This window comes from Eulemur rufifrons, chromosome 7 (genome assembly GCF_041146395.1).
Source record: "Eulemur rufifrons isolate Redbay chromosome 7, OSU_ERuf_1, whole genome shotgun sequence".
NCBI lineage: Eukaryota > Metazoa > Chordata > Mammalia > Primates > Lemuridae > Eulemur > Eulemur rufifrons.
Genome location: NC_090989.1, coordinates 10,303,302 through 10,371,298, shown reverse-complemented (window position 1 = coordinate 10,371,298; position 67,997 = coordinate 10,303,302). Strand labels below are relative to the sequence as shown.

The 67,997-nt window shown below is 46.5% G+C and overlaps 1 protein-coding gene across 1 annotated transcript; it reads left to right on the top strand.

The window, feature by feature from the left end:
* Nucleotides 1-13,331: 13,331 nt before the first annotated feature.
* Nucleotides 13,332-52,290, top strand: CLIC6 (chloride intracellular channel 6). The gene is made up of 7 exons (XM_069471937.1): nt 13,332-13,521; nt 13,567-14,477; nt 44,869-44,978; nt 45,491-45,616; nt 46,234-46,340; nt 46,908-47,089; nt 52,100-52,290. Exons 1-7 carry the CDS (start codon nt 13,332-13,334, stop codon nt 52,259-52,261), a joined length of 1,788 nt encoding a protein of 595 aa, XP_069328038.1. The 3' UTR covers nt 52,262-52,290.
* Nucleotides 52,291-67,997: the final 15,707 nt, after the last annotated feature.

The following is a 67,997-nucleotide window of genomic DNA, read 5'->3' as shown; positions in this document are numbered from 1 at the left end:
ATATTATGAAATGTGTGATGCAGTCCCATAGGTGTTTCTTTATGATCATATTAACTAAATCAAGAGGCAAGTCTAATAGCTACTGAAATTTTCAAGTAGGGATGAGTGTGGATAACATTTTGAGATGACTCACATCTGTAATGAGGTATAAAAATATCTGTGTTTTTATTGGGGACAAAGTCACAGGTATAATTATTATTATTATTTGTTCCTTACATTCATAATGGAAGGAAATGCTAAATTTCAGTTTGAGGTTAGTGAATATAAGAATATGGTATTTTTCCCCATGAATCTCCTGAATGCTCTCCATCTATATATCCTTTGGGGACTTCAACTGTGATGCTTTAGAATTAGATGATGCAGCTCATTTTTTTATACAACCCTTAAAAGGGGATGAGGTGGACCCCCTTTTTGCTGATTCCCACACCACAGAGATAGAACAGGTCTTTTTCTCTGCTGACTCATGTCTGTTGATTCGTGCATAAGCCACCTATTTCAAGCAGCTACATAATCCCTAGATGTTTCTGTGACTGCAGAAACTGCTCAGCTTACAACAGTCTAACAATTATGCCTTCAAAGCCGATGAAAGAGAACTTGAACAAAGACCCCAAAGTCCTCTGATAGGTGAAACGTCCAACTTTATCTCTACTCAGGAGACCTGTCACCTGAATTTATAGCAGTGTATGCACACTTAAAGCAAAAATAAAAAAATAAAATAAAATAAAATAAAAAGCAAGAAGATTTTAGCCAGGGGTAGAAAAATGCAACCAGTATTTTGTGAGTTCTGAGTTTCTACTGAAACATGAGTCAGTTTGGTTCTGGGAAAATTCAACTTCCTGGTTTGAAACAGGTTTATAAAACAGCTTTCGAGTTTTACATATATCAAATGCTTTTGCACTCACCCAACAGGATTTTTTTCAGATCTAAGGAATATAAATGCTCCAGAGACATACAGAAAAACAATGCCTTAAAAACCACTTATATTTAAGCATAAGGAGAAATAAAGTATGTCCAAAAAAATAAAAAAATAAAATCTTCACCAAATAGGGTTATTTTGAAATCCATTTTCTCACTCCTCCAAAACATCTTGGACCTTCCCCACTTCCTACCACAAACCTAAATTGCTTTTAGGCCTACCAAATTCCTTATTCACTCCTTCACTGTATGGTCGGAATATATCTTAATTACATTCTCTCACCGAAGGTCCTACGTGGGGTAACTTCAAAGAATGGTCAAAGGCTCTCTGCTGGAAAAAATAGATTTCTCACTAGATCTTAGATGCCTTAAAATTTTTAATGGATGCAAAGCTTTTATTTCTCAAATAGAGATAAGATTTAAAGTAAGAATATTTTCTGGAGTGGTTGCTCGTTGACCTAAGTTCACATGAAGGTGTATAGATGTTTGATCCTTGGAACAGTCTTCCCAAGCCTGAAAGAGCATGAGGCATTACTACAGAACCTATGGAGCAGACACTGGGGCCCTGAGTCTGATAAATCATTTCTGGAGATAAGGCCTAGGAATCTTTCATTCTGATGCACTTGCCTGTTGGCTCTGGTGCACAGCTGGGTTTGGGCACCGCAGCCTTTGAGCACTGAAAGTCTGGATGAATGTCTTACCTTTCTATTTCCAGTTTATGAATTTTGTTCACACAGATTGTTGCTTGATTCCAAGCAGACTTTTAAGATCTACAGGGCAGGGATCACTTCCCAATAGCACAGGTTGGGAAACTGAGGATTGGGGGTGTTAAGGAACTCATTCAAAGACACCCAGGCATCAAGTGCAAAGAAAAGAGGGAGAGGAAATGCCCTTGTCTTGTTTTGAGATTTTGTATAAAGACAATCCCATATGTTAATAAACGCCATGAATGTCATCTGTGAAATTCAGGGACAAATAGCAAATGGTGTGTGTAAAAAAGCTGTCTTTTATTTATTTATTTTTTATTTATTTATTTTTTTTTTTGAGACAGAGTGTCGCTTTGTTGCCCAGGCTAGAGTGAGTGCCGTGGCGTCAGCCTAGCTCACAGCAACCTCAAACGCCTGGGCTTAAGCAATCCTACTGCCTCAGCCTCCCGAGTAGCTGGGACTACAGGCATGTGCCACCATGCCCGGCTAATTTTTTTTTCTATATATATTTTAGTTGGCCAGATAATTTCTTTCTATTTTTAGTAGAGACAAGGTCTTGCTCATTGCTCAGGCTGGTCTTGAACTCCTGACCTCGAGCGATCCACCCGCTTCGGCCTCCCAGAGTGCTAGGATTACAGGCGTGAGCCACCGTGCCCGGCCAAGCTGTCTTTTATTTACAAATGTAGTCAAGGGCCTCTCAGAAGGGCATTATACTGGATGTTAACCATGCATTTCTTTTTCTCCTTTGCTGAAAGAAGCTGCTATTCTGAGTCAGCAGACGAAGGGCTGGTCAGTTACCCTGGGCTCACTGAGAGAGAGAGAGAGAGACAGGAGAAAACAGGGTTGCCCTTGGTTACTGGGTCAGGGTAGAATAGGAATATTTTTATTCTGAGGGTTAAAGAAGAAGCTAGCTCACACCTAGGGGAGGCAGCGTGGCCTGGTGGTGCTGGACTGTGCCCTAATGTCAGACTCTCGGGACCAGCTTGGGCCCCAGGAGGGGACTGGGTGTGTAAACTCACAGAAGGACCCCCTAAGAGCTGTGCTATGGGAAACACCCTTGAGGGAACCTGGAGTCAAGGAATGGGGTTGCTTCTCCTCTAAGTCTCAGCCCTGTGGCTCTGCACAACTGAGATGGGTCTCCCTGCAGAGACAGACCTGATTTTGAGCATTGGGTGGAGATGGGAAACCAGAGTGGTTTCTCCCGGAGGAAACTCCTGGGGTTCTGGGGCAGGTGGAGTGAGGGGGAGACCAAGAGCTTGTGCAAATGAGTCCTTGGGAAGATTAATAAAGTGGCTGCATTTAAATCTTGACTTTTTGGACAGTTCATAAGCTGAGTTACTAGTTCACCTCCACCTGTGTGTGAACTACAGAGTAATTTGCCCGTCAGTGCATATTTGGTGGCTGGCTGGATGGATGAATGAATGGGATGTTTGCTCCCTAAGAAAGGACACTGGCTGTGCAAACAATCCTAAAACATCTAGTCAATTTAGACAGAAAATCAAGTCAACTCAGTCAACATAGCATGCATTCATATAACAGATGAGTATGGAGAGCGTTCTGCGTGCCTGGCACTGTTCCAGGTGCTGAAGGGACAGCAGTGGACACAGCCAGGCTCCTGCCCTCCTGGAGCTTCCTGTCTGGCGGGAGGCAGATGATCCAGAAATAGAACGATGGAGCAGGCTGGGAGGATGGAGAGTGAGGGAGCTGCCCCACTCAGGACCGTCAGGGCAGGTGGCTGCGAGGAGGTGACTTCAGCAGGGACCCAGATGACGTCAGAATGTGAGCTCTGTGGAGACAGGGTGAGCGCCCTAGGCAAGGGCCGGTTCAGACTGAGTGTGGCACAGATGGGGAACAGAGAGGCAGGAGCCGGAGGTCGGAGAGGGAATGTACGATGACGCCAGGTGACATAGAGTTTCAGAGGCCCGGGAGATTTTCAGATTTGGTTCTAAGAGTAAAGTGAAGCCACTGGAGGAGTTTGAGCAGGGCAGTGACAATGCCCAGCTTACATTTTTGAAGGCTGGCTCAAGTTGCTGGGTTGAGAACAGACCCTGGAGACAAGTGCAACAGCAAGGAGAAGAGTTCAGATGCTGTTGTCGTGGTCCAGGCTGGAGATGAGGGTGACTTGGACCACTGCGTGATAAAGGGAAATCCAACTCATTCTTTAGCTGGCGTGTAGACAGTAAAGTTTCGTGGGGTTCTTACAAGTAACTTGATCTCTGTTAAGAGATCACGAACGCTGACGGAGAGGTCTTTTCCGATAATAATGGTAAGCGGTGGTATTCAGCAGGCATCTACTCTGTGTCAGGCACCCTTCTAAGTACAGCCGATTCTTGTTATTCGTGACAGTTAAGTTCTATAAAATCATCAAGGACACTGATGTGGTGAATACTGAACTGTTGTTGTTCCTAGAGAAATAACAGGGTTAGTTTCCCGTGAGCCTCTGCTCACCACATTTTCCTCAACTGCTCAATATGTAACTTGGTTTTATACGTGCTTCTGCTTAAAGATGCCTTATTTAACATATATATGACATTGAACTCATGGTCAACTACACTATAATTCATTCTTGAATAAAACTTATGTAACATGTATTTTTTCCATGAGATACATCACAGCCTTCTCGTTCTCAGGAACATTGGACAGAACTTCAGCTCTGTGCTTGGGGCCATTTTAAACAACAACAAAAAAATCACTAACGAATGTGAAAAATGTGGCACTTGATAGACTGGGAAAAGGACACCTGTTTACGGTATGAGAACTGAAGCAAGAAGCAAGGGACATGGCATTCGGTGACTCCCATTTTTGCTGCTCTGGACACGCACATGTCGGTGAATGACCACGGAAGCACCCTGAGTGTAGATCTGGATGTTACAAATATTTACAAATGTAAATGGGGCTGTAAATATATACAAATACATATGTATATAAAGATATGAATAAAAAAGTGTTAGCAAGTAGGTGAATCTGTGAATGATGAGGCGTGACTATACCTCATACACACTGACACATACGTCCCAGTGAGACAGACACTGGTGGGCCCATGCCATGGACGAGACCGAGGCATCGGTGGGAGGTGAGGGCAGGGAACTCGCCCCTGGGTGTACAGCAGCAGGAGGAAGGTGGCATTTACACCCTGGGTCCCCGGGTTCCATCAGAACCCCTCCTGCTGCATTTCTGACATGTGCCAGGCGCCATGGAGACCTCATGTCCCTTGGTGTTTTTCAATTCACCTGCCCAGAACACCTTTGGCACTGGATCTTTCCAGAGCATCTGTTCATTGTTTTTAGGGCTGCAGTGCAGGGTCCGAGAAAGGCACAGGTGCCTGTTATTGCCCTTGTCCCTGGGGCCATTGTTAGCAAGCTACAGAGCAGGCTGCAGACTCCGGGGCTAACAGTGGGCCCTGTTTTCAAGAAGAAACATGTAAACAAGCAAAGAAGCAGCCTACTCAAAAGAACAAGATTTAGCAGCAGCGTTTGGGAGGCTGGCAGGGTCAGAGGGTAGTCCGCTGGACAGAGCCATGGCACAGAGAGGGAGGGAGGCCCCCAAAATAGGAATCTACGTGGAAGTGGAGGAGGTGGAGTGCAAAATTCTATTTTGTGACCACAAGGGATTATTACTGTGATTATTGTTTTACTCAAGTCCTGAAAGAGATCAAGTTGTCTTCATGGGAAACATTTTAGAAAAAGTTGTATTAAAGAGTCAGTTTTTCACAATTCATTTGTAATTTCCTCCAGTTCAACTCCATATCATTTCATTCTCCAGGACAATGACCGTCTCCCAGGTGGCTAAGAGTGTTAAGTTATTTAAAATAAAATGTGATGCATGAAGAACCTATTTATAGAGGTAAAATGCAAAACATTTTATTTATAAGAGGAAGGTAGACAGAACAGTCTTCAAGGCCCTTTCAAGTTTTAATATTCTAAGAGAGTGTGAGATTTTTATTGAGAACCTGCTATATGGATGCCAGGTGCTTGTCCGCAGACGGCACCTGGTTGGCAGGTAACAGGAGAAAGTTCAAATCCTACCCCTGGGGACAAGGGATCTTGGAAGAATCCCAGCAGCTGCTCACTTCAGTTCCCTTTCTCCTTGGCGTTTGGTCTCCAACTCCCAGCCTCAGCGATCCTCCTGCCTCAGCCTCCCAAGTAGCTGGGACTGCAGGCACGGGCCACCGCATCCAGGCTCTCCTCGGCATGTAGATCCATTCATTGTTCACTTGTTCCACTCTGTTAACAAGGATTCTGCTCCCTGCGATTCCCCTAGAAACCAGCTTTATTTATTTTATTTTATTTATCTATAGTGACATCTGTTTGTGTTGCCTAGGCTAGTCTTAAATTCCTGGCCTTGACCCTTCCTGGCCTGACCTCCTCAACATCCTAAAGTGCTGGGATTACAGACCAAAACCAACTTTAAATGAACAAGAACTTTGATCTTGTTTTTCGGCGACCATACCTGCAATAGAGTAATGAAAAAATAACTAAAAACCTAGTTGAGACCGTGGTAAAGAAAATATAAAGAGAAGAAATTACTGTCCTGTGTAAATTTCTAACTGATACTATAATGCTTTATTTTCAAGATGGATAACTATATTACATAATAAATAGTTATATATAATTTATTAAATTAAGTTAATGCACCTGAAATATTCACATTGTGGTTTTCCCCCCAATGATACTATGCCAATTCATTAATATAATAACATAAAACCAAATATCAATGTTGAGTTTTCCCAACATGCACAGTCATCAGTCTGCTTTTGAGATTTTCCTTCATTGTTATGTACTATGTACCAGACATAGAAGGCTTTTTTTCCTTCCCTCCCTCTCTTCTTTCCTCCTTCCTTTTCTTCCTTACTCCTTTTTTCTTCCTTTTAATTAACTTATTTTCTCATTTCATTTGAAATTGATAACTAAAAGTTAAGACTTTAAGCACTTTTTTGCATTTGTTTGTTTATTTATTTATTTATCGAGACAGAGTCCACCACGCATGGCTAAGTTGTCTATTTTTTGTTGGAGATGGGGTCTCGCTCTTGCTCAGGCTGGTCTCAAACTCCTGAGCTCAAGTGATCCTCCCACCTTGGACTCCCAGAGTGCTAGGATTACAGGCATGAGCCATCGCGCCTGGCCACTTTTTTGCTTTTAATTTAAGCATTTTGTTTTAATGAAGACAACTATTTCTTTTTTGCTGTTTCTAATGTATTTGGGATTAAAAAATCAAATAGGTAAAACTGAATTTAGAATAAAGTCTTGGGCTCTGAATGAGAGGCCAGGTTGTTCATTTTTGAAGAAAACACTCACAGTTTAAGAGGCAAATCCTAGTATAATGTTTTTTCTCTGGGAGACCGTTTTTGCTCACTTTTTGATTTTGAGCTTTGTTCCATTCTGGTTGGTGATTTCCAAATATGTGAGATGTTAGATCATACAATATAGAATTCAACTGATAAAGGAACCAGGTCTAGGGAGTGGCACCCCATCAAGCGAAAGGTCGCAGAACTCACACCGTCGAACACATGAGTCTGCAGGGGAAAGTGCAGCCAAAGCCCGGCCTCTCACCACTGGTAGACTACACTTCTCAGCCTTTCTTACCTCTTCCTGATTCATCTGGATTGAACTCAAGCAAATTAAAAATAAAAACCTAAATATTAGTAAGATATTCTACAATAAAATCATGAGCTAAATTATTTCATTTTAAGTGTAATGAATGAATAAATAAATAAATATTTGATTTTTTTCTCCAACACCAGTTGAATATGTGTCACAAGAAAAGTCCTCAGAAAAAGTTTATGGAGGGACAGATGGATGGATGGATGGATAGGTGAATGGATAGATAGATAATGAATGGTTGGATGGATGGATGGATGAATAATCTTTGGATGGATAATGGATAAATGGATAGATGGGTGGGTGGTTGGATAATGCATAGGTGGATGGATGAGTGGATATATAGATAGACATGTGGATGGATGGATAGATGATGAATGGATGGATGGATGAAAGAATAATGGATGAATGAATGAATAATGAATGGATGAATAAATGGGCAGATGGATGGATGGATGGGTGGATAATGGATAGATGGATGGTTGGGTGAATGGGTGGATGGATAGATGATGGATGGATGGATGAATGGATAATAGGTGGATGGATGGGTATGTTTTCTCAATTCTGTGAATAGCATGGAAATGGTCTCTCTAGGTGACAATTTCATGACTATATCATATAGAGATGTTGACTTAATTTTGAGATGTGGTACATACATTTTCATGGACCTATACTCACAGTTAAAATAGTGAAAACAAAGGATTGGAAAGTATCAGAATGGCCATCTTGTGCCTCTCTTGGCCACTCAGAGCTTACCTTGCTCCTGGCAGGTAAGAGATATTTTCTGGATATACTGGAGTAAAACACGCTCTAGTGCCATCCTTTCCCTTTAGCTTCATCTATCATTTTTTCCCCGTGTTTCCTGTAAGAAATTGAAGTTTAGAAAGTTGAATTTTTTAAACCCTTATATGTCAATGGGAGCTCAGGGCCATGGATGCTGGCTTTTTGACAAATGACAGAGATTAATATTTTAGATAAATTTTCTGCCTAGCACTCTGGGAGACCAAGACAGGAGGATAGCTTAAGGTCAGGAATTTGAAACAAGCTTGGGCAATAGTGAGACCCCCGTCTCTACAAAAAATAATAATAATAAAAATTAGCTGGGCCTGGTGGCATGCGCCTGTAGTCTCAGCTACTTGGGAGATTGAGGCAGGAGGATGGCTTTAGTCCAAGAGTTTGAGGTTGCAGTGAGCTATGATGATGCCACTGCACTCTAGCCTGGATGACAGACTGAGACTCTGTCTCAAAAAAAAAAAAAAAAAAAAGAATTCCTGTATTATAGAAGAGTGAGATCAATTTTAATATCTGGGCAGTGAAAAACAATAGAACCAGCCGTTACCTGTGGACAAGTTATTACTATTACCTGGAAATTGTGTAGAAATTTTATGGCTTACAAAACACTTTCATACATTATCTGTTTCAATACTCGGAGGAACCCAGTGCAGTAGGTTTATTACTAGGAAATATCTTGCCCAAAATAGCAATCTTAGGATTTGAGCCTAGATTTCTAGATGCAAATCTTACAATCTCTCCATCATCTTGAAGAATTTCTCATCAGGACTCATTGGCAATCTTCATAAAGTGTTTTAAGGGATGATGGGCTCTCCCCACACAAAATAGATCCCCTCATCTACAGCTTCAAAGCTCCTGGTAGTCAACCCGTTGGATTAAGGCATTTTCTATGGAAGACCCTATAATTAGGGTGGGAGGCTAGCCTTTCTCTAACACAACTACTGACATTTTTGGCCAGTTGATTCTTTGCTGTGGGGGGCTGTCTGTGGATTGTAGGATGTTTAGTAGCTGCCCTTGCCTCTACCTGTTGGATGCCAGTAGCATCCTCCAATCATTACAACCCAAAATGGGTCTAGACATTGCAATCCCTGCTGCCTAGTTTAGGTTTATTCTGCAGTGATACTTTTCTTTTAACTGACGTATACCTTACCAAGTAACTGAGCAAAGCCAGGCAGATTGAGAAGTGGGTTTGGAGCCACTTGTAGTTAGAGGGTGAAGCTGTTTGAAGAGAATTGCATAAAACAAGGGCCTTTGTTCAGCCATAAGCTTATCCTATGACCTGTCATAGGTACCTTATAGTCCCAAGGGCTCTTTTGAAAGGAGCAGATATTTGCTAGAGAAAAAGAGTATCTCTATGCAAATGAATCCATTCATTATGGAAAAACAACAAAAACAAAAAACCCTTAAATTGTTTATAAGCCCTTAAGGTTTTCTTTCTTTCTTCCTGCTTCCTGATTCCTCATAATCTATGGTAGGAGAACTCTGTAATTATTTAAAGCTATTTAATTATCAAAATTTTGTCTCATGTCACCCATCCTTTGTCACCTCTGTTTAACCCTCCCTGGTGTTTAAATAGCTAATCTAGTGCTGGTGGCCAAGTTAACAACGTGCAAGTCCTCTGAGTAACTTCATAGTGACCTTCACTACATTATTTATTTTGTATTTCCTTTTGTGTTCCTTTATATGAACTGACTTTGCCCTTGGTAATAATTAAAAGGATTTACCAAAGTATTCACCAAAGTCAGTAGATAGGAATTTCTGTGAGCACGTCTTGTGACATTAGCTTATTCCATGAAGTATAAAACCAATTCAGAAAGGTTATTTTTAAAAACTAGTTCAGGTTGATATATGTGTCCATGAAGGCTTGTGTGTATTCATTCATTCAGGAAATATTTGTTGAGCTTCTACTATGTGCCTGGTCCTGTCCTAGGCAGAGATCAACAAAAACCTCTGCTTTACAGACCCTCTATCCTAGTGTGGGGGGATTGGGGTGACAGACAGTAAGTAGAATATATTCTATGTCAGATGGAGGTAACTGCTACAGGGAAAATAAGGCAGAGAAGGATGCCAGATGTAGGGTTTGTTTTAAAATAGGGAAAATAGGTTAATCAGAGACCTCAGGGAGCGAAGCATGAGGATAGGGAGCATTAGGGCAGAGGATGGGCAGTGAGTCTTAGGAACAGCAGGCAGGCTGGTGTGTTAGGAGCCAGGGAAGTCTCGCAGCAAACGAAGCCAGAAAGAGATTGGGGTTGCCTGGTTTTATGGGACCTCATACTTCATACACAAGGACCTAACTCTCTCTTGGTGTGAGACAGGAAAATTTGAAAGATTTTGAACCCAAAAGCCGCATGGTCAGACTTGTGATTTCCAAGGAGATCAGCAGCCTGTGGGGTGAGAGCAGACTGTATTCATTTAAAAATAAACATTATTTAATTACAGAAAATCAAAGAAATTACAAAATCATGTGATAGGAAAATTTTAAAATGCTTACTAAGACTAGCATTAAAACATGGAAGATTCTACATTCTAGAGACAGATGATGTTATTTTGAGAGCCAATGTCTATATGAGTAAATAAATCTAAACCCTATAAAATAATAAATCTGAAGCCTATGCAATAAAACAAACTTGTGTGATATGCAGGATCAGTTGCCAGGACAGAATAAACTTTATTGGTATTGTTTTTCTACAAAGACACTCTCCAGGGCCAAGTCTCATTCAGCCAGTCAACAGCCTTGCTTGTGGCTGTGCCTTGTCTGCAAACTGTAATTGGTCATCTCTGGGTTCAATTCAAAACCTAGAGATACAAGCCCTCCTGTAACCAGGACATTTCTATCAAATTTGCTTGCATTAAAGTTTTTGGAATATTATGGACATAAATATATGCCTTTGATTTGGTTATTTGTAACAGCAGAGCACTGGAGACGGTTTGTTTTTAAGGACAAAGTTATATGTATATATAATCTCTCATTTTCCCAGCAGTGCATATAAATCTAGAGCCCTTCAATGGTGCACAGGTCCACAATGTTTTATGTACATTCTGAAACCCTTAAAAGCTCTGAATGCTGCAAGATTTTTCAGGAAGCAAAACCAGACTGCCCTGCGTTCATTTGGTGGTGACCCTGAACTGGAAAGCCCTGAAGCTGTGTATGGTTTGTATCTCACCCAATGTGATGCTCATCTGTGTCGCTGCAGAAGTACTAATGTGTTTGATCACAGGGTGGTGCACTGTGTCATATAACATACAGCATAAACATTCAATCATCTTTCTAAGAATTCTGTTTTCTGAAACACATCTGACCTCACAGGGTTGCATAAGAAATTGTAAACGTGTGCTGCGTTTGCTGTTTGGAGTTGAATGTGCCAGCTTCATCTTTCTTTATGCGATAAGGGTGATGGCTGCTTTCTTGCCTTGGTGAATGAAAAAGGATTCCTTTTCTAGGAGTCCAGAGATTCTGCAGAGTAGGGTATGTGTCCAACATGCTCATCTGTAGCTCACTTGTGTGGTTGCCATGCTTTGAGTAGATGTCACTTTGTGATGATCAAGCTTCTGACCTGTTCCTTCCCAGGTAGCGCACAACCTTGGACAAAAGCGGCACGAAGCTGGGTGTCCCGGGGCTCCTGTCCTGTCATCCATACGTGATGGGCAATGGGAATATAATAGAAGGTGACATTCTGGTGATGGCCAAATGTGTGATTCCAAGTTACATCAAAGACACCCCCAGCTCTTACAATGAAAACAGAACGCTCTGTGAGCATGAGGGACTCATGTATCTCAGGGAAGTATCAAAGCTGTTAAGAGCCTGACAAGTCAAGTCAATCTCAAGCTGGGATCCCTGTTCCACCACATTTATAGAAAGTGCCATCTTGGGTAAGCCAGTTCCTTACTGTAACCCACAGTATCTAGCCTAGCTCTTATAGCTTGTTACATAATTTCTATCATTAACTTCCTTTTCTAAGGAGAACTATCTGGTCTGTGATTCTGGTAGATTCCTAGCCCAGTGAGTTCCATGGCTTCCCTCTTTCACATCTTGGATATTCTTCTCCCTACCTCCAGCTCCCCAAGCCCTTAACCTTAAGGGAGAAGCACTAGTCATGGGTTTAGAATTTTAGGAGCATCCACAAGATAAATGGACTCTTAGGTTCTTCAGGGACCAGGGAGATAGATGAGGGATATAACCTTTTCCCAGCGCAGCACCGGAGAGGCAGGCCCCTCATACCCAACAGAGCACATCTCTGGCCAGAGGAATTCAACTGGCTCCTTGTGTTTCTATATCTGGGGCCTCTGGAACCTCTCAGGAGGACACTACAGAAATTGGAAGGCAGCCAGAGTGGCCTCCCCTACTCCTTTTCTGTAGGATTTGTACCCATGCTCTTGGATCTTGAGAGCTTGTTTGGAGGTTCTAGCAGGGGAGCTCCTCTATCCGGGAAGGCCGTCCTCTTCCTCCTCTTCGACTGAGCGCGCAGCTTCGAAAGGGACGCACATGGAGCGGTGAGGGAGGAAGGGGACACCAGCCTAGCCAGCCAGATCAGCCGAATCAACCTTGGCAATCAATGGGGTGACAGATGTCTCAGCCAGATCGCCCTCACGTCCCCCATGCTCTTGGACACCAGGCACAAGGCGGGCATCTTCACTTGTGTACTGCAGCGGCTGAAGGCTTCCTTCCTGGAGTAAGGTGGGAATTGTGTTTGGGTGTCAGGGCGTGTGTTTGGGGGTGATTTAAATGACTCTGGAACTTGAAGCTGTTCCAGAAAACACCCAAGCGACCTGTGGAACCAGGATCTTTTCATTAAAATCCACAAGGGCCACAAGAAAAGCTGTCATTGGCCAGGCTCCCAGGCCACCCAAAGTTGGGGGAGGAGGGCAAGACAAACCCCGCCCAAGCCCCAGGGGGATGGAGTTGCCCCAAGGACTTCTGGCCAACCCCAGGACAGAAGACAGCGGGCCTGGCCAGGGACTTCGAAGGGAGCAGGAGCCAAGCCGCCTTCTCCAGCCTCGCACTACACCTCCGCGGCCCGGGCGCTGAGCTTGGGGTCCAGTGGAAGCAGAGGAGCACTGAGGAGAAGCTCAAGCGGTAGAGGAAGAATCCAGAGACCTTAAACTGGGAGAAGGGTCGCAGTGTCTTGGGGCCGAGCGGATTTGACCCAGCGTCCGGAGCACAGCCTCAGCACCCCAGCTAAACCTTCCTCCCGAGCCCGGGGCGGGGCGTCCTCTCGGAGGGGGGTCAGCGGCCCCTGGCACCCCGCCCCTTGCGCAGCGCCACCGACCACCTCAGCAGCGTCCAGGGAGGGCTCAGGGTCAAGGACAGAGATCTGTGGCCATGGCCGAGGCTGCGGAGCCGGAGGGGGGCGCCCCGGATCCCCAGGGGCGGCCCAAGGGCCCAGCGCTTCAGGCAGAGACACCTGGCGAGCCCGGGACCGCGGGCCCGGAGACTGAGGGGCGGGAGGCGAGTGAGGGAGCGGGCGGGGCGGCGGCGACAGCGGTGAAGGAGGAAGGGGGCGGCGGACCTGGCGGACCCCGCGGATCGCTAGCCCGGGAGCCGGCGCCTGGGGCAGGCAGTGGCCGGGAGGCCGAGGCGCAGGGCGCAGGGGGAGTGCAGGGCGAGGCGGAGGACGCGGAGGGCGCCCCAGAGGGCGCCCAGGTTCCCCAGGGCGGGGAGCAGGTGGAGGAGGCGAGCCCCGGGTGCAGAGCGCAAGGCGAGGCCGCGGGGGAGGCTCAGGGGGAGTCCCGGGACCCTGAGGTCCCCGAGGCGCAAGAGGAGATGGAGCGCGGGTCTGAGGCGCAGGAAGGCAGCGCGCCCGGGGCGTCGGGGGACAGCACAGAAGCCGGGGGATCGGCAGGGGACAGCACAGACACGGAGGGGAAGGCAGGGGGCGGCATATACACCGGGGGGACAGCGGGGGACAGCACCGACGCCGAGAGGCCAGCGGGGGACGGCATGGACCCCGAGGGGCCGGGGGAAGGGGCGCCCCGGGTCGAGGCTGAGCCCCAGGACGGAGGGGACAGCAGCCCTCCGCCCCAGGCCGAGGCGATCGAGGTCGCAGCCTCTGAGAGCGGTGGGCACAGCCCCAGGGAGCTAGAGGCGGGCGCTGCAGTGGAAGCGGCGAAGGAGACGGGGCCCTTGGGGACAGAGGGGTCCGAAGAAGAGGCCCCTGGGAACACGAGCGCAGACGCTGGCGAGGACGGGGCCGCAGATCGGCCCCAGGAGGAGACGGAGGAGGAAGAGGAGAGGCCAGAGCCGCGCCCGGAGGGGCCGAGCGAGGAAGCGGCAGCCGGGGGCGAGGGGGAGCCTCCCCACAGCAGCCCCGGTGGGCAGGCGGCCGCGGAGCCCCAGGCCGAGCTCAGCAACCACCTGGCGGAGGAGGGCAGCGCCGAGGGAGGCGACGAGTCGGAGCGAGAGAACAGCCGCGGGGAGGACAGGGAGGCGTCCCCGGGGCAGGAGCACGACATTACCCTCTTTGTCAAGGTAAATCTCGCCTCCCTGACTCTTAGGACGTCCTTCCCATTTTCGGTCTTGGTCTTAGATCCGAGAGGCACACGCAGGGAGGGCACCCTCGGGGCAGTAATTGTCACCAGGCTCTCCTTCACGGAACAGCAGAGATTTCACTAAGAGTTTCCAGAGCTTTTGGGGGAAGACTTGACCCGGACGGTTTGGAAACAAAGAGGTCGGGGTGGGGGCGGTGGAGAGTGCGGATGTGGGTCCAGCGTCCCACTGTCCTTCATCCTGAAAATCCTAACTGGCCCTCCTAGTCTGGAGGTTATTAAAGAATTGACTGAAAGGGGTGGGGGTGGGGTGGGAAAAAAGCGGCAGTCCTGTCGGCGTCCAAAGGAATTTCTGCCAAAGGAAACTTTAATACTTGCAAATGCAGACAGGTAGGTTCAACACGAGAAGTATCTTCCGGAGTGGAATCTCAGAGGCCCTGAGCTGGCCAATGGGTTTCAACTCCAGAAAGGTATTTCATTTTGGTAGAATCAATAATGTATGTTTGGGAGGAAAGTGGAAGCTTATTTACATATTATACTATTTATTGAACATTTTTAACATTTATTTGGGAAGAATACAAGATGTTGGTCACTTGAACACCATCTGCCTGTATGTCATATTTTTAACCTGACTTCATATGGGAAGAGAGCAAGGATTCTGTGCAGGAGAACACAGCTGAGGAAATTTGAGTTTAAACAGGAATTTTTTTCCTAAGGCATCGAAAACGCAGGGACAAAGTCCAGCTGTGGTTCACACCAGGATCTTTGTTAAAGCCCTTGCGGAAGACCTTTGGCCAGGCCCAGGAAAGCCGGAGATGATAAGGTCAAGAATGTGCTTTGCACATTGGGTCATAATCCTTCAGAAATGCTTTCAGGCTTACAGAAGCCCGTTACCGCCTAAACCTCTCTGGTTGAAATATGAGCAAATTGTAATAAGTACAAGGAAATGCTTTCAAAGCGATTAACAGCAGAACTCTGAGAATCGTTTGGGTGGGGAGGGACCCGGGGAAGAGTGGGCCTGCCTTTCTCCGCTAGTGAGAAGGTGGCTTCGGTATTTTCATGACCCTGGGACACAACCTGAGGGCACCACCCCTAGGGAAGACCTGGAGCGTCCCTGCTGTGCCTCCCCAAATCTGCTCCTCTCCATCACCTGAGTGTGAGACATTTCCCTCGTTCTGGTCACGTGGCTGCGTGATTCCAGCAAAGGGCCTCTTATTACAGCTTCGAGATACAGTAACTGCTCCTAAGGAGTCTCCGTGCTTCAATTCTTGGCCCTCTCCCAGCTAGTCTCTGTAGTGGCCAGTGAGCCCAGGACAAGATCTGATCATTTGGATTCTTAGTGTAAAATTCTTCAGTTTATTGCAGAATTTCAGCTAAATCCACACTCCTAAGAGGCCACAATGGTGATGTGATGTTATTTCTATCTCTTTTCTCTCTGGCCTTCTCTTGGCATTGCTGGGTGCCCCCACCCTTTGTCACCCATGCTACTGCTGTGCCAGCTGCTCCCATGCAACCATGCCACGAGGGAGCACATTCTTTCCTGCCTTGAAATTTTGCACATGCTGCGCCCTCTGCCTGAATGGCACTTCTCCGCGCTTCCCCCATTTCTACCCCTCTGCCTGGTTATCTGCTGCCTGTCCAAGCTTTAGCAGGGGCATCATCTCTTCCATCGAGGCTCTTGCAACCCCAGTGTGGGTTGGGTGTCCTGCTGTTGAGGCAGTGCCCTCTGCATGCTTTGTCTCTTCCCTGACTGTGTGAAATTCATCATTGTATGACTATGATGGAGGCTTGAATGCCTACATGAGCTAGAGTAGTGTGGGGATCAGACTTTAGAAACAGTGGGTCCGGGATCAAATCCTGGCTCTGCTAATTTCTTGCTGTGTGACCCTGGGCAAGTTACTTAACCTTTCTTTGTCTTTGTTGTCCTGTTGATAAAATGAGGACAATAATAGGACCTACCCCTTCAGGTTATTGTGGGGATTCAAGAATTAGATGACAATAAAGCACTCAGAAAAGTGCCTGGCTTGAAATAAGCATAGCATAACTCCAAGTTCCTGCTGTTAGTTACCTCTGCTCGGCTCCCATAAACTTTCATTGACTTTGCATAGAAGCAATCCCTTTCCCATCCCACCCCTGCCTTATTTGTTTATTTGGTGTTTTTTTTTTCTTTTTTTTTTTTTTTTTAAGGGAAAATCCCTCTAGGTACCTAATTACCTCCATTCTCTGGGGGTAAGAGTGTTATGAAAACTTGTTTTCTCAGATGCTGCTTGGAAGTGGTTTGTGCAAAGGCAAGGGGCACACAGTGGGCAGCCTATCCATGATGCTTCACTGTGATCGGCCTGGTGCTCAGCTGTGGACCTATTTCTCCTTCTTTAAGGAAACTAACAGATCTTCCCACAGTGAGCTTGATTAACTTCTGAGGGTCACTTAAGAAGTGCCTCATAGGATTGATAAGGCATCTCAGTTTCTTCTTATCCTGCTAATCATTCTCTTTAAAAACAAAACACACCAAAAAGATCTCAGAGCAGAAAACAAGCGAAGAAACTTTAGAACCATATTTTCCAAGTTTGTAATACTTGATTTAAAATCCTTAAATTAGTTCAGAATAGGATTTCTTTGCCAGATTTAGCTTCTTCTAGGTTCCTTCTTTGGGCTCTATTTTATTTGGACTCTGTATTCCACAGTGGATGTCTGACTTGCGTTTTGTAGACATGTCGAGGCAAGTGCTCATGGTGAGTTTTCTGTGGCGTAGTTGGAGTGCAGAATTCAGAGATGTTTTGTAAGGAGGGTGCTGCGATATTCTTCCCAACATTCCTCTGGCCTTCATATGAGAGCCTAGCAAACACATTTTAAAATTAATTAGCTCACACTGTACTTGTAAACTTTTACTTCTCTTTCTATTTTTTAAAAGTAAATATATTGGTTACAAATATACCAGAACGTTTTGATTTACTGCCTAGTAACATAATAATAATTGCCTCAAATCTGCTTCTAGTTTTAGCTGCCTGATAGGTTATATTCCCCATCTTTATGAGAATTGTCATGTCATTAATTTGTCATTTTGTTTTATTCTATAAGTATGCAAGGATGTGTTCTTGCAAAAGAGCTAGGAACATACAGAACAGGTCAAGGAAGGCCTCCTTGAATTATTCTGTGGTAAATTAATTGCTGATTATGCTAATTTTTAGTTTTGTTTTCTCAAAGAAAGTGTCAATTATTTGTCATCAAATTATAAGGTAATCCTGCAATATATTTAGCAAGAAAGAGTTTTTTCCTCTTTACACATAACAGCAAAGGGTAACAGTATAATACTGATTAACACAATATGAACAACAAAGCACAAAGTAAGGACTTGAGCAGTGGTGGAGGTTTTGTCACCAAGGAAGTCTTGTTTACAGCTTTGGTTTCTCTAATCCAGCATGTGCACTTTGAGTCAGCGTCCTTGAGTGGGACAGTCTGAGATACGAATTTCCTGGCATATTTTACGTGACTTAAAAACCTCAATGTGATCAGTGAATAAACCTGGACCAATGTTTTGGAGACCATATATCTAACTATTAACATGCAGTTATCTCTGAGCTCAAAAACGTGCATTTGCTATCACAATTGGGTTCTACAAAGAGGTGAAACTGAGACCCATGGAACAAAGTAAAACTCAGTAAGAACATGACCGGCCCTTTAAATAAGCACTGTCACCCAGAGACGCAAGAGGAAAAAAAAAAAAAAAAAAAAAGAGCCTCCCAAGCATCCACAGCCACTTGGCTGGACAGGAGCTTGCCAGGAGCTGCGTCTGTCTGATGGGCTCCTGGTGGCGCAATTGGCTGCGGCTGCCTGTGCACGTGTTGCCCAGAGAAAGTATGTTGAGACCTGTTCTGTGGGGCTTGGTGTCTGAGGAGTCGACAGGAGATGTTGTTTTTGTAACTGTGTGTGTGCTGTGTGTTCTGAAGGGAAATGAGCACAGATGCACTTCTGAGACTTTAATTCTCCCCTAAAAAATTCTGAATGTCTTATAAAACCTCCTTACGAATTACAAATATGAAATCAGTACAGACTTACTTAGCCTGGAAATACATAGAACATGATGTTTTGCTAACCTCTTGTATACAGTGGGCTCTGGTAAGCCCTCCCCTGGTGCATTTCGGTGGTACTAGGTAGGTGGTCGGTGGACGGCTGATTGGTTCAAGGCGACTCAGCTAGTGAGATGCACAACCTGGACACAAGCCCAGTTCCCCCCTGCCCCGGTCGAGTCCAGTGTCCCTTGTGAGAGGAACAGAGCCATCTTCCCCCATGAAGACCTCTTGGCAGCAGGATGCCAGGCAGGGGCTTTGGGAATGTGCGGCTCTTTCCTGCCACGTGCACATGTCACAGCTGCCATCTCTGTCTGGGCTGACGGGACAGGGCCTCATGGGAGCAAAGTGCCACTTCACCTTCCGCTCGAGTTCCTCCCTCACACCCCTTGTGTGCTGGGTTTCCTGCAGCCAGTCTTTCTCTACGGGGCCCATTTATGGCCTCCCTGAGACCCACAGGACACCTTCAGAAATACCACACGGGGTCCCTTAACCATGTAAATTCTTCCTTTCATTTCAGATACCTAGATAAAACCTAGAATTGAAGGACTGTGTGAAAGCCAAAGCTCCGCTCCGTGCTTTAGGTTCAGGTGCGTCCTTGTGCTGTACGTTGATCTGCTAATTCAGTACATACGGATCTATCACCTCCTGTGTGTGGGACACCGTGATATAGTCTGGGGACACACTGGTAAGCAGGACTGACAAGGACTGACAAAGTCCTTGCCCTCCAGAGCCTACCACCTGGCACAGAAGACAGATCCTGAGCAGTGTACCACACCACGTGTCTGTAACATCACCGCTGGGCCGGAAGCCTGCACGGCACTGCAGTTTTGCCCACCACTGTTCTCGCAGCCCTTGGCACGGTGTTTGGTGCACAGTACATGCCCACTTCACGCTGGTGTGAAGGGAAGGAGGGAGGGAGGATGAGCACGCAGCAGCAGCACCTGCAGACACAGTGGTTGTCACTAAATATTGCAGTTACCGATTTAATTATATTTAGGGAGACATAACCATTTTCCTTTCTGGTCCACAGAGAGTGGAGCCCTCTGATAATCCTTGGTGCAGATTCTTCAAGGTTTTCTATAATAGGCTGTCTTCGTTTTATCATTCTCTGAACTCCTATCACATTCAGCAAAGAAAAGGTTTTTTACAAGTGTTGGGGAGATGGACATACAAATCTTCTAAACTCCTTCTTTTCCAGCATTAACTTTCTTGCTTTTTTCCTGCCTGTGTATCAGTTCATAAACTGGGCCCTATATCTGGACATGGATGGGGGAGACATTCTCTCCACAGTATAGACAGCTGCTGGAAGACACCTGTGCTTTTGGCATCCCATTCTCCTCCCCACAGGGAAACAGTATCCAAGTTCATTTTTGGGGGGAGTCCATGCTCGTGTGGAGAACCCCATTTCCTCATTCTCAAAGCAGCATTTTAATTTGGAAGTGTTGGTGCGTAGGTACAAAATCTATTCCACTTAATGCTGCTATAAAATTTTCCCAGTCTTGAATTTAAGACAATTTATTATTTTTTCCCCCTGCTCTTGCATGGGGGACCGTCTGCTCTGCTAAACTTTTGAAACTTAACCCTCGAGTTGGGTGGAGAATGGGCTAACAATTTGGTACATTCTAAGTGCTTGTTATAAAATACTTTTCCCCAGATGGTGCTACACTATGGTATTTAATGTTGGTAAGAATGTCATTAGGAGTGTGTTCAGCTGCAATTACTAGATTATCCAATGATAGGTGGCTTTAAACAGAAGTTTATTTTTCTCATACAACTGGACATCCAGAGATAGGTGGATGCAGCACCTTACCCATGTCATGAAGGGTACAGACCGGTTCTTTATGTTCTGTCTCCCTGTGTCATCAAAAGAAGGATGCCTTAGCTTCAAGCACCAAATCCTCACCAGCAATGTCTCAAGCAGGAAGGTGGGGAAGGGCCGGGGCTTTCTTCGTATGCCCACTTCTCTTTCATCAGGGCGGAGAAGTCCTCCCTAGAACTCTTGCAGCAGACTTTCCCTTATGTGTCCTTGGCTACAACTGGGTTCTCAGTCCCAGGCCTCTCCAGATCTTTCCCAAGCACGAGGAAATGGGATCACAAGATTGGCTTCTACCAGGGGTCAGCAAACTCTGGCATGCAAGTCAAATCCAGCCTGCCACCTCTTTTTGTACACCTACAACCTAAAAATGACTTTTACGGTTTCAAATGATTGAAAAATAGCAAGAGAATATTTCGTGACACATGAAAAATACAGGAAATTCAAATTTTAGTGCCCATAAACAACTTTCTTTGGAACCCAGTGTGCTTATTCTTTCACATATTATCCATGATTCTTTCATTCCACAATAGCACAGCTGAGTAGTCGTGACAGAGCCTGTATGGGCCACAAAGCCTAAAATGTTTACTTAAGAAAAAGTAAATATTTTTACTTTAAGAAAAAGTTTGCTGATTCCTGGCTTAGACCCACTGAGGTTCATCACCTGGGGCTACAGACATTGCCATCCACACAAAATTGGAGTTTTATTCTGAAAGAAGAAGGGGGAATGGCTGTGGAATAGAGAACCAGCAGGTTCTATCACAGTGAGTCAGAAATATTGAAGACACAAAACATCTTATATATGGTTAGAATTTTTTTGCCTGTCAAGTCCATAATTTTGTTTTAGACAAAGTCAAAATAAAATATAGATGAAATATATTTATGCACAGTTTAATACAATGCATTCATGTAGCCCATGGGATTTTGTAAAATGTACTTACCAATTTTTTTGAAAAGATAATAAGTTAGGGTAATAAAAATATATAAACATAAAATGATATAATACAATGAAAATATATCTTTTTACATCCATGAGGCCCAGCTTCCCAATTTTTCTCCATAGAGATAAGCACCAAATGTCTTAGTTATCTATTGCTGTGTAACAAATTTTCCCAAATCTAGAACCTTAAAACAACAAATATTGATTATTCATAGTTTCTCTGGGTCAGGAATTTGTGAGCTGCTTAGTTGGGAAGTTCTTGCTCATGAGCTTGCAGTGAAGATGCTGGCTAGCGCTGTGGTCTCATCTGAAGGGTTGATTGTGGCTGGAGGACCCACTTCCAAGGTGGGTGACTCCCAGGGCTTTTGGCAGAAAGTTCAGTTCCTTATCACTTGAGACTCCCGGGAGGGCTGCTTTAGTGTCCTCACAATGTGGCATCTGGCTTTTTCCAAGAGACCAAGGAAAAACCCATCATGCCTTTTATGACTTAGTCTCAGAAGTCACATTGTTACTTCTACCTTATTTTATTGTTCATTAGAAATGAGTCACTAAGTCCAGCCCTCAAGGAGAGTGCAATTAAGCTCCACCATTTAAAAGGAAAGTCAAGGAATTTGTGGACACATTTTAAAAACACATCTATTTTTTTTTCCTCCACAAACAAATAGTACACTGGAAACACACTGGTTTACATCCTGCTTTCTTCCTTTAACAGTGTATGGTAGAAATCATTCTCTATCATTGCCTAGAGCTCTCTCACATTCTTATTAAAAATTTCATAGTGAAATGGGTGTACTCATAATCAGTCCCCCATGGTAGATGTTTAAGTAGCTTCTTCTTTTTGATATGTTAAACAATGATGTAGTGAATATCCCTCCACAGATGTATAATAATATATGGAGCTAAATTCTTAGAGATGGCATTGCTGGGGGAAAGGATATGCATGGTATAGATTTTGGTGACCTTTACCAAGTTTCCTCTTCACAGAGGCAGTGCTAAGTATTGCTCCTCTGACACTATATCAGTGCCACGCTTCTTTCCCCAAACTTCTCTGCTCAGGTATTACCAAACATTTTGAATATGAGAGGTGAAGTGATGTCTATTGTAATTTAATTTGCATTTCTTTTATTATATGTGAGGTTGAATATACTTTTTATATATTTAAAAACTATTGCTATATGTTTTTCTGTGAGTTGGCTACTTATGTCCTTTGCATTTTTCAGATGGGCTTTTGGCCTATTCTTCCTGATTTTTATATTAAAGAAATTAGTCTTATGTCTGTTGTATGTGTCACATAAAGAGTGTCACACTCTTTATGGGAGTATGTTGACTGTTTGCACTGGAGTACTTCATCCTCTTAGTCTTAGTAATTTCTTGCAGTTGATGCATGGGAGAACAAGGTGTGGCCTGTGATTGTACACTTAAAATCTCCAACTTCATTTACTGGAATCTTTGAATGCTATTTGACTTTATATACTATAACTTCTTAAATCCTGAGGGATCTGGTATTTCTAGCCTTGCCCTTCTCCATTTATTTTTAATTAGCAGGTACATTGTGTCAAGTACATGTGGGTTCAGAATTAAACTCCATGTTACATGGTAAGAATTCTGTTCAAACAAAGTTTGAAGTGTGTAGATAGCAGGGTCATTTCATGCCCACATTACCCCATCTGAAGATGTAAGATGTATCACTTAGATCTTTGTATGTGAATGAATTTGATTCCCACAGATCAAAACCATTGTGAAAATATTATCTGTGGTGCAGTGATATCAAAATATTGTGTCTTCTAGCCAGATGCTCCCATCTGTTAAAAGAATTGACCAAAATTCATAGAAAATGATGATGAATCCTGTTTGCAGAGATCCAGTGAATTGTGGAGGGTGATGAGGCCCACCCATAGCTTCTGTTTAATGAGTGGGAGAACCTAAATACTCAAATGTCAGAAATCATTTGGAAAAATAATTTGGAAGCTTTTGAGGGCTTAGCTCTATTGAAAAACACAAACTCTGTTGATATATAATTATTCAGTCTGCAAGGGTTAAGTCTAATCTTATATGTGCATGTAAGAAATCGTCAGATGGAAAAATATTCTCCAATTCCAGATTTTTATTAGGTTTATGGACTCTCTCCCCAACTCACTAATTCTCCCTTCTGTGCTAGGTCATTCACATAAAAGTTGAGTCTATTGATGTGGGGAGCAGTAAAAGCTGCTTCTTAGTCTTCCAAACTACCAAGTGGTGTTTTGGGCCCAAGTGTATATTTAAAACAAATATTTGTTGATTACTTGCCAAGTATCAGACATTATGCTTCGGGTTCGGGTGTCTAACAGTGATTAGGACAAATACTGCTTTTCTGGAGCCTTCGGCCTAGAGAGTGGCCCAGAAAGAAATGATTGCCACGCAGTGTGAGGAAGAGGACCTCAGGGGCTTGCTGGAGCATGTGGGATGATCAGGATGGCAGGTTGGGAAGACAACCACCCCCAGACAACTGTCAGGGGGAGATTTAGACTCTAGATCTCTGACGGTGAGGCCAGCTGTCTGCTGAATTCCCCTCTGTTTGGACAGTGAATAGATTTATCTACACATCTACATAACGGATGAATACATGAATGACAGCCATCTACAAACGGCTACTCTATCAGGTGGAAAGGTTTCGGTGGTCAGTTTCTAATTATATGTTTTGTAGGATGTAAATTTTATATCTCATAACTTCTTTTCACTTAATCCGGTGATGTCTCACGAGTCAGGCTGTGTTTATAGACATTGGCTTCATCTGAGCACAGTCATTTAACGACTGTTACAGTATGTGGTGTGTGAAAAACCATCATTTCTATGGCAAGAGATTACAGTAATAAATAAAGTTGAAGACCAAAATCGGGGGGAGGAGGATAAACTACTGTCATGATAGGACACTAGCAAGGAGGGCCTTGAGACACGACCTGGGTCACTCCATATGCCCTTTCTGCAGTCATTTCTTTGTCATCTCTAAGAAGCAGCGTTTATCTTTACAAAGGAGAAGCAACACAGTGCCCATTAAGGAGATACCAGTCCCAGGGCGCCCTTTTTGTTTCCAAATGTGCGAGTTTGAGCTGTCCCGGAGAGACAGCCCAGTTAGGGCCTCTTTCATTAATCTGATGGAGTCTGCCTTCTGGCCAGCAGGACTTTCTGCTGGAGACGGTGGCCAGCTGCTAAGAGAGGGGAAAACCTGGACCCATTCTGCCCGAGGCCCTATGCTTGTATTTTCCTCACCCTTTGGGGGACTGTGTGGACCAGTAGGAAGAACCTCATTATGCACCCCGTAGCACCCCAGCAGCACCCCACCCTCCTCCAGCCCTGGGGGGATGCAGGGATGGGGAAGTCAGAGCAGGGAGGTCACTGTTCTCCTCCCTGGCTGGGGACACATGAAGATGTTCTGATGGGGCCTTTAGGACAATGGCCACATGGTGTGTCCAAGATGCTGGGCACATCACAGCTGTCATGTGTACAAAATAAATGTGTTACTGGTTTGGAAACCCAGGGACACACTTTCTCCTTAAATGAAAATAAATTTACACTTGTTTGGTTGGTGCCTTGGGTGTCAGGGCCTTAGAGGTGAGTTCAAAGCACCTTGGAAAGACTTAATCTCTCCCTCAGCTTCGGTTCCTTTGTTTTAAGTCCAGGTTGGATGCCTTCCGCTCCGTTCCCGTAGATGGTCGGGCTGGATGGCGTTTGGGTTGTACTCAATGGCTTCTTTGTGTCATTTAACTCTCCAAACAGAGAATTCAATGCTTAAGAAAACTCAGAGGTATCAACACATCAGATATGGAGGGGACTTTTTTTATTAACTGCCATTTAGACTAACACATTATGATTCTTTGAATTATAAATAGCAGCAATAAAGCACGATTGCTACGTCACTCTCCAGAGATTGAGGTTTGTTACAGGAAGTACTGCAGGTGCGGAACTCTGCCTATGGCTGAGTATTTAAAAAATAACTCCATTGTTTTTAGACACTACTAAAGTTTTCTTAAACCAGTTCAAGTTAGTAAAGTATTAATCGTATTAATAAAGGATTTGAGCATTTCAGCACACCCCGGAATCATACAGTGTGGTAGACTAAAGAATTACATGGCTGCCAATTCTTTGACACTCCCATTGAGAAGTGGGGTCTGACTCTCCTCCTTCTGAATCTGGCCCGACCTTCCTGCCTACGTGGTGTCCAATAGAATATAATGAGAGTGATCCTGGGTGATTTTTGTCATGAAAGACTGTGCAGCTTCTGCCTCGTTCACTGAACATCCTGAGGTCACCCTTGCTGGAAGTCACCTGTGTGTGCTCCATTTGACAATTCTAACTGAGCCCAGTCTTCCAGCCATCCCTACAAGGCACCAGATATGTGCAAAGCTGTCTTGGACCCCTCAGAAACAGCCCATTCACCAGGGGAATGGCACTGAGTGACCTTTGTCAATGCAACATGGAACAGAAGGGCCACCCAGGCAAAACTTGCTCAAATCCCTGAGTCACTAAATCATGCACTATGATAAGACAGATACTGTAGGCTGATCAATTTGGGGTGCTTTGTTATGCAGCAATTGGTAACTGGGATATGTCATGGCTTTTATCTCCTCTAAGCTGGTGAAATCTGGGTGAATGAAAAGACAGGGCCAGGTGGGAGGTGTGGAGTGGTTGAAGGCAGCTCCAAGCGGGGAGTGCGGAGGAAAGAAGGAGGCTCTGTGGAGCCAGTTTCTCCATTTAGTACCTGCATTTTTCCCCTTTTGAGTCACTATAGGGATCGGAATACTCTGTCATTCAAGAACATAAACCACCAGGGTATATAAAAACAGGCTGCATTATTAAGCAGGCTTTCTAGAACAAGATGTTCCTTTGTTGTAATAATTCCTCGTGAGAATTTTACAAGGAAATAAGCTTTTCATCTCCATGTAAAAGCTTCAATTGGTATCAGGCCATATTATTAAATAAGGATTAAAAATAGCCCTGGAGTTTTTAAAGCATAATTCATGTATGACAATAAATGGCAAATGCCAGTTTGTTTGTTCCTGGACTTCTTACGACTTGATGCCACCTGCTGTGACAGTGAACACTAATATAACTAAGCCTTTTGCTAGAATTTAAATCTAAGAGCAATGTGGTTCAGCAATTAAACAGTGTGGGTCAAGGGTGCTCAGCTACTTAATCCATCGAATAATAAATTAATTGTTACAATAGTTGAAAAGAATAAATACTATACATACTTGGGGATATGTTTAGGATTAGCAGGGTTTTTTTTTTGAAAAGTTCAGATCTATGTTTAAAAGTTTTAAGATCTAAAGTATATTTCTTAGGATCTAAATGTAATGATGAATGAAATTATTTTTAAGTTTGAAAGATATGAAGGGTGAGACGTGTGTATTGAGGTGGAACATAACCCGATTTATGGCCTGGACTGAGGCTCTGGTAAGACATTTTACCACTACCGTGCAGACCATGAGCATTGGAGTAGAGCTCTCCACCCTGTGGGAGGTAGGCGACCTAAAGCATTGCTTGGGTGTGCAAACGAAGTCAATCTAGAAGGTGTTATCCACTGTGTGGACTTTTATGTATTTAAGAAAAAAAGATTTAACGTTTCTTTTCTCAGATAGGCCTTGCTGCACTTATGATACATTTTTCCTTTATAGACGTACAAGAAGTGTGACGCGTAATATTGGAGTCATGGGATAAGCTAGCGTGATAACAATGAACAACACCAACAAAGACATGAAAGGGAGGGCACGGCCGTCCTTCCCTTCCTTCCTCCTCAGTGTGGCAAGAGAGGGACCCATCCCATGGTGTGATTTTTATTCTGCAAGGAGCCTTATCTCTGCCACAGGGTTCTGTTGGTCATTGCTGAGCTCACTGGCTATTTTGTCACCCCACTAGAGGGCAGGCTAGGGAAGACAAGGGACAGAGCGCAAGGGGACAACTGGTTGGCCTCCATCCAGTTAGTCTTGTCCTTGCCTTGCAGCAAGGCTGAGACAGACGCCTTACAGAGGGTCCGCACAGATGTCGGAGGGCCCCGCCCGCTCTCCCCTTGCCCTGATCAACAGCCCCACCCACTCACCCCATTCTACACCTAACCAAGAGGAGGGGCTGAGACCAGCAAGGATTGCCAGTTTTCTGGCCCAAACTGTGCAGGAAGAAGGGAGAAGGTGACGCTGAGCTGAGAAAAGCTGGTGCAGAGTGTGCAGGGACAGAGCTGAGCGGACCACAGCGGGGGGTCTCAGGACTGGGCTGCAGTGAGACTGATTTCCCAGCACCTCTCCGGGAGACTGGCAAGCAGGAATTCCAGAATTCCAGCGGGGTAGCAAATTCTGACAGCTGCAATGTGAGAATCTCCCCGAGAAAGAAGCCTTGCTGTATTCCACGAGCCCTGCGACGGCGTCCTTGCCCCTTATGGAAATTGTGAAATTGGTTAAGAACTTGGTACCGCCTGGCACTCTCTGCTACGTTTCTATTGGTTTTACCTCGTGCTTTCTCTGTTACCCTCTCACGTGGTTTCTGTATCCTTCAGAACACTTCGTGTCCCATAGGACACTCCCCCAATTTTGAGGTTGATTGGAAATTTCTATATATGTTGTTTCTTTGGCCCTTGGAAAAGAAAATAAACCTCTGTTGTATTGTTGTTTCCATGAGAAAATCAGGCAATATACAAACTCAACTAACTTATCATCTTTCCTAGGAATGTGGACCACTTATTGAGAATGTTCTCTCCCTGAGAGGTATCAGTGGGTGATATTTCAGTACCAGAATTGTTTTGCATGCAGTTGGATTTTCAGGGCTGTGTGCCTATGGCAGATCTTATTCTGTTGGATTCGGTGAATTAGCTTTTCCAGTTTTGTAGAGTATTACTTGTTAAGTTCTTGCTGCCCACACAAGTGGCATCTGAATAAAAATGGAAAGAGTCAGAAATCCCCTGAAATCATGCAGCTTATTCACAAAGAATAATTTGTGAAACGAGTTTACGGTTGTGTGTTTCTCCAACACTGTCCGTGGTAGGTGGGATTTCGGAACGTTCTCAATGCCATGGGAGTCCACAGCTGGGTCAGGAATAGAGCAAAGCATGTGGACGCTGACGTCTGTCTGGGTGGCCCCGCTCCTCTTGCCCCATTGTCACTGTCTCCTTCACCTTGAAGATGTGTTGCCACATCAAAGACACTGAACATGTCACAGTGCACAGCAGTGCTGACTGTCAACATGTTTTGCGGATCGTTGATTAGCTGATTGGATCATGTCTTCATGCATTGATTCAGTGAGGATTATTAAGCATTCCAAGTCCATAAAAATATCTTTTATTATTTTTGCACAACTTCGTGTTTCGGAGTGAGGTTTTGTGTTTCCTGGTTTGGGGTACCCAACGTTTTATGCCGTTTTTACTCTTGGGCCTTATTTTCTTGAGTTAGAACTTTCCTTTATTGTACAGACTCACAGACAAGACGGTGCAAAACCATGCCCACCATAGCTCTCTCTTCTCACAGTGTTTGTTGGAGGGTCTCTGTGACCAGCGTCCTGCAGTTAAGTGTGTGTTTGGACAGAGACGGGGGCCAGAGAACCAGAGCACAACTGGTTTAGGCGATGCCCAAAGCTGGTCTGGACAGGCTGAGGCATGTAGCCCACTGTGGAATCAGAAATACCTAAGACTCAGCAAGCCCTGCCCCCTGCCCTTCACATCCCCTGAACTCTCTTATCTGTGTGGATGCCTTTGTTTCAACGACAAGTTAATGAGAGCTCTCACAGAGGCAAGAAAATAAGTCATTTGCTTTTATTCCAATAGGACCTTTCTTCCTAATAGGTCAGGGCACTTTTTTTTTTTTTTTTTTTTTGAGACAGAGTCTCGCTCTGTCGCCTGAGCCAGAGTGCCGTGGCATCAGCTTAGCTCACAGCAACCTCAAACTCCTGGGCTCAAGCAATCCAACTGCCTCAGCCTTCCGAGTAGCTGGGACTACAGGCATGTGCCACCATGCCCGGCTCATTTTTCTATATATATTTTTAGCTGTGCATATGATTTCTTTCTATTTTTAGTAGAGACGGGGTCTCGCTCTTGCTCAGGCTGGTCTCCAACTCCTGAGCTCAAACTATCCACCCGCCTTGGGCTCCCAGAGTGCTAGGATTACAGGCATGAGCCACTGTGCCCGGCCCAGGGCTCTTTTATAAAGTCACCTTCAGTGTGGGGTGGGAAGAGCGGGGTGGGCCAGCTCCCTCCCAGTTCAGAGGGAGAGCAAAGGGCTCCTTCTCTCCTTGCCTGGGGAAGACTCTGCCTGCACACGCATCTCTGCAGCTACCTCCCCTGTTTCTTCCACATGGGCTGCAGCTCCTGGTGCAGGGAGAGGGTAGAGCGGAGAGAAGGGTGTGCATTTCTGGGCTCCCCACCTCCCTTTGGTTTTCCCACCTCCAGTGGTCATAGTGAGACCCGCTGTTTGGAAGAAGTTGTCAGTGCTCAACACAACCCAGCAGAGACGTGTGTGTCAAGGAGGTCACCCCCTGGAGAAGCCCAGATTAAGTGGTGTCAGAAGGGACTTTGATAAAGAATGATGTTTTTCCTCTGGGGACTGGAAGGTGGGTGAAAATTAAACCAGAGACGGCTTCCAGGGTGTTTATGTTTCAGAGCACACGCCTCGCACCACACTGTCCGTTCTGAGTAGTATTTTTTATCATTTACTGCTACTTCTTATTTCTAGTCCATTTTCTTCTATGGAAAGTGCCCTAACAAGTGTCTCATGTGGTGTGTTAAGGGATTTGAAGTTCTTCTTATTTCTGAGAACCGTCTGGGCTGGGCTGATCTTGGTGTCCTCGGCATTGCTTGGCACCACTCCAGGGGCGCTGGACCTCCCAGAACAGATTAGAGCAGGAATGTTCCCCGTGGCACTGGGCAACGTGGCCTTCTGGGGCTTCCTCTGGGGACTGTGGCTACTGGTGACTTTTCTTTTGAATTCACTTTCTTAGGTTTGGCAAAGGCTTTCAGACACCTCCATATCTTTGTTGACTCTGACGTTTCCTTGTACGCTTTATCGTTTTGATTCACCTCCGCTTTTTTATGAGCCATCCTAATTCTAGCTCTACAGTCTTGAAGTGAGAGAAGTTTCAACTTCTTTATTCTTGCAAAAGATTGTCCCATTATTTTCCAAGTCTGTTTCCTATGGGTGGATCATGAGAGCTTGTTGGGAGCTTTGTATCACCCCAAACCACAGCCAGATTACCCTATTGCAAAATATTTGCAAATTATTCAATACGGAAAGTAATATTTTGTTGCCTCTTCTTTGAATTCTAGTTTCATATGCCTTACTTTGCCCCTTAACACAAGACTGAAATACGGCAATTCCTAAGTCACGGGACTTGCCTAGATTGGATTTAGGGTAACAAGTGGACGTATGTAGAAAATTCCAGCCTCCACTTGTGTGTGGTCAATGTATCCATCTGAAGCCAATGTGGCCAATGAAGTGGCTGATCACCCTGACACTGTTTGCTGTATCCCCTGTACGGTGTGCAAATTAGGGACACTGGTTCCCTCATCACTGAGCATAACTGCCCCCTTTCAAAATTGGAGCCTTTGACTGTTTTGCTGCTCAACTAGTTTGTGGACAGTTATGTGAAGCTGATCTCAGGCTGGGTCAGGGTCAAGGAATCCGGAAACAGTATTGGTCCCCTCCTTGTCTTTTCTCAGGGGTAAGGGTAGGGAGGGAGTTACAGTATTCGCCAAAAAAAGCATGTGGCTCGGAAAAGACTTCCTTATAATAAAGCCAGGGTGTTAGCCAGTTTGGTGTTTCTCCTTGTTTGGAGAGTGGCTGATCCTCTTTGGCCTTGGGACCCGGGCCTTCCCTTTGCGTGGGTCAAGCCGGGCCATGGAATATAGTTTTAGGCACTGACAGTGGGAAATGAGGGAAGGCAAAGCTTCCTGACAATTCTGTGACTTTCAAAGTATCTTAAAAGCTCTCCCTTTAAATTGCTATCATCCACAGGGTGGTATCACATGTCTTTGCTCACTGACAAAGAACTTGCAAGTTTAGCAACTTGATTTTCCGTGATCTAGGAATGCTTGAACTTGTCAGAATTCAGAGACTACAAGGAGATGCAAAAATGAAATCTAATTGTTAAAATTGCCCCTCTGAACATAGTTCTAATAAAATTTTGTTATTTTCCTAAAATCTGCCTTTTTTAAAATTCTAACTGTGATTTTCCTGCTTTTGAAGCCTAAAGCCAACTTTTCCTATTTTACACATAATATGATTTTATGCACTCCTTATTGATTCTTTCATCTCCTTTCATGAATGCAAAATGTCAGGCTGGTTTGTGTCTAAAGCTTGTGAAACCGGAGGCTTTGGTCTAATAATACAGGCTCACCTTTAAATCTCCATGGCCAGGAGAAAAGGGAGTGTCAGAGAAAATTAGCAGCCTCACATGGCTTAGGTTTCTTAAATATGAAGATATAGGGCAAAGTTTACTAGATTTACATTTAAATAAAAATACCCTCCCACTATACCATTGATCTGGCATGTGGTCTCATAGTGCATTATGCAATCGTCTCTCTCCATTACAAGCAACTGCGTTTGTGCTGAGAGCTGTTCATTGGTTTGCTATTCTGTTGCAGTGATCCCGGTTAGCAAGACAGCTGCAGGAGAAACTGACTACCTAATTGACTACAGGTGGCGTTTGTTCTCTTGCTCCTTTAAAATGAAGCAAAAGTTTTCAATGAACATGTCATCCATGAGATCTATTAAGAACTTCAATTTAGCCATCCGAATCTTCCTAGCATCCTGGATTGCTACGTCTCCGTATTCCAGGTGATTTAATTTTAGCTTTTGGGCACCCTTCATAGCCACAGTGACCAGCTGTAGTAATTAATACAGCTTTTCAAAACTGCCTCAGACCTTTTGGACAGAGATCTGACGAGCATATCTTTAGAAAATGAAATTTATTAAGATGGGACAAGAGTGTTCACCTAGCTTTGCTCCTTCATCAGACACCTGTGAGAAGCTGTCACTTATACGAACGTGTAAAAAGGCCATAAAAAGGGACATTTTCATTTTATGTGTGAGGAAATGAACAGATAGTGTCAACTTGTGGGGAGGTTAGGGGTCACTGGAGTTGGTGACCTCTTCTAAGTTGACCCTGGGGAAGACCATCTTGACAGACTGTGGCTTTTTTCTAGATACTCCTTTGAGATTCAGGCTTTCATGGAAGGCTGGTAGGGGCAGTTTTAGACAGGTGGATTCTTCTAGGTCTCACTCATCATACCACACAGGTGATCACCTGTCTTCCACTGGAAAAGTTAACTAAATATCCTCTGACTTCTGCCTTAATTCTGAAATCTGCATTGGCCCTAAACTCTATCTCATAATAATTCCCTTAAAAATCCTTAAGATATTTCTGTTTACTGACTAGTTTCAGTGTAATAAAAAGTAGTATGCAATTTTCCGCTCCCAGCTGCAGAGAACTTTTACATATTGGTCATTGAAACTAACCTGAGTGTGTTTGAGGCATTGGACTTTTCCCTTTGTTAATCAATAGCTCCAGGCCTTTGGCCTCCTTAGAATTTGTCAGCATTACAAGAAAACATAAAGAAAAAGCGTGTACCTCTCCCCCACCAGCCCGGGAGCTACATGTTTCTAAAGAACTTTGCAAAAGAGCTAGGGAATTCTGTACAAAGTGAGGAAGCTGAATTTGAATACTTTTAGAGATAATTAGAATTTCTTTTTTATGGTCTACTCTGCTTAGCATGTGGGTGACCCTATTCCACCACCATGCTTCCTTCCATCCCCACCCCCAGTTCTTCAATGAGAATCCAGAAATAAGTTACAAATCTCAAATTGTTATTGTCCTAACATCAGCAAAATGTGCTGCTGATCTCGTATCAAGAGACATTGTTTAAAGCACACTGCTCAGGTCCCAGTTGGGTTTGGGACTGGGTGTTCTCAGTGCCTAGACAGAAAGACATTGCCGTCTTCAGGTAGTTTTTCTATGGGGTCTAGGAGGGCTGTCAGGGTTAGGGAGACCAACTCTTCCTAGTTTTTCCAAGACTTGCTTTGAAAACTGGAAATCCTATGTATCTGGTAGTCCCTGAATCCGTGGGAAATCTGGATGGTTTAGTCCCTTACAGGGGCTAAAAACTAACTTGCAACATTTTCTGCCAAAACCTCATTAGGGATGGACCTGGTAAAAGTGAAAGTGATAAATCTGAAAGTGCATCTCGAGACCACTAGGGGGCACCAATAGCCTCTCGGAGTTGTTTCCATAGCTTGAAATTTGAGGGCAGGTTCTAAAAAACCACAGTAAGGAACCAAGCAAGACTAAAAAAAGCAAAATGTCATAGGTGGACCCCTCATCCTCTTGACGTGAGGGCCTGGGACTGTGCCCTGTTAGATTTTTGACCAGAGGGGCCCTCAAATTAATATTGCCAAGTTAAAATTCAGGGGGAAAATAGCCATGTGAATCCAGTAGAAAGCTCCATTTAGGGCTTGTCCACTAGAGGCTGTGGCTCAGAAGGTGCAGTGGAGGGACAAGCAGGACGCCCCACGGTTGGGGCCAACACAGTTGTTGTCGTTCACCAGTCCACACAGGGGAGCTTGTGGTCTTGGCTGGGTTGTTAGTGGGTTCGATGCAGGGAGCCTCACTGCTGCCCAGATAATGAGTGGACTGGCTTCATGCAGGAAGTTTCTAGAAACAGGCTAAGTACGTCCTGCTTCAGGGTTTGTCCCTCTGTGTACCGATTAGTAGCTCACCTGATGAACTGTCTTAGAGAAAGTCCTGGGATTTCCCCACAGGAATCCAGCTCTGTTTGTTTTCTATGGCTGCTGTCACAGTTTACTGCAAACTTGGTGTCTTAAAACAACTCGAATTTCGTATCTTACAGTTCTGCTGGTCAGAATCGTGACATAGGTCTCACTGGACTAAAATGAAGGCACCAGCTGGGCTGCGTTTCTTTCTGGAGGGTCTAGGGGACAATCCATTTCCTGGCCTTTTGCAGCTTCTGGAAGCCGCCTGCATTTCTTGGCTCACGGCCCCTCCCTCGATCTTCGATACAGTACCTTTCGTCTCTCTGACCCTTATGCCCTAGTTGAATCTTTCCTGACCACAGCTGGGAAAGGTTCTCACTTTTAAGGACTCATGTGATGAGATTGGGTTCACTCGATAATGCAGGATAATCTTCCCATCTCAAAATCCATAACCTAGATATCACTCTCAACGTCCTTTTTGGATGTAAGGTAATGTATTCACAGGTGCTGCGAATTAGGACCCGGGCATCTTTGAGGGGCCATTATTATTCTGCCCCCTGCAGCAGTAAATGGTCTCAGAGCTTGTGCTCTAACATTCTGTCATTGCCACTCCCAGCCATGGCCAGGGAGAGTTGTGCTCAAGAGTAGATCTGTTTGGAAAGGAAGTTGGTGGTTATTTTCCCGGTTGCCTCTGTGATTGCTGTATTGACCCTAAGGGCTGCCTTCTCAGACTGTGAAATGAGAAGAGCAAGTCTGAAAAGTCATTTTGCTACATCAGGAAATGGTCTTACTTAGATTCAGTGTTCTCTGGGTGCTTTTATTGAAAGCTGTTCATGGCCAAGGCAGGCATTTGTGCCACCTGCCTTAAAACAATTCCAGACCCAAACTCTTTTGGCCAAATGACGTGAAACATGCCCTGCCTGCCCTGTTGGAAGAAGAGGTGGAACTGGTCGCCCACGTGCTTGGCTTTGCAGGGCTCCCCAGCGTCTGCAGGGAGATGCCAGCCCTGCCCGGTCAGCCAAGGTATGGGTGGGGTGGGAGCTGCTGTTAACCAGGCAGAAGGACTATTCGTACCCCAAAGGTGGGTGTGGGGGATGCAGCATCAAGGTCATTGTCATCTTGAGTCCTAGCAGAAGTTTCCTAGAGAGGGAACAGAATATGTACACATGACTAGAGACCCCCCCACCTCTGGCCCCCCTGGTCACCAGGGCTGTCAAACGTCGTCTCCTCCCTACCCCAGCAAACAGGGCGTGCACTTTTCATAGCCTCCACCCAGCTCCACTGGGAAACAGCGTCCCAAGCACTGTTCCTCCTTTGTGCATCTCACCTGCTTCTGGTATGTGTTCTCTTATCACTATGGACTCCTGCAAGCCCTCCGACCTTTACTGAACAGAGACAGGGGAAACAAACAAGCAAGTGAATGAGCTAACTCTGAGGAAGGACTCTGCCGGAGCTGGAGCCCCTCCGTTCGTCCAGGGTGGGCTAAGCAGGTGGATTCTAGCTGACTGCCTGGGTTCCAATCCTGCTGTGTGAACTTGGGCAAGTTTCTCTGCCTCTCTGTGTCTCAGTTCTCTCAAAGGGAGATATTAATGGTAGTAGTTCCTATATCTGCTAGGGTTGCTGTTAGAATTAAATTGAATTAATGTAAGTAAAGTGCTTAGAACAGTGAGCAGCACAGAGCCAATGCTAGTATGTGTTAGTTGCCATCATTATCATCATTATCCTTATTATTTTGCAACATAGCCATTTTGTTCATAATCACATTTGTAAAAGACAGAACTGGAATCTGTGATCTGCTTAAGGCCTCGGGTGCATTATTTTGAGAAGGCGCATCTAATTATGTATCTTCTTTTTAGAATGAGAGTTGGGAGCTAAATTCCAAGGAGCATGTATGGATCAATACTGATCTTTTGATCCTCAAATTCCTGGGATGAGGCACCCCTTCAGGTGCACCAAGGCACCCACTTTTCACCAGCTGCTGACGGCTTGGGGATGCCTGCCAGGTTTCCCTGTGCGGCTTCGACAGAGCTTCTTGCTTTTCTCTGTAATCCAAGGAGAAATGTGGAGGACCAAAGTGAAATTATGGCCTCTGTTGAGAGTGATTTAGAGACTTAGCAATGAGGAGGTCCTGGTGTCTGGCCCATTTGGGTGGTGTCGTTTGGTCTGGAGTGTCTGTCACACACCGTGATGGGCAGTTCTGGGGCAGGTCTGCCACCTGAGCTACACCACTGGTTCATCTGCGTCTTGGGTTGAGCATCAGATGTTCCCAAAAGGTGGCCTGACAGGCAGCCAAGGGGAAAGGCTGTCCCTGTATTAGGTGGCTCTGCACAGGCTTGGGGGGGTTGCTGGGCTTGTCGTAAATTCCCACTTCCCTCCCCACCCTGATAGACTTCAGCCCCTGTTCATCTGTTCTTCCTTCCTGAGTCCTGAGCAAATCAGGGTGAGTTGGTCACCCAATGATTGTCATTTGGGTGGCTGGGGAAAGGAGCCCTTGCCAGGGAGGCTGGGGAGATATCTGGGGACAGTTAAGGCTGGGAGAACCGCTGGGCCTGCCAGTGTGCTCCTTAGGGAGAAGTCTTGAAAGGAACTTCATGTGATGGGGAATTTCTTAGAACTTGGGAGGACAGTGGTCATTTGTTCCATGACGAGAGTTTTCATGAAGTGACTTCCGTGGGGCTGGGGGAGTGGGAAAAAATTCAACACGTGCCAGGTGCTGAGAGGAGGCGTTAGCCCCTGTTCTGCACAGAAGGCTGACATGATCTGCCCTGAAGGAATGTCACCAACAGGAAACAATTAGTAAACAACTAGGTGCTAACCCAGACAGAGCTGATGATACCTTAAGTGAATTCAGACAAGGGAAAAGAAATGCTGACCAGAGAGACCTGGCAAGGGTCAAGGAGGCAGAATAAATTACCTGCCATGGTAGGAGGCAGAGGTATTATAGAAGGTGGCAGGGGACCATTAAGGACACAGCAGTTGGCCTGAGAGAAAGGCAGCATTGGAGGAGAGTGAGGGGCTTGACTGGCAGATACTGGGAAGTGGGAAGGGAAGGGAGGAGAGGGCAGGGGAAGGAAGAGAAAAGAGGAAGGAAGGAAGGAGGAAGGAAGGAGGAACAAAGGAAGGAAGAAGGAAGGAGGAAGGAAGGAAGAAGGAAGGAAGAAGGAAGGAAGGAGGAAGGAAGGAGGAACAAAGGAAGGAAGAAGGAAGGAAGGAGGAATGAAGGAAGGAAGGAAGGTGGAAGGAAGGAAGGGAGGAAGGAAGAAGTAAGGAGGAAGGAAGGAAGAAGGAAGGAGGAAGGAAGGAAGGAGGAAGGAAGGAAGGGAGGAAGGAACGAAGGGCAGATTATTGAATCTCCCCAAGTGTCAAGCATTGTTCCATGAGTTTTATGTGTAACATTTCATCTAATGCTCACCCAATACTAAAGGGTCGGTACTTTTCTCCTTACATTATACATGAGGAAAGAGAGGAATTAGAAGGTTAGGTGACTTGCCCATGGTCACCTGGGAGCAATGTGATTCTAGTTTGGACTTGAATGACATTCCAGCAGAGTGGTCAAAGGACAGTGGCATCTTACCATGGTTAACCTTGTCTGGGATACAGGAAAGATCAGAGAAGGTAGAAATCCCAGCCAGAGAGACCCCCAGAGGCCTCCTGAGACCGGAGGCGGCTGGCCTCAAAGGCAGAAATGTGGTGCTGGGTGAGAGCTTGATGTTCAGGTCAAGGGGGGGGAACAGTTCAGTTTCCATCCTGAGCACCTGGAAAGAAGCTGAGACCATTGACTGGATCCAGTTTGGAGAACGAGAGATTGAGCTTTTCCACCTAATCCTATGTGTGCCTTTGGGCAGGTTACTTAGCTTCTCTGAACCTCCGTTTCCTCCTCTGTTAAGATGGGGAGACTAACAGGACATGTCTTACATGACTTTGAGAGGATTAATTCTGATAACGTTCATAAATTATTTAGGACCATCCTTGAAATCAGAGTAGGTGGTCAATGAGTATTAAAAACTGAATATTATCAGTTTTTAAAAATTTCTTTAGAAATTGCTGATTTTTGGAGGACTTTCCCTATAATTCTCATTCTACAAAGGGGTGGGCTACTTTGTTTCTCCCCCATGCTGTTATAATAACCCTTCTTCCCGGGGATCTGCAATCCTGTTGTGTTGAACTTCAAATCCTGACAGGGGCGTGGTTGCCTTCTCCAATTTCACGGAATTCACTCTCTCCAAGGGGATGGTGGAGACAGAGAAAAAAAAAAAAAGAAACCAGTGGTTCTTTAAGGACTACACAGTTTGGCATAAAAATCTCACTAATTGAGGCTTGTTAAAAAGTACCCTAAATTCCGTAATTGTCTGTTCTGGTGCGCTCAGGTTTGGAAGAGTAATGATGATGATGTTGATGATGGTAATGACAATAATAGCTACCTTTATTGGGTGCCCAGAATATTCCAGTATATCGTGCAGAGATCTTGCACGATGTAGGTGTCTGGATCCCCGCTTTTTGAAAGAGAGAAACTGAGGCTCCCGGGGAACAAATGAATTGCCCAAGGCGAGCGAGTAGTGAGGCCAGAGTTCACACGGCTCTGCCCTCCACCAGGCTGCCTCAGGGACACCCGATGTCACTTAAAGCACAGAAACGCCAACTTAGCAGGCAAATGGAGAGTCTTATAACATTTTTTATTTGCAGAATTATTCAAAACCAAGAAGTAAGTCTTAGATATATTCAAATATTGCATTTGAAGTCATAACCGTGGGCCGGGAGGCTGGGCACAGAGGGTGGCCGGGAGGACTTTGGGGCCAACGACTCTGGGCTGTTGCTGCCTCTCTCTCGTTCCCATCCCTCCCATCGGATGTGACTCTCAGTGGACAGTCTCTCAGCAGCGAGAACCTGTGAGCTTCTGAGAGGGAAAAAGTTCATGGATGTTGGCCCAGAAAAGAACGAGCAGGGAGGAGCTGCCAGGCGCTTTCCGAGGGGGACCAGGCGCCAGGCACATGGGAACACCTGGACTGGGTCCCCCGTCGTTCTGTGAGCATTTCCCGTGTGCCGGGAACTGCCAGGGCCTGGGGGAGCCGCCTCGATGACCAGAGACAGGCTGGGACCTCAGACACCCACCAGAGCGAGGGTCAGAGGGAGCCAGGCTCCCCTGCACGGAAGCAACTGCCCCCTGCCCGTCCCCAAAGCCCTTCTCCTGGCGGTGGGTCCTGACCTCCTGCAGGTGTCAGGCCTCAATGCGGGGACACAGTGGGTACAGGCCGGAGGCGCGGTGGGCAGCGGCCTCCACACTTCTCTTTTACGAGCACCGGCCACGTCAGCCTTGTGTCCCCCTGGGTTGAGTTCATGGTCACACATGGCACAAGGGATGTCTGTCGCACTCAGGCCCGTTGTATGTGCGACGGAATTTTGTGTGCTGAGGGAATGGAAGCCCGGCCTCCACGGATGCGTCCAGGGCAGTTGCCGGGGAACTTGGGGAGGGCTGGCTGCTTGGCTTGAAGGCCAAGATCTTCCTGTTTGGCCACAAAGCGTGTGTTTCACTGCCAGTTTCCAAAGCGTGTGGGGCCACTGCGCGTCCAGCAGAGGACACGGGAGGGATTCAGGGAAGTTTGTGGGTGGGACCCGGAGGGCGGGCGTCCTCCCCCATCTGATTCGCCTTAACTCTGGCCGGGTCGGCTGCCAGCGGGGAGAGTCCTGGCCCGGTCTTTTGGCCACGTCGCTCCCTCTGAGAACTGACTCTTGGCCTCCCACGTCAAACCGTCCTCTGACTCACGCCTCCTCTGCTCAGCTACCGTTTCCTGCAGCCTGAAGTCCCCCTGAGCGTTGGGAACGGCGATGCACGTCGTTACTCACTGACTTTCTGCGTCCCTGCGGTGGAGATGAATTAGCTGTTTGCTCCCAAATCCGTCCAGCAGACGCCAAGTCTTTTTCCCGGTTTTCTTCAAGCGCTGGAATCTTTCCTTGCACACGGGATGCGTGTCCTGCCTCCTTGGCTGGAAGCCAGTTATCGAGAAAGGAACAATTAGAAAATGACCAACCTATTGTCTCTTCCTTTATCTTCCCTCCACCCCTCAAATCGTTTTTCATTATATTTGGGGAGAGTAGAAAAAAGTGCTGGTGTTACAGAATGTGTTTACCATTTAGGCCCACACAGAATTTTCTAGAAAGAAAGTAGAGCCAAGATGGTGGTGGGTGTTTGGCCTGCTCTGGTGGAAGGAGAGGGCGAGATGCCCCCGAGACAGTCTTGAGGGGTCGTCACCCTGTCAGGTCTGCACCGGACGCCAGACGCCAGGGGTCCGTTTGTCCCTCCAGGGTGGCTGAAGACAGGGAGTCATTCCCGTGAAAGTGGTGAAGCGGATGCTGCCGGGACATATACCTGCAGACCATCAGGGAGGTCATTTGCCTGAACAAAAAGCACTTACAGGGTATTAAAAAAAACTTTATTACTAATTCTGAATGGATTAAGAGTGGAAGGAGCAGATGGGAGAGGCTCTAATTTAAAGAGGGCCTATGGTGCCGAGGACCTGCTGGCCTCCACGTGGCCATTCGGACCCTCACAACTCGGGCCTCGAGGGGCCCTGCGAGGGAGGCAGGGAGGCCCGGACCCAGCAGAGTCACCCACATTCTCAAACGCCACGGCCGCCATCAGCGGCAAATGGAGTTTCTTGGAACCTGTCGGAGGCATCACGTCTTTCCGTTGAGAACTACCTTCAGGGGTGCTCAAAAAAGTTGAATCTGAAAGGCAAACGTACAATTCTGGTTATCCAAGCACCTGAGTCTTCACTGGAAACCAAAGACACTCTGATCTCTCAGACTGCTCGGTTTGATTTTAACAGAAATGTATCCACACAATTTCCCCCGCAGGCCAAGAGCCCTGCTGAGAAATTTTAGCCCGGAATGCACTTAGCCTGAGAGAATTTTCAACACTGGAAAAAAAAAATTATAAAATGTCCCAATTCTGGCGACAGTGTCAGTTATTCACTCCTAATACGCATGTATTTATCCCACCATCCTGTCTGGTTAATGAATCTGAGCAAGGCGATGCTCTCCCATTATTGCTCAATAATGGGCCACGGAGATGGCGTATCTTCGCCTTTATTTTTGCTGGCATGTCCCTGCGCTGGAGCACATTAAAGTAATAAAATTAGGCAGCAAGGCGTCCCAGTCACTCCCACCATGTTCCCGTAAGCCCCTCATTTACAACAGACAGAGACAGAAAAAAAATGTTTAGAGCAATTTAAGATGAGGCAACACAGGATATGTAAATTCTGTTTTATTGGCAGTCAGGGCAGCTAGCTAATTCTCCTCAAATGCCTTAGAGCCTTCAGCTCACTAGCCCCGCTGGGTCAGAGCCATTTAGCTTTAAGGCCACATGGGGGGGACGTCCTGCTGTGGACACTGTGGCCCTGCAGCCCTGGTCCTTGCCCTCCGGCCAGATGTTTTGTCCCAGTCGCTGATCCAAGAAGGAGCCTGTTAAGAAGTTTAAGTTTTTACCGAGTCGGATGACTAAGGCAGTTTTTATTTTTTAGAAAATTTATTGCTCCTCCTCATTTTATTCCTCCTAAAGAAGTAGCTGCCAGGACTCGGGAAGTTCGAGACAAACAGTTTCAAGGGAAATCACTGACTTGAGCTTGAGACCAGAGACAAAGCCAGGCAGAGAGCCCGTGCAATGCGGCCGTTCTCCAGATGCCGCAGCGGAAAGCGGCTGCTGCAAGGAGAGAAGGACCCGTCCAGACGCGGAGCTCTTTGTCAAGGGCAGCTTGATCAGGACCCTCCCTGCACTGGCACAGGGATTTTGCCACGTTTGCAATGAGTTATAGCAGTGCCCCAAAGGTTAGAGAGACCAGGGAAAAATAAAAAGGAAACAATTGCCCCACTCAAGTCAGAGGTTTAAAAGCTGCAGAGCAAGTCAGGACTGGCCAAAATATGTGGCTTCCTGTCCCGAACTTTCCCCTCTCCCTTTGTTGGGCTTGACTGCGCCCAAACCTGCAGTGGTTTAAGAGGGTTCCCAAGCAGCCAGTCCCTGGGGGTTTCTGTAACTGAGCTCTGGGGCTCCCTAGGCTGCAGAACAGGGGCGAGGAGCAGATGGGGTGGCCTTCAACATGGCCATAGGGTGGTGGGACCCCAAGGCGGACAATGGCCTCAGATGGGCGGAGGGGGCTATTTCAGGGCCCATCTGCGAGAGTTATCAGGACTACATGGACATATGTGTCGTAACTGTCCACCTCCCCATCCCTTGGTCTTCTAGCAACTTCACAGACTCCACCTGGGGGAATTCTCAGACCCTCCTCTCTCATAGGTGGAGGGGCAAATGAACCCTGGCTGGAGGAGAGGACTGTTGGGGTGGGTGGAGGGGGGTAAAGCACAGGCCCAGAGCTTAGGGGACTCTGAATTCAGCGATCTGGGTCTATTGGTGCCCCTTTCTGTATATTAAGGCCACCCATTATCTCCATGCTTATGGGGCTGTATTTATCAATTGGAAAAAGGTCTTCTTATCAATGGATCATCCAACTGGGGGTTCGCGCGGCTCCATCTTACACGTTGATGATAGTGCTGCTGCACCCACCTCGCCTCTCGCCCAAGACTGGACCACGACCATGCCTCCCACAGTATGTCACCTCGGGGAGCTTGTTAGAGATTCAGATTCCTGGGCCCCACAAGACCCACTGAATCTGCCTCTTTGGGCTTTTTTTTTTTTGAAGTAATATTTTTACTCTCTTTTCTTTTGTATCAGGGTAAAACTTATATTTAGTAAAGTACCTAAACCTTAAGACTGTGTCAATTAACTATGCCCCTGTAGCTACCACTCAGATCAAGATATAGAACATTTCCACCACCCAGGAGTCTTCCTTCTGTGCTTCACAGACAATACTCATCTTCCAGGGGCAACTGCCATTCTGACTTCCACCATCTCAGAGAAGTTTTCTGTGCTTGAACTTCACCTATGTTGAATAATACAGGACTCTTTTGAGTCCGGCTTCTTTCTCTCTACATTATGTGAGATGCATCCATGTTGTTGCTTGTAGTAATTCTTTTCCATTGTGGTGTATATCCATCCCATGGTTTGAATATACTACAACTGATATGTTTATTCTACTCTTGATAATATCTGGGTTGTTTCCGGGTTTTGGCTATTATGCTAAAGCTGCTAAGAATATTTGTCTGTCTTTTGGTGCCCCTAAGCACTCACTTCTGCTGGAAGTGGAATTGCTATTGTCCTAAGGTAAATGTGTGGTTAGCTTTGGTGGATAACTGCCAAATGGCTCTCCAGAGTAGTTGTACCAACTTATACTCTTGCCAGCAGTGAATGGGAATGTCATTTGCTCTGCTTTCTTGCCTACATGTAGTATTGTCAGATCTTTTAATTTTAGCCATTCTAGTAGGTGCATAGAGGCTTCTCCTTGTGATTTTAATTTGCATTGCCCTGCTGGCTTATGATGTTAAGAATCATTTCACATGCCTGTTGGCCACTTGGAATTCCTCTTACGTGAAGAGGCTAATCATGTCTTTTAAAAATCGGGTTGTCTGTATTTTATTCTGTTAATTTGTAGGAATATCCAATAATGATCTTTTATCCATTCATTTGTTATTAGTAACTTCTCCAGGTGATGTAAGAACACTGGGTTACTCTTTAAATTGTCCACTCTTCCTGAAACATCTTTTTACTTTTCTTCAATTTCCAAAGAAGCAGCTCCTTTTCTGCCATGTGTCCTTCTGTTATTCAGGTCATAGATAAGGTGCTTTCCTCTCCACTTCTTAAAAGGCTATCTGTGGTAGAAATGGAGTTCATATATTAAATGTGCCTGTGTTTTTGTCATCGAGTGTTGGCTGAGTGTAGGCTCGAAGTCTGGGGATGTTGGGGGCGTGTCCAGGCCAGCTCCTTGCCGTTTCGGCAGCATTTTACTAGCTCCATAACCTTGCCAGACACTTGTAGAGTGAGGAGAGATGGTAAAAGAAAGAGGGGTTTCAGAACTTTGCTAGCTTTGGTCCCGTCACTCCGCTGGCCAGGAATGGTGAAGCTCCACAAGCATCTCCCCTGTGGTCCCCAACACCCGCCTCTCTCCTCGGCCAGGAGCCCGTGAGAAGGAGGATGTATGTACAGTCAGCTTCTTTATCTGTGTTTGGGGGGTCGTGTGTGTATGTGACCTGCTCTGGGGCATCAGCAAGGACCTATTTCATATCCTTCCACCTCAACACCGACTGTGTGACAATCCACCTTCTAGGTACAAGTGTTCCCATCCTATCTGTGCCACCCCCATAAATCGGAAGAGTGGAAACACAATTTTGTAGTGTCTGGGATCTTAGAACTCCTATAATTCAGGCCCCTCATTCTGTAGATGAGCGTAGTAGGGGGTACTAGAGGTGGGGCCTGGAGGGAGAGTTGGCTGGTCTGTTTTTAAGCAAGATTGTCGTGGAAGGACAGGCGGGTGCGTTGCCTGTCGTGGAGAGGATTGAGAGAGAGAGAGGGAGGGAAAGAGCTTGTCTTCTTTGCCTTTGGTGCGGAAGGGAGTTCCCTCTTGCTGCTCTTCCCCTCAAAGAACTGCTACTCAGGAGCCCAGCGTGGCAGGAAGTGGTGAGGTAGTGGGGAAGAAAGAAAGACGGCTCAGTACAGTGCATGCATGTGTGTGCCTGTGTGTGTGTGTGTGTGTGTGTGCGCGCGCGTGCGTGTGTCCTCTCCCCTCCCACGCACCACCTCCAACTGGGCATGGAGGCTGAGCCAAAATGGCCACAGACGATGTCTACAGTGTCATGACCACTCGTAACCACCTCTCATGATTTCGGACATGGAATTGGGGTGTCTGACGTGACAAGGCTCAGACAGAGACCTCTCTTTCCACCTGTAGGCTGGGTATGACGGCGAGAGTATTGGAAATTGCCCATTTTCTCAGCGCCTCTTCATGATTCTCTGGCTCAAGGGTGTTATATTTAATGTGACAACGGTGGACCTGAGAAGGTAAGACAAGGTTTCTGCAATATTGAAATACCTGGACCTACTTCTTTGCACACACACACCCCTGGGGCCCACGGGTGATGTCACGGGCACGTCCATCCTCCACTAGGTGCCTGAGTGGAAGCCCAAGTGTGAGCCAGGCAGAGTAATTACAGGACGGCCGGGCTGTAATCTGCACGGGGCAGGAGTCGGGGGAGCCAGGAGGAACCTGCTCTCCCAGTTGCTGGTCAGCCCACACCTCTCCTGCCTCTCACAGTCCCGTCTGAGCCCCGTTGCTGCGTGATAACACTGGGGAGAGTTAACTCTTCACCTCTGCATGTAGGAAAGGGAGCACAAAGGGGAGCATCAGCAACCCCATAATTTGTTAATGAATACCTTACATTTTATAAACCCACAAGCTACTTTGAAATTCTCCAGGCTTGTTTCTCTTAAACTGGGGAGGACAACGCTAAGCCTTGGCAATGAGTCCGAGTGCTGGCGGCTGCAGACAGACACCGCTGTTCACTCCCACCTAGGAAACCCGCAGACCTGCAGAACCTGGCTCCCGGAACAAACCCTCCTTTTATGACTTTTGATGGTGAAGTCAAGACGGATGTGAACAAGATCGAGGAGTTCTTAGAGGAGAAATTAGCTCCCCCGAGGTAGGCCTCATAAAAACAGTGTTCACAGTGTGGTTGTCATTTCCCCCCCCAAGACAGATAATTCTAAAGTTCTTGGCGTTGGGTTGCTGCGGCCCCTGGTGCTGCTCACGTCCTTAGTCATGCCCGTGGTGCACCGCAGAACACACAGAGCCGGATCAGGGTGAAGCGGCCTGGACTGAGTGCTCTGCACCTGCAGCCTGGCAATTAGGGTTGCCGGCAGGATGTGGGGGAGAGGTGGATGGCGTGTTCACCATTTCTTAGGGTGCTGCTGCAAGGCGAGGGCTGCATGTTAGGATGAAGTGTCACAGAGTGTTGGCTCTGGGGGTGGGGACCCTTCTATGCCATCCCTTTCATTTCATAAGGGAGGGAACAGAGACCAGCAGGGCCAGCTGGGGCCCTGTGTCCCCGGACTGGTCACTGTCAGGACAAAAGCTCTCCGTCCAGTGCCGTGTGCTCAGATTGTGTCGCTTCCCGACCTTCAAGAGAAAGAAGATCTGGAAAACATTCAAGGAGAAGTTTTCATTTTTATATCCACCTGGAGAAAGCTATTTCCACCACTGTGTTATCCTAACTCCAATATTGCTTATCTGTGATACTCCAATTTTGAACTTTTCAAGGTATCCTAAGCTGGGGACCCAACACCCCGAATCTAACTCAGCAGGAAATGATGTGTTTGCCAAATTTTCAGCATTTATAAAAAACACGAAGAAGGATGCAAACGAGCGTGAGTACCACCCATCTTCCTGTTTCCTATTTCCACACAGACCTCCGCTCAGGCCCCAGCACGGCTGGTGATAAAATCCCGAGAATTCTGACCCGTTTCACAGGGGGTAGGGCTAAGGAAATAAGGAAATAAGGAAAAACCACCTCCAACTTTGAATCTGCACATGGGTTCGAGGAGACTGAATGCTTCGTCTAGAGGTTGAGAATCCAGAAAGTGACATTTTTAGAGGAAAATATTCACCACCCAGGTGTCCCCAGCTGCATCATGGGAGTTGTTCTAAATGATGCTTTGCCAGTGCCTGTCTCATGGTAGCCTTCCATAAATATTTTTGGATAAATAAATGAGTTCTAGAAGTAGAATGTTGTGTAGACAGTAGCATAATTTTCCAGGGAGGAGTGAGTCCTTTATTCAGATATTCTAACTGCTCCTGCTCCCTTCCCAGCTGGGAGGGAGCTGCCTGGCCATGTCTCAGGAAGCAAGGGTGGCAAAGTCCTGCCTTCACGGCTGCTGAAGAGTGACACTGACTTGCAAGGCCTGTCTTGGTAATTTCTTGCCCTTCTGTTTTAGTTTATGAAAAGAACCTGTTAAGGGCCCTGAAGAAGCTGGATGATTACTTAAATAGCCCTCTGCCCGACGAGATAGACGCCAACAGCACCGAGGATGTCGCTGTTTCCACGAGGAAGTACCTGGACGGAGATGAGCTCACGCTGGCCGACTGCAACCTCCTGCCCAAGCTCCACATCATTAAGGTCTGTCTTTCCTCCTGACACATGCACTGAACACACGAATGGGGCTTTGTTTTATTTTGCTGTGACTTGTGTTTGGGCCAGACATCTAAGCAGCCTAAAATGCAGACACATGAATCAAAAACTCTAGCTCGTTTCTGTTCGGGGCACCCAAGCCTCGAGTTTCGACACATGGGACGACGGGCTTCAGATATTCTCTGCAAGTGCCTGGGAACTTGGCCCCGTCTTCTGCTTCTTTTTCAGCCTGACCCCACAGCCTGAAGGAAAGTTACGTGCAGGTGACTTGAGGAGTTCATGGATTATAGCTGGCATTTAACACGTGAGGCTTGTAGATGATGCGTGGAATCTGGGACTGCTAAAATGTGGACTCTGTCAATTGTTGATGATTGTAGGGATGAACTTGGCCTTGCTGCTTCTCAGCAATGCTCCCAGCCTCTCTACCACGTGCACAGGTGGCTGTTATCACTGTTGCTCTGCCCTTGCCCTTCAGCAGCCCCAGGCAGCTCAGGAAGAATCGCAGGACTTGCTCTGGGGCATCTTGGTTATTAAAGTCCCAGCAGGCCCAGAGCTAGGTCCCTTGGTATAAGGTACGGGGACGAGAGGGAACTAGGGACATGTATGTCATTGACTGCGTGCTCTAATAACACGCTTACTTGGCATTTCACACAGTCTGTGGTGCTGGTGCTGTGGGCTGCCGGCCGCGCTGACGACTCCATGCCATTCCCTTGCCTTTGTTGCCTGCGTTTCTCCTTCCTCCCCTCTTGCAGTCTCCATCTTGGCCCTGTTTATCTTTCTTCTTGTCCCTTCCCTGTCGTGCTCATGCTCGAGGGTACCAACCTGAAAAGCAGGCCTTCAAGCTGCTGCCCATCCCTCACACTAGTGCTTTTCGGCAGCGTTGCCAGGGCCCCGACATCCAAAATTTAATGAAAGCATCTCAAAAACCTGCTGAATCTGGGCTGAATGTGCTGAATTTTCCAACAGCACATTCGTATAGCTGTGTTTTGATTTAGTCCCTTTTAGTGAATGCTTTTCGTCATTGCTATGACTATGCGTGCTGTCGCGTGGCAGAGGCAGGTGGAGGTTGGGGAAGAGCAGGAGAATATCCTGGCCACACGGCATTAATTGCCATTCGAGTAGCGAATATGGAAAAAGGCCACTGTGAATTTCAGTAGAAAGGGTAAGCTTCAGGGTGAGGGAAAGCAGCCCATGGCTCCAGTGCAAGACCCAGCAGCAAAATCTTCAAAGCCATTTCGCACTCAAAATACCAAACAGTTTAATGATCTTCCAGGATGGGGCACTTTTGAAAGGAAACGAGAATCAATCTAAGGGAATTATGGTCAAAGATGAGAGAGTGAAGGGATTTAGAATTTATTCCCCTTCCTGAAACCCAGTGAACACAATATGAAAAATAAAGTGTTAGTTTCATCTTTCATAAAACTACAAAGACATGACAGATCCCCAACTTGAAGGCTGTAAAACTTCAGCCAGAGGGCGGTGCCACAGAGCCGATGGAAGTTTCTCCATATCTTTAACAAAGTTGAGATTTCTCAAATGTCTGTGCTTGAGGGCTAGGGCATGTGGCAGGCCACGAGGGAAGCAGGGGACATGCCTATAAAGACGACTTTTGAGCTGACATCTGTAGGGAGGCAGAGCTGAAGGCGGAGCGCGACAGAGGCGCCATCTTTCTAGTCTGCGACCCAGCCCCTAATCCACAGGAGCGGTCTGGAGGAGAAGTGGAATGGGGGGAGAGAAGGGAAGTGGCATTTTGCTTCATGGCTGCTGAGCAGAGAAAAGAAACAGGCCCCCACCTTGTCGAGAGAGACTAGTTTCAGTTTTAGCCCTGGTGACCTTCTGCGTAATCTGTGTGTCTCAGAGTGGAGTGGAGGATGCCCTAACCCGAACCCCAACCCTAACTCCGATGCGTCCCTGGGGCAGAGTAAAGAGCGGTGTTTAGGGACAGGGTGCTTGAGAAGAAATATCCAGATCGACCTGCCACTGCTCTGTCTCACTCCCTTTGTCACTACACTATTTTTAGGCAAGTGGTAGGTCCAATAGATCTGCCTCATGAAAGAGGATGAAAGAATCCAAGTGAGATCTCTGTGTAAATAGAGATGATCAAAATCAAAAGGGGAGAGAAAAAGACAAAGAGAAGGACCAAAAAAAAAAAAAAAAAGAAAAGAAAAGAAAAGGAAAAAGGCAGATGATATATATATAATATATATATGATCAAGAACTGCTTCAAGAAATTAAAGGACATTCCAGACAGAAACTTTCTATAATCTCAAAGAGAATATAAACCTTTTAAAAATAAGCTCAAAGGCAAGACACAAGATGCCCAAACATATAATATCACAGATAGATGAAAATCAGGCTGGCAGAGCTTAAGAAAAAAGTAAAGAAAAAATAAAATAATTGCAGAGATAAAAATTCTATTAGACGAAGCAAGATGCAGAAAAAAATATTGGAGAAATTACTCATGGATTTGGAGGATAGGCCTGAGAAAATCATCTAAAATCAAATGGAGAAGACCAGAGATAAAAGTGATTGGAGAAATCCTAGATGTACATAATCAGGAACAGAGAACAGGAAAAGAAAAAGAAAAAAAATGAAGGTTCAAGGGGAAAATCATTTTAAATGAAAGGATGACCTGAACCTTCGGTTTAAATGACCTGCCATGTTTAGGAAAACATTGCCCCAGAACGATCAACACACTGGCACATATTTGATACATTACTGAACTTGGAGAATGAAAAAGAACCCTTTGGACATATCACTTCAATAATAAAAACAGTAATAATAACAAAAATAATAAAATAAATAGTAAAGCCACCTACATAGGGAAGAAATTCAGATGAGCCCCAGATGTCTTCATGACCACATTAAAAAATCAGAAAATAATGATTTAACAGCTACAGAGAATTAAGAGAAAGGCTGTGCAATACAAGAATTTTATATCCAGGCAAATTGTTGTTTTTACCTAAACTTCTTATGCTGTGGTTTCTCCTTAGAATCAGTAAATCTTTCACCTTTTACCTTAACTGGTCTCTCATTTTTAAAAATAAGATTGTTGTATGATGAAAGAATCAAATGATAATCAAAATCAGAATCAAGGAACAGAGAAGATGTGTGATATTAAAGGACAGGTGCTACACAGAGAACCGATTTAAATCTGAAACTGGTACTAAGACCAAACAACTGGGGATTATAGGGACAGAACAGGATCAGAGTGTAGTAAATGTGGATGTTGTTACAACCATTGAAAGGTGAATAGGGAGAAGAAATGGAAAGAAGTGGAGATACATGAATTTCCTCATTTGTCGTCATCAGACATCAATAGATAGCATCCAAATTTAATAAATCAAGACACAGAGAATTACTATTATTTAAAGTTACACAGGAAACCACTGGAAGGGTTAAAACAGACCATAAAACTTCTAAATTACCAGAAGGGGAAACACACACAGAACACACACCTACGCACAAAAAGACAGAAAACAAATTAAATAGTATATTCAGAAAGTATAATATAAAATGAGATTCCGTCTCGTTTTATGAGGCATGCACCTAACGGATTGACTCAGAAATGTTAAAATAAAAAGATGGACAAAGATAAACTAGGCAAATGCAAACAAAAGGAAAGCAGATCTTAACATTAACATTGATAAGTTTGAATTCAAATAAAAGGTGTTAAACAATTTCTAAATTTCCATGGTCTTGTTTTGCTGCCACACTATGTCCATGGCTGCTGGCCTCTGAGAAGGAAGTCCCAAAGACCTTCTAATTTGTGGTCACTCCCATGCCCACTGCATTCAGACATCCCAAGAACCAGTGGGATGGGAGATGACAGAGCAGAACTAGCCTGTGTATCCCTGGGTCCCCGTTACAGCTTGAATTGTGATTGTGTCCCCAGTTCGGGTCCTCACCTCCAGTACCTCAAAATGTGACCTTATTTGGAAATCAGGTCTTTGCAGACGTAATTAGTTAAGATGAAGTCATATTGGAGTAGGGGGAACCTAATCCACTATGACTGGTGTCCCCTTTGCAAAACGGGGAAATTTGAATACAGAGACATGCACACATGGAGAAGGCCAGGGAAAGGCTGGAGTTACGCTCACACAGCCCAGGAAATCCCAGAATCTCGGGGGGAAGCCCGGGACAGAGCCTTCCCTGGAGCCTTCAGAGGGAGCATGGCCCTGCCGACACCTTGGTTTTGGACTTGTGGCCTCTAGAACTGTGAGAGAAGAAGTTTCTCTTGTACTAAGCTGCCCAGTTTGTGGCACTTTGATATGGCAGCCCCAGGAAACGGATGCAGCCCCCAGTGCTAGGCACCTTGTTTGAGACCAGTTCGCCGACTATACCCTACCTCTGGGACGGAGCAGCGCCCGCCACTGTGTTTCTCATGATGCTCACTCTCCACTGCTCTTTCCTCATGTCCACCGTCCCCACGAGGGCAGGGATTTGTGTCTGCTCTGTTCATGAAACTACCCTCTCCGCAGATGATCCTTTTCTTGGCACTATGATGGAAACGTTTAGGAGTAGCATGCACAGCTATATGGGGTTGCAGGAGTGAGGCTTAGCAAGAAGGAGAAAGAGAGAGCGCACTTTCCAGTGACCCTGGTCCCATAGGCAGGAGATCTATCATCAGTCTTTGTTCATACAGCACCAAATAACATAGTAGCAGAACATATGAAAAGGAAATTCCAGGAAACACGAGAAGCCCGCCAGACAACAGAGCAAATTCGTACCAGTAGATCGCAAGGCCCATCTGTGCTAAGTTGGTGAACAGGCCTGTATGGAGCCACTGTTTTGGTTCTGGCACCTTTGTAACCTTTCCTGTACCCAAGATGCTCCTGTGCAGTGAAAATGCCATGGTGGGTGGCCCGGGCAACGGCGGGACAGCGTCAGGAGGTGAGGAAGAGAGTCTATCAGGCACCTTGAAACGACAGGTTGCCTGATTTGATTGCTTCTGTGAGTGGGTTTTCCCTCTACTGATCATGCCCTCTTCCTTTTCAGATTGTGGCCAAGAAATACAGAGACTTTGAATTTCCTTCTGAAATGACTGGCATCTGGCGATACTTGAATAATGCTTATGCTAGAGATGAGTTCACAAACACATGTCCAGCTGACCAGGAGATCGAACACGCATATTCAGATGTTGCCAAAAGAATGAAGTGAAGCTGGGGTGTTTTCTGTCTGATCTCTTGGTTGAGAGAGAAAGGGTGTGTTCTACGCATTTCCCCCCAGTAACCATCCTTCGCAAAATAGCACCCAGAGTGTGATCCGCCCAACCCCAGCTGGTACACGGCCTTGTCATTTGTCCACTCACTGGTGCATCTGAATATACCAGTATCAGTAGTTATACGCACCAGCTGTCCAGTTTGTGTTAATTTGTAACTTTGACGTTCACTGACATTAGAATCTATGCTATCTAAGGCATGTGTTTTGCAGTTTCAGTTTGAAAGCGAACTAGATTTGGGTTCGATTTCTTCAATTTTTAAAAAATTGGTCTGTCTCTGATAGTTTCCATGATCCTATATTGCCTGTTTTTCTCCTCTAAAATATTAATTTTTTTTCAAAATGAAGATACTGTTTTTTTAATTACAAAATGATACATGCCTATTTTAACATTTTAAAACAATATCAGCGAGGACAAAAAAAGAAGTTGAAAAATCACCTAAAATTTTATTCCACTTAATTACTGATAACTTGCTGCTGAACATCTTTCAAATTTTCAGTCTATTGCCCACACACACACATTCACAACACACACCATTTCATTCACACGTGGTATCGTGTTACTTTATTTTAAAGGACTGGTGAGGGGACCTCTTGATAATGCCTTGATCAAACATGGAGGACTTGAAATAAACACAAATATTGGACACTGCAGGGCTGGAGGATGCTTTCGATTTTAAAGCAGAGGTTTTAAAGAGATGGAGAATCATAGAGCCTCAGACCCTCAGGGACCAGCGGGAACCGGAAGTCCAGAATGATCTCCACTCTGCCTTGTTCCAGGAAAGGCAATGGAGGAGCATGCCTATCTGTGTCTTTGGCTCTAGCTTTCTTTCCAGCACCTTCTCTTGCTCCCTGACCTCTCACAGAGACGGTGCCTTCAGTACCCAACATCAGCTGCAGCTTGGAGAATCTCCCTGCCCCGAGTTGAAATGTGAACCAAGCACACCCGGATTCCTTCCCGTGGCTGCTCTCTGCAACCCAACACTGCGCTTCCCCAGTGATGCTGGGACCCCGTGAGGCTGGCCTGGTCATTGCTCCTCTGCCCTTCCTAGAGACGAGCAGGAGCAGGGAAAATCCAGGGAGATTAAATTCACGGTGATTCGTCTCGGGCAGTTCTGGTAACCGGTCCAGTCAGGGAGGAAGTGGAAACTATTGACTCACAAGTTTCTGGTTAGTCTGTGGCTTTCCCCATCCTTGTCACCAACCTCTCATCACAGCTTCTGTGTGGGCTGGGTGGCTGGGCTCTAACCCCAGGCCTGGAAGAGAAGGTGTGAGCTCGTTGAGATACTCATCGAGACCTCACAGGATTTGAGCCTTATCTCTGACTGTGCTCCTCTGACACTCACATCTCACGGAAAACCCTTCTTGTGGAGTTGGCTGTGGTGTATGTTTGAGGCTAAAACGCTCGTTTTTCATGTATACATCTGCTCTATGAGCCATTTGTTTGAAAGACAGTAAAAGGCGTTAACAGTAACTACCCTGAGATTAAGTGAAAAATGTCTAGCAAAGGAAACAAAAAGTCTTTAATATCGTGGCCCCTTCCGTTCCTGCTTACGGCTCCTGCAGCTTCACCCCTGCAGCTTGCTGTCCTTGCCCACCCTGCATTTTTTGGAGATCGTGTCGAACATGTGTCACTCTTGTCCGTGTGTCTCACATCTGTCTGGGCGTCCGATTTTTAAATCTAGTTTTATAACATTACCTTTAAACTTGGTAAAGGAGTAGACTACCACATGTTACTAGTGTTAACTTTGTATTTTTAGATGTTAAAATGATTACACAAACTCCATGTGCCTTAAAAATTAAACAAATTATAAAGATGTTTAAATGGAACCAGTCTCTTTAATTTTTTTTTGTTGTTGTTTTACTTTGCATTTCCCATTTAGATTTAAAGAAATAAAATGAATGGTATGGGCTTCCTTTAGAATGATGAGAGCAAATGAACCAGAGTTTATCAGTATTTTGAATTAGAGATAACCCATATTTCAATTGTGAACCACAGAGGTATTTTAAAGGAGCCTTAAGGAGGTCTGAAACGACACGTGAACTCCCCTTGTCCAGGTGACTGGAAGAGAGGCCCTGCAGGCTGCTCCACGTTTACATGGAGTTGCAGGAAAGGGGCTAGTTCTGGGGGGGCTTCCCCTTGGCCCTGCCTCCAGCTCTGCCCCCATATCCCTTTTCCATCCTCCCAAAAGCAACCTATGTGTGGGGAGGTGAGAAATATTCCAGGGCTGTTGTGCTGGTTTAAAATCTTTATTACAGTGTGTTTTTAAAAACAAAATGCATTTGTTCTTTAAAACATGCCATGCAAAATGCAAATATGGACAAGTAGTTAAACAAAGTCTTGTTTTGAGGCTGACCGTACAGAAGTTTCTCTGATGGAGACTATTCCATTCTTGCTTCTGGTCACCCAAGAGGCCCGAAAATTAGGGGAGAAAATATGAATAGTTTTACTTTGGAACACAGAATCTCCAAAAGCAGGCTGGAAAAGAACACAAGAGCATCACCAGGCTGCACCGTGTAAATAGTGCCCCACAAATGGGGATGGCAATGACAGAATTCAGGCCAGGAAAAGATTTTTAGGGACCAGAGGTCTCAGTAATTTCCAGGCTACAGGTCTGTCTCCAGCGATTAAATGTATGTGCAAGACCTTCTCCCCCACATAGGCAGATAGACACACACACACACACACACACACACACGCAGAGTGAACAATGAGCTCCCCTTACCATCCTCCAGGACTGCCCAGTAACTCACTCTGAGCAAAATCCCACTAACCCCCTTCAGGTCCCCACTTTAGGTGGTTCATAATTAGGCTTTGGGAGAGGTTTAGAAGAATGGTTTTTTTTTAAAATAAGAAAATCCCAACACCCTTACTTTATTTTATAGTTAAGAGAACCATTCTAAGAACATATAATTCACAAAACCCTTAATGCATAAAATGGATATGTTAAGGCATAGGGATGTTTGTCCATATTACAAAATGACTTCTCTTTCCATTTGATGGTTTGATTCTAAACTCTTCTATATGGCGAGTTTCCCTTTGGACATTTGAATTTTGGTTTAATGCTACAGCACTTCAGGGCATGCCACTTTACAAGGTCACATGGATGTGTGTGGTCCCTGGTCACAGAGGGGCTGACTACACTATTCAGGGCCTTTGTAGGCACTGGGCCACCAAGGAACCCCTCCTGCCGCGTGCTATGTGCCCAGGACCCAGCAGGGCCCAGCGCCTGCCATTGTAGCCATTATGTAGGGGTCTAGCTGAGTCTTTGACAACCCTTGCCTTGAAGGAGGCCATTTAGTTAGGGAGAGCTGAAAGCTGCCATTTTCTTTCCCCAAACCTGTGGAGGTGGCCGAGTGAAGACATGGTCCAGGGAAATTGTGTTCAGAAGCATGGAGTTGCACATTTGGGAGGAGGATGTAAGTTCTGTGGTTGGGCCACCAACCTGTTGTTCATGTCACCTTTCTTAGGGACCATCCACAATCTGTCTCGCCCCAGTGTTCTTGCTCCCGTGGCCCTGGCCATTTTGGCCTGTCCTAACAACCCTCGTTTGTCTTGATAACACCACCCCTTCCCATTTCTTCCTCGACCCCCCTCTGTAGTGGGTTCTGTGATGTACTCTGGGGTGACTGGACATGGACAGGGGCCCTCAAAGGCTGGCCTGGGAATACCCATGGCTCAGCAGACCTGCTGAGCTCTGTCCCCTGCAAAGCCATCTTCCCAGGTGGCTAATGCTGTGAATCTGAGTTAGGTCCTTCTCTGAAGCTCTGCCCTTCTACGTATATAACTAGCACATGCCTTGTGAGGCTCTTCAAATCTTTTGGATCCCCTCAGGTTCCAGAATAATCCTAGAATAATTCCAGGTCCCAGAAGGAGGGAAGCAGTCTTTGCTTAGCATGTTTTTTTAAAGAGTTGGATTCAAATAGCATTAAGGCTTTTGTTTGCTTGCTTCTTTAAGTACTAACGTGTCAAACATGTCACTGGTCTCTTCCCTAGTAGGATTTTTGAAGCAGTACCAGTGTTCAGAAAAACAAAAGGAAAACAGCAAAATCCCTTGCAGACATAAGGTCCTAAATCTGGCCCCCAAACTTCTGACATATCTGATCATTTAATCTCTCAGCCTCATTTTTCTCATCTGGACAATGGGAACAAGATCTCACAATCATGTAGGGGGTATATAGAAGTTCTCTGCAAAAGCTGCAAAGTAGCAGGCTGCCCACAGATTATTTTTTCCTGGTATTTGCTCTTCTTACTGGGTAATGGTCCTAAAAATAAGTTGCCAAAATGGACAGGGCATGAATTTGCAATTTTTTAGGAACTTGAACTTTTCTTACCGAGGTGGAAGGCAATTATACTCTGAATTCCTGGTTCCCTCCAACAAAGCGCCGCCCCTGATATTGTGGTCACTGACAACTCCCCTGTCTCCTTTGGTCAGTCACTTGGGGGCTGTCCAGGCCTGGTCCACTTGTCTGTCAGCCGCACCGTGAACTGGACAGCCTCCACGGTGGAACGACAGCTCTCTGGGGGACCTCTCTCCTTTGGCTTGAAGACACTGTTTTCAGCGTGACATTTACTTGAGGCCCTGAGAAACAGAACACAGATCTGTCAACGTGGGTGGTCTCCCCAAAGCCAGAGCCCATGGCTCGCCCAGGCCAGTCTCCTGCTTACCACCAGGTGGCGCCTCCTCCCATTCCCTGGAGCCAGGTGGGCCTCCTCGCTCCACCTCCGCTGAGATTCACTTGAGACAGGCTGTAGCTGGGTTGACCCCTCTGGCCTGGTGCAGTCACAGCCTTGGGGCTTCATCCAAAGCCAGCCCAGCCCTCTGTCTCCCAGGGTGGCCTTTCAGGGCCTTTCAGGGCACTTGCACTGAAGCAAAGGTGTAAAAACCCTGCTGGTCTCGGCTGTGGTTTCCAGGAAGGCCACACTCAAGTGGTCGGGTTGTATTTTCTGATGCGCTAAAGAACGTCTGGGGGAGGGGGAATTCCGCTCTGTCCTGTGACTTTGTCTTGCCATGGAAATACCCTCAAGGACAGGAGCTCCTTGTCACGCCTAACTCTAGCACAACTCTCTCTTGACACCCCCCTGGCCTGTTCGCCGTCTGTGCCATCAGCTGGCGGGCGGTGGGGAGTTGGTGGGCACTGCCTCGCAGACCTCAGGGATTGGAACCAGCTCTCAGGCCGCTCTTTGACCCTCCTTTCCCCAGGCCCGGAGGCCCAGGGCTCCTCCTGGAGCAGATGCCCCCGCGGCTCAGAGATGCGTGAGCGTTTTCGGGAAGCGAGAGGCTTCTGGAGCCTGGGAGTCCTGCTTCCTGCCCTCACCAGCCTTGGCCTCTGGGGCCAGCACAGCTCCCTGGGCCGACTCTTCCTCACAGTCCCTGCTTGGAAGGCCCGATGGCAGCCCATGCAGCGGTCAGTGACAGAAAGCATCTCCCACCCCCGTCCCAAACCTCCTCCATGGCTCCCTGCGTGCCGCTGGGGGGTGGAGGTTGCACACTGTGGGGTCAGAGCATGGGGGGACACTGGCTGAGACCCCTGCAGGACACCCGAGTGTCCACGGGACCAAGTCACTATGCTGACTTAGTTGTTCCTGAGTTAGTAGCCAAACAATCAATAAATCCATCCCTTTATTTCATCACGTAACTGCGTCAAAGGCAGCCGCGCAGTCTGGACGTCGGGTCCCTCTGACCAACCATCTAACCTGTGGCTCGGCTGTTTTGCCGAGACGAAGCGAAAAATGATGACGTTACTGTGACATGTCTGTGACTGTGCTATTACGACGCAGCACCCAGCTTGGGCTGCCACCGCAGCTCACCTCTTTTCTGGCTCTTTGTGGATTCCGGAGGGCTGACTTCTTGGACGATTTCTTAGCACAGGAGAAACACCAGCAGCCCTCGTTAAACCAGGAGGCAGCTTCCCCGCAGGCCACGAAAAGGTGGACCAGGAAGGACTTTCACGTTTTCCTATTTAGAAAATGCAGCCAAAACTAAAAAAAAAAAAAAAAAGACTGATCTTGGAATCCCAGGGACAGGACTTGAAGTGTGAGGGAGGGTAGTGAGGGCCACAGAGGAGGGGAAGGGAGAAGAGAGACTCCGCGGCAGGGTGGAGGTGAGTGTGGCACATGCCACAGGTGTGTCAGCCCCACAGGCCTTGCGGGAAGCTACGCTTTGCCTTGCGCTGAGGTTTGTGAACCGGGGGAAGTTAAACCCCCCTCAGATCTGCCTGGGCACTCTGGAAGCACTGCCCGGCCAGGCCCCTCTTGTCATTTTATGTGCCAAAGTATTTAAACTGTATGTAGTGGTCCTCTTAACATTTGACACGTTTTCCCAAAAGTGTGGACTGAACTCAAATGAAAAGAAAAACCACAAGTTATTTTAACAAGGCTCTTAGATGCTTGATTTTTAGACCTGTCACTGGCTGAGGTGCAGAGGCCTGTTTTCAGGTCACGTGATTCCCGTCCCCGAGATTTTGGCTTCTTCTCCCATGTTTGGAGCCAAGAGGAAGGAGAAGATGGGTGGTGGGGGGTCCTCGAATTCTCAGACAGTGCTGAGCAGCAGAACTTGCTGTGTCTCCATCAGCTGTGTCTTTCAATGGCTTGTTTTTGTTTTATTTTTGCAGCTTGCAAATGACTCACTGGTCCCCAGAGAAAGTATTGCTTGAAAGAAAATCTTCGGGTTATCTCGTGGTGTTCAGGTGTTGGGCAGGCCTCTCTGGTGCAGACTTTGGCATTGTTTTGTTAGCTCAGGCAAGAAGAATTTGTTGCCTTGAGTACAATACTGGAAAGTATAAAGGTGAAAAAGGAGTAAATAAAAATGCTCTTGTCTTTAAAAAATTGTACAGTTACAATGAGAAAAAAATGGAATAGCGGCCGGAAAGAGATCCAAGAACACGTGTCATGGAAACCAAATGGGTGAGTGGACCAAGCATGCACTTCAGGATTTCTTACAAAGTTGCCGAGGCCGAGGGGATGCTACCACGAATGAAGTAATACAAGACATTACACACATTTGCATAGCACTCTGCAGCTCACGAAGGCTGCACAGGCACTGTCGTTCCAGGGACCATGGCGTGCGTCAGTGACTGACAAGATGTTGTGATGGCGGTGGCAGCGAGGTGGCTGCCATCTCACCTGGTGGTCGTGGAGGGGCCTTATTTACTTGTCTCTCAATGAGTGGGGGGTATGGGCCACCACAGGGACTTTGTTCTGCCAACTTTGGGGGCCTTGCCCTATCTAACTGGACACTCTAGTTAGAGAACTGAGCTTAAAGGCTCGCCATTAGCAGCACATGGTGGAGAGAGGGATGGCTAACGGGCTTGTCTGCCTCGAGTCTTCCTTCTGAAAACTGAGGGCTTGGGCTGGACTGGTGGGTTTTTAGCCCGGGCTGCATGTTAGAATCATCTGGTTAGCTTTAAAAACTACCAGTGCTCACGCCACACCTCAGACCAACTGAATTAGAACTTCTGGAGTTGGGCTTGGACATTGGAGTCGTTAAACTCTCCTAGCAGGATTCCTAGGCATTGGCTAGATGTTCTCTGAAGTTATTTCCAGCTCTAACTCTCTAATCTTGTGATGTGACTGTGCTATTACAACGCAGTGCCTGGCTTGGGCTGCCACCGCAGCTCACCTCTTTTCTGGCTTTTTGTGGATTCCGGAGGGCTGACTTCTTGGATGATTCCTTCGTGCAGGGGAATCACCAGCAGCCCTCATCAAACCAGAAGGCAGCTCCTGTACAACCCCACAAAAAGGTGGACTAGGAAGTTCCTGTTCAGAAAAGACAACCAAAACTGAAAAAGAGATGAATCCTGGAATTTCCAGGAACAGGACTTAAAGTGTGAGGAAGGGTAGTGAGGGAGAGAGAGGAGGGGAGGGGAGAGGAGAGACTCCATGGCAGGGTGTCGGTGACACCATCTGGGTCCTGGGTTATAGTAGCATCTGGAGGGTTCCGGTGAGGAAGAGGAGGGGAGAGGAGGGCTGCATGCACTAAGTATTGCTACTCTTGGGGAAGCCGGTTGAGCTCAACTCTGGGCATACATATAAACCTAGTGTACGGTGTCCCCTCAAAATCCATGTCTACCTGAACCTCAGAATGTGACCTTATTTGGAAATACGGTCTTTGCAGAAGTAACAGGTTAAATTCAGATGCGGTCATGCTGGATTAAGGTGGGCCCTAAATCCAGTATGATGGGTGTCCTCATAAGAAGAGGAGAGACACACAGACACACACAGGGAAGAAGGCCACGTGAGGATGGAGAGACAGACTGGAGCACTGCGGCTGCAGCCAGGGAGGGCCACGGAGTGGAAGCTGGTGGAGGTGAGGAAGGGTCCTTCCTGGGGGCCCTCAGACAGAGGACGGCCCTGCCCACACCTGGATGGGAGACTGGTGGCTTCCACAACAGTGAAAGGATAATACATTTCTGTTTGAAATGGGTGCCCTGTTTGAGAGAGCTGGTGATTTAACCAACAGGCAACCCTTGGCCCGTTGTGCACTGGAGGGAAGGTGAACCGTTGGGAAACACTTTGAAGCCTTGGGTTCGGGTCTCGTCTCCGTAGACAGCTAATGTCCCTGGACCTCAGTTTCCTCATCTGTCCAATGTAGGGGCTGGATGACATAGTCTGCCATATGTTCCAACTACTAAGAGATGGGAGACGGTTAGTGTCGGTGATAATGCTTGGGAACAGTCTCCCCACACAGAAGTGCATTGTGCTCCTTGCAGCTCCTGCCCCAGGTCTGATTCTGAGTTCAGACATCTTTAGCTGCTTGCCTGAGGGATTTTTGGTGGGCATTTTGCATTTTAGTGGAGCCACCCCCAAAACTCAGGATATTTATGTAGTCTGTGACTAAATTAGCAACATCTAATCATGTGGTCATCTAAGGTGAAGGAAGGATTAATCACCCACAGTGGATCTAATGAGCTTCCTTCTCTAGGACACATTCTGCATGATCCACCAGACCTTCAATCACCCCAACAGCCTGGTGTAGAGATCTCAGGAGCCTTCTCCACTGGCCCCCGACCCCACACCCATGCAGCAGTCTGCCGGGCCTGCCTTTGGGCATTCACCTTGGGGGAAAGGTAGGCCCAGAAGACACAGATCAGGAGAAACCATGGAGAAAATGTGGGCATGTTTTCTCTCTTCAATTTGTAGGATGATGTGTTAGCTTTCTATTCCATGTAAAAAATTACCACAAGCTTAGTGGCTTAACAACATACACTTATCATCTCACAGCTTCCATGGGTCAGCAGTCTGGGCACGCTGTGGCTGGGCCCTTTGCTCAGGGTCTCCCAGGCTGAAGTGAAGGTGTCAGTGGTGACTATGATTCTGTGAGGACAGAGCTCTGCTTCCAAGCTCACTGGGGGTTGGCAGAATTCAGTTCCTTGCAATTGTAGGACTGAGGCCCTTGTCTCTGAGAGACCCACCATTCTCTGGCACATGAGCTTCTCCGTGACCTGGTGATTTGTTTCTTCAAAGCTAGAAGGAGAATGTCTCTGCTGCCTCAAATCTCTCTGCCTTCCTCCGTGTCTGACCTCCAGACCCTCTTTTAAGGGACTCATCCGATTAGGTCAGGCCCACCAGCATATGCTCCTTTTGGATTAACTTAAAGTCAACTGATGAGATCAGACCCACACAGGATAATGTCCCTAACACAAAGTCCACTGATCGGGGACTTTCATTACACATGTAAAATCCATTCACCTTTGCCACAGAACGTAAGCTCATCCCTGGAGTGATGTTCTGCCATATTCACAAGTCCCGCCCACCCTCCCGGGCGGGGCAGTTCCACCGTGCATGTACACCAAGGCCTGGGAACCTTGGAGTCACCTTCGAATTCTCCTGCTATAGATTTGGAGGATCTGTGGTGACCACCCCAGGGGAAGTCCACCGGGTCAGTGACAACCCGTGGGCTGAGATCAGCTGATACGGTAGCACTACCCCTCTCAGGTGGCACCAGGCCACACCATAGCATCAGATGTCTGCTGCATGTCTTCTTGGCAAGCTTCCCCGGGACACTTTTACTCCTGATCCTTAGGCCCAAACACGAATGGAGCGGGAAGGCACGGCGCTTCTGCAAAGTTGGCTGGCCTGGGTTCCCAGGTCTCTGTGACAAAGCAGGAATGTGTTGACCTTCAAGTCCTGGCACTGAATGTACCTATTTACTCAGCGTTTGCCAAAGGGTGGGGAGAGAGGGTGGAGCAGAAGGAAGGGCTCTTTTGCAAGTGGGTCAAAGAAGAGCTTTGTTACGATTTTGCTCCTTGTCGTCCAGGTGGCCAAGTGTCCCTGGTACAGGCAGGCAGATCTTGGCCCTCTCCGCGGTCAGCCCAAAGCCGGTGGTACTAACTCAGAATAATAACAGCAATAATAAAGGTTATCATTCTCCTGTGGTAGAAAAGGTTATCTTCAGGAAGAAACAAATAGTCTGAGGGAAGTTAAACCGAGTTTAGAAAAACCCAACAAAAACAGCAATTCTTCCTTATTCTCTGAGTATTACTCACCAAGGCCTGCTTGATGGCTCCGAGTGTCGCTGCAGCAGTTGCTGTCTGTTCCTTGGCAGGGGATACTCCTGGAGTCTCCGTCCAAACCAAGCATCGTTTTTCAAGTGACGGGAGCTGTGGGCGTAACAGGCTTGATTTCTCTCGTGTGTATTGCAAGACACAATTCAGAGTCACAAGCCATGGCTTTGAAACCACGGGAACACGGAGTTGCTCTCAAAACAGGAATGCTGATTGGGGGAGTGGAGGCTGAAATCAAGGTGTCAGTGGTCACTATGTAACTCTGGGCCTGTGTGGACACAAGAGCCAAGAGAAGCCTCCTGGTGCCGTGGAAGGTCACAGGGCTGATGTCCTGTGGCCGGAAACCTTGTCCCCAGGCCTCGGGTCTTTTAGTGCCAAGCGCGGAATTTGGCCTGTATAATCTCCAAGGTTCTTTTTAGCAGGAAAACTCTGATTCTATACAACCCAGAATTTTCCACAATGTGTGTACCTGTGTCGTGACTTTCCTACTTTCATAAGAAGCCACTTCCACATAAATCCTGAACACGTCACAGTGAGAAGAGCTGGAAGGCAGCTAGCTTTCCAGTTGGGTTGATTTACTGGTTTCCTCTGGGAGATCATCTCCTGGGGAGAGATGGTAAATAACGTACTGTCATTATGTTTAAAAAAAATCAAATTAAAATTTAAACAGTGCTATTGACCATTCTAATTCTCGGGTTTTTATGATCTGGGGACAAAATTACATTTTTGTTTTGTTTTGAGAAAGGTAAATAGAGTCAAAGCGTGCTGATTTTGCTCTCGGCGGCCACCTCACTCAGCAGTGCTGAACGAGATAAGAGCAGTTTCCTTGGTGGGAAATGAATATATAGTTGCGATCACAATGTGTCTTCGCAGCTGTAATGATTTCATCTGGATTAATAAGAACATTTTCTGAGGGCTCTGGCTTCCCTGTTAATGTGATCTTTGCGGAGGAATATGTTCCCACTTTGTCCCGAGGACTGGACCCAGGAAATGTTCTCTGTGAGTGCAGGAGGGATTTGACTTGGCGCCATAGGTCATTCCTAGAGAGGAACAGCCACTAGACACTGACATCGGTGAAACGAGGTGTGGTGTCTTCCGCCAGGAGAGCTTGATAAAGGACACATCTCATCTCTCAGAGACATCCTAGGGTGGCCCCGTCTGGCAGCTGGTTAGATCACATCTCAAAGTGATATCAATTGTGTTACTTTTCTGTGAAGAGGCTCCACTGGGTACTTCTGAGAAGCCTGAGATCAATTTTCATTTTTAAATAGAAGTTTTCGAGATGCAGTGGCACTCACAGGCAAAATTTGAAAAGCTACCTTCCCAGGGCCACCACCTTCACAATGCCAAGGCAGGGCCCTTTCACACCTGGAAAACTGACCTTCTCTGCTGTGGCGAAGCCCTTCGGGTGTCTGCCTGGTGGTTCGGGGCGACGGAGCACAGTGTGATTTGTCACCCTGGGAAATCTCGCCCTTACCCTCCGGGGTCACGAGAAGCCTTCCCAGTTGTCTCGGGGAAGGCTGGCTGGTCCTGGCCCTCCCACGCTGCATAACAACTAATACAGGAAGCTGGGACCTAGAACTCACAGCCTGGTTAGTGGTTAACTCCGGAAGCTAACGTTTGCGAAACCATGTAATGCTAGGAGAATGGCAGTTCCCCGCTTCCCAGGACTCGCTTCCACTCTCCCCGTCCTGAGGCCCTCTGGGGGGACCATTTGCACAAGTGTGTGTGGCGAGATTAAACGGACATGGACCTTGGACCCACTCTTCCCAAGGGCGATGGAGAAGCAGGTTGACGTCGGGGAGAGCTGAGGACTGGTGCAGGGTGTACGATGAGTGGGAGTAGAAGGATTACTCAACACTTGGGTTTCTAATCAAGGGATCTTAGTAGAGAAGACGTATATCCTTTGTTGGGCAGAAAATAAAAATGCAAGGCAGAAGCCAGTAGAGATGTAACAAACAGCAATCAGCAGGGAAGCGCAGGAGGACGTGCGCACAGTGTCTGTTTTCACCCTGTCGCCATGAGCTGCTGTGCCATGGTGGAGGCTGCTCTCCCTTAGCACTGTCTGGAGTCAACCCAGGAGTCAGTGCAGGACATTTTGGATTAATTTGGGCAATTAATTATTACAAGCAGTAAGCCCACAGTTTTTTATTGTTCTTGAGGAACTTCTAAGATGCTAGAAAAGATTATTTGGGGATAAAGCATTTTCCCTTTTACAAATGCTTTCAGAGGTAGCTCAGTTCCACTTGGCTGGGGTGCACAAGTGTGGTCAGTGTGGTATTGAGGCTACCAAACAGCTGCAGATGTTCCTTTTTTATTCCCCATCTATGTGTCCGCCTGTCTGTCTAGGCTCTCTTCTCTAACTGGAACTGAAGGTGACTGGGCAACGTGCTGCATGGCCTTGGGCAAGTCATTTAATTTTGCTGAATCTCAATTTGCTCATCTGGGAAAGGCTTTCTCTACCCAGCTCTTGGAGCTGTTAGGAGAAGGGACAGCAAAGTGCATGAAAATAGGATAAACTGGATACAAGCAATGATTATTATGCTTTCTCTTGGTTATTGGACTAGGTTTTTGAACACAACAAATATTTTCCATCAAAAGCAATTGACGCCAAACGCAGAGCCATGGACAAAAGGAAGGCTCGCGTTGGGATGATGGCTAAGGTTGAAGAGGTGGGCTTCGGGAGGCAGAGCAGCCTACGGGCAGGGAGCTCGGTGGGGAGTCAAGGTAGCTGGCTGAGAGGGAGGCCTCGAACAAGCCACTTGTTCTCCTCAAGGCCAATAAGAGTAACACCTGCCTTTTTGAGACTATAAGAGGATGGAAGTGAAATCACTTTGACTTTCTCTAAAAAAACAACATTAAGAGGAGTGATCTCATTCCAAAATGTTTGTAACATTAACTGCCTAGCTCCGTCCCAGATGCCTTTTGCCTCTGCAAAACCTCCTCAGGAAGATCTCCTTAACCTGGGAGGCTGGGAGGAGGCCCCCGCTGGGTCTGAGTGGCTTCTGAAGCCATAGCCAAGCACAGGGCACCCACCTCCAGTCCTAGTCACTTCCTGTAGTCAAGAATACTTGTGAAGGGATAAGGCATAAGCCATATTTCTTTTAACTGTTCCCCATTTTGTCATCTGGATTGTGAGCCACTATTAAAAATGACCATACATCTTTAGAGAAATCAAGCACTACCAAGCAGCCTGGATTACATGAAAGAACTCATAGGTGCAATGCAAGTGTTCATTATGTTGATGGTTATCTGGCTAGCCACTTACTCCCTAAATTACTTTAACTGAGAAACTTTTGATGCATCAGAAGCAAGGCAGGCAGTGCTTAAGAGAAAATGTTTAAGACCAAAGAACAATGACCCTACTTTTAACTTGCTCACTTGCAGTTGAGAGCTACACCAGTCACTTCCCAGAGATGGCTTTTGCACCCAGGAGCAAGAGTGGCAGATTCCCGGATGGCCAATGTCCCAGGAGCAGCTGAGGCTGGGTCCCAACGGCTGGCAGAGCTAGGGGGCAGGGAGCAGGTGAAATCCTGGAAATCTGACTCCACACAAAAGTGAAGAACAGGTCTCGCATGAAACGCATTGGGCGTCAAGGATGCCAAAATCCAATTTTTACATTATCATCTAAAGATAGTCACAGGGAGCATGGCTTCTTGCTAACATCTCTATAGGTTGATATTCCAAATTTTCCCTTCCCTTTGAAAATATGAAACCAATCCTGGTACTTCTCCCCACTTGGAGATGCCCGAGGACTGGTTCTTCTTCACATACTCAGTCATGGGTGGAGATGCCATTATTAAGGGAAACCCCCTGCCTGGTGATGCCAAAGAACAAAACAAAGGGAAAGCATTTTGATCCATCTTAGAGGCAGGGGAAAGACCAGTCGGCTACGAGATCTGGTCATCATCTCTCTTGGGACATTGCCTAGTAAACCAACAATGGGTTCTGTAAGGCCCGCCACTTGAGCTTCCTGAAAAAGCCGGCATCCTTCAGGGCTTGGAGCCCAGGGAGGCAGCCCAGCTCGGATCAGGCTCTAAGTTCATGCTGGACTCTGCTCTGGCTTCCTCCAAGGCAAGCTCCTGCCCCTGTCAGTTTCCTGAGCCCCTGCGCTTCCTGGTTGCAGGTTCCTCCCCTTTCACCCAGCCCCTTCCTGGGTCCCAACATCATCTGGAGCTGAACTCTGTGATTCCAAGATTGGGAAAGTGGCCATTGTTCTGACTAGTGCCCTTGTTGTGTAAGATTTCATGAAGATTATAAGCATTATAGCAATGAGACAAGGAGGGCACTTTAGACCTTTTGTACTCAGATAGATTTAGAAATAAAAGTGGCATTAGCAATCTTACAAGGCAAATTTGAGCTGAAGAAGCCCACAGAGCTTAATATACTTGTCCCAGGCCCCTCAGTCACATTTGGCATCTGGACCTCTCTCGATTCACAGTTGATGACCGTGGATCACGGCAGAGGTTCTCAAAATGTGGTCCTTGGACCAGTAGCATCAGTACCAGCTGGAGATCTGTTAGAAATGCAAATGATCAGGCCCTACTATCACAGCTCTGCTGAGTAAAAAGCTCTGCAATCTGTACTTTAACAAGCCTTCTAGGGAAATAAGATGTTTGCTACAGTTTGAGCAGCACTGTTCTATGTTATGCCAAGTCAAACCTTGTGGGCTACAATTCAGTATGTTCCATCATTTGTAGAAGAGTTGAGTGTTGAGCAGCAATTTCTCCCACACTTGATTCTTTGGTTCATGCATGCATTTATTCTGGAGTGTGCATCCCATATTAGGCACCATATAGATCAGAAAGGCATACTGGACATGGATCCTTCCTTCAAGGAGCTGATACAGAGTCATGACATAGACAAGGGAAGCTTTGGCATTGGGACGCAAGGCAGAATATGATCGAATTTTTGAATGACACAAATGCCAAGAGTGATGTGTGTTTGGGAATGCTTTAGGCAACAGAGATGAGGTTGGGAGTGTCAACGGGGAGAGAGGATTAGCACTCAGATGGCAGAAATGGGCCTGTTGAGTTCTAGAAACAAGCCGGGATGGGTCAGGTTAAAGAGAGATCTTGTGCTCTCTCAATGAGACTTATGAGAAGTTAAGAGACTTAATGTCTCCAGTCAACTGAGGACCCCAAAGATCCTGGCCTCAGATCCACGACTC

What these genes read in the sequence shown, in the direction of transcription:
- CLIC6 (XM_069471937.1), top strand. Translation starts at nt 13,332, where the DNA reads ATGGCCGAGGCTGCGGAGCCGGAGGGGGGCGCCCCGGATCCCCAGGGG. An exon ending in GGAAGGGGGCGGCGGACCTG is followed by an intron (nt 13,522 to 13,566) that starts GCGGACCCCGCG and finishes CGCCTGGGGCAG; the next exon opens with GCAGTGGCCGGGAGGCCGAG. An exon ending in ACATTACCCTCTTTGTCAAG is followed by an intron (nt 14,478 to 44,868) that starts GTAAATCTCGCC and finishes TTCCACCTGTAG; the next exon opens with GCTGGGTATGACGGCGAGAG.